The 71,332-nt window shown below is 40.2% G+C and overlaps 3 protein-coding genes across 7 annotated transcripts; 2 read left to right on the top strand and 1 right to left on the bottom strand.

Moving 5' to 3' along the window:
• Positions 1–27,628: 27,628 nt before the first annotated feature.
• On the bottom strand, positions 27,629–34,535 carry PTTG1 (PTTG1 regulator of sister chromatid separation, securin). Of its 3 annotated transcripts, none has more exons than XM_004042935.5 (6): positions 34,427–34,535; positions 33,898–33,999; positions 33,408–33,592; positions 32,046–32,139; positions 28,496–28,654; positions 27,629–27,765 (listed from the first exon to the last, which is right to left on the bottom strand). In XM_004042935.5, the coding sequence occupies exons 2-6, from the start codon at positions 33,986–33,988 to the stop codon at positions 27,686–27,688; spliced, it is 609 nt and encodes a 202-aa protein (XP_004042983.3). In that variant the 5' UTR covers positions 33,989–33,999; positions 34,427–34,535; the 3' UTR covers positions 27,629–27,685. The 3 variants fall into 3 exon arrangements, with proteins under 3 accessions (XP_004042983.3, XP_018884090.3, XP_055243499.1); XM_019028545.4 differs by having other exon boundaries at positions 34,078–34,438; XM_055387524.2 differs by lacking the exon at positions 34,427–34,535 and adding an exon at positions 34,145–34,419.
• A 2,621-nt stretch (positions 34,536–37,156) lies between these two features.
• SLU7 (SLU7 homolog, splicing factor) lies at positions 37,157–54,636 on the top strand. Of its 3 annotated transcripts, XM_063706910.1 has the most exons (17): positions 37,179–37,284; positions 39,067–39,196; positions 40,993–41,178; positions 41,830–41,983; positions 42,326–42,406; positions 42,685–42,849; positions 43,785–43,853; positions 47,570–47,617; positions 47,811–47,942; positions 48,206–48,303; positions 48,461–48,528; positions 48,659–48,798; positions 49,647–49,808; positions 51,143–51,247; positions 51,398–51,469; positions 51,722–51,838; positions 52,812–54,636. In XM_063706910.1, the coding sequence occupies exons 2-17, from the start codon at positions 39,159–39,161 to the stop codon at positions 52,989–52,991; spliced, it is 1,815 nt and encodes a 604-aa protein (XP_063562980.1). In that variant the 5' UTR covers positions 37,179–37,284; positions 39,067–39,158; the 3' UTR covers positions 52,992–54,636. The 3 variants fall into 3 exon arrangements, with proteins under 3 accessions (XP_004042979.1, XP_063562980.1, XP_055243498.1); XM_004042931.5 differs by lacking the exon at positions 39,067–39,196 and having other exon boundaries at positions 37,157–37,284; XM_055387523.2 differs by lacking the exon at positions 39,067–39,196 and having other exon boundaries at positions 37,225–37,715.
• A 1,315-nt stretch (positions 54,637–55,951) lies between these two features.
• On the top strand, positions 55,952–62,518 carry FAM200C (family with sequence similarity 200 member C). The gene is made up of 2 exons (XM_004042932.5): positions 55,952–56,420; positions 60,505–62,518. The coding sequence occupies exon 2, from the start codon at positions 60,554–60,556 to the stop codon at positions 62,336–62,338; it is 1,785 nt and encodes a 594-aa protein (XP_004042980.2). The 5' UTR covers positions 55,952–56,420; positions 60,505–60,553; the 3' UTR covers positions 62,339–62,518.
• The last annotated feature ends 8,814 nt before the right edge of the window (positions 62,519–71,332 follow it).

Below are 71,332 nucleotides of genomic sequence, written 5' to 3'. Positions count from 1 at the left end.
CTACTAGGGAGACTGAGGCGGGGGGATCACCTGAGCCCAGGAGGTCCAGGCTGCAGTGAGCCATGATCGCACCACTGCACTCCAGACTGGGTGATGGAATGAGACTCTGTCTCAGAAAAAAAAAAAAAAGGCTACATGTATTTATGGGTTGTTGCCCAGGTTTGGGAAACGTGTGTTGAGACTGCATTAGTTTCTGACAGTTGCATGACATCTCTGTGGGTCTCAATAGAGTTGGCATTTGGGACAAGGGCTGTGTGAATTCATACTCAGTTCCTTTCCGAGCACTAATCCTGGCTAGTTCTGGAGCCTGGGACCCACTGATCTTTGCACTGCTTCATTTCTCCCTTCCATCCAGTGCAGGAGACAGGGTAAGCCTGTGCTGAGGCTCCCAGAAAAGCAGGGATGCCAAAAAGCAATGTTTCAAAAGCAATAGGACTTCAACAAAAATACCAAGGTGGTTTCCTGTGGGGAAACAACCAATGTTTTAAAATTTCCTTATACTAAATTTATGGGTTTTGCTTATGGGAGAAAGCACCATAATCTTTCCATATTTATAACCTCCCAATCTGACCCTGTTCTGAAAATGTGCAAGATTTTGACATCCTCCCTCCAACACTTTGTTCGAAAAAAATTCTAAAAACCTCCATGAGCAGTTGCCTGGAGCTACCTCACAAGAGTCCACATTTACACGCAAGAGGTACAGATCACTTACCATGAGAGCAAAGAAGTATATGCAAGAGTGCTAATACTCCAGCATTTTCATAAGTTCAAAATAGGAGAAATAATCTAAATGTCCATCAACACAGTTGTCATTAAATCAATCACAGCATATCCATTCTGTACAATACTAAAGTGAATGTGGCAGATCTGTATGCACAAAAATGAAACACTCTCCAGAAATCATTTCTTAATGAAAAAAAGCAAGATTCAGAGCAATGTATAGTAGGCTTTCATTTGGGTTTTTTTCAAAGTAATCTATATTCACGTATGCTGATTTATACATGAAATTTTTCTGGAAGGATAAACAAGAAACTCTTTCCAGCAGTTGCCCCTGGGGCTTAGATTAGGTGGCTTGACTAAAAGGGAATGAAACTTTCTTTTCATTCTATACACTCTTGTACTGTTTAATTTTTCTCATCATTCATGTGTAGAATTTCTATTTAAATAAACAAAAGGGCCACATTTATGTACCATATTGTTATCAATATTAATAATAGAAGATAATGAAAGATGATACTCTGTCAATACCATTTAGAAAGTATGCATTTATTTAAAACACCAATGGAGCATTTATTATGTGCAAAATGACATGCTACATACACTAGCCATGCCAGAGACCTGGCTCCTTCCTTTAGGAGGGCACAGAAGTTACCATCTCCAACTCTGGAGGGAAGCAGAGTAGATTTAAGGTGTACCAAGGATCCACCACTTCCTTACAGGGTGACTGTGGGAAAATCAGATCACCTGTTTTTTTGTTGTTGTTGTTGTTTGTTTTGTTTTTTCCTTATTTTTTTTTTTTTTTTGAGACAGTTTCGCTCTTGTTGCCCAGGCTGAAGTGCAATGGCACGATCTCGGCTCATCCTCTTCCTCCAGGGTTCAAGCAATTCTCCTGCCTCAGCCTCCCGAGTAGCTGGGATTACAGGCGTCTGATACTACGCCCAGCTAATTTGGTATTTTCAGTAGAAACGGGGTCTCTCCATATTGGTCAGGCTGGTCTCGAACTGCTGACTTCAATCCACCTGCCTTGGCCTTCCAAAGTGCTGCTCATGAGCCACCATGCCCAGCACCTCTGTTTCTTTATCCTCAGAATAAGGGTATTCAAAGAGCCTCCTCTTCCCACCCCCATAGAGCTATTATGAAGAATGAAAGAGATAAAGCAGGTGAAATGCTCATCCCTGGTTCTTAGTAAATGGGAACAAGTATGACAAGTGTGAGCCAATGTTATGACAGGTATTGTCCTCTATTTGAACTCTACTTGCTTTCTCAAAATCAGGAACCTCTTCGTTTTTGATAACTCACCATTCCTCCCTATCTAAACATGCTATCTGAACACAGGAACAAATTAGATTCAGAGAATGAAAATGCTTAGAAGAGGAGTCTGAGCTAAGCCTTGAAAGATAAATAGAACTTCAATAGGCAGGGGGAGCAGGAGGGCGGAAAGAAGGGAAAACAGGACTTCCTTGCTAAGGAAGCAACATGAATTAAGAGAATGCAGCAGTAAATATGTCAAAGGAATGGCCAAGAACCCAGAATGGGTACCTCCATGATGGGAGACCAGTGGGGTAATCTTGGTAAAGTTTTAAATCCTGTGATGAGGAGCTTTTAGAACAAAGTAGATGCTGAAGGTTGAGGAACAATGGAATTTCTTGACCCAACAAGGAAGTGAGGAGGGCAACAAAAGTGAGAATGGAAATGAGAAAGAACCTAAGTTACCCTAAGATGTGGACTATCTAGGGTTTGGTGACCAGTTGGATGTTTAGCTAGAGAAGGTAAGGAATAAGTTAAAGACCAACTCCAGACTTCTAGTTAATGCAATAAATCCGAGTTTTCCCTGACAGGTGGAGGTGGAAATGGGGGTACAAGTGGGTTTGTGTCATGTTACCAAACACAGTTTACTCTTTTATTTTTAATTTGCAACCTGTCAGAAGCCCTGAGCCTGCTTCTCTTTCATTCATTCAATAAATATTTATTGAGCACCTATTGTGTATCAACTGCTGTGTTATAAGCCAGAGATACAGCAGTGAAGAAAACACAGTCCTTGATCTCACAGACCATAAAATCGACTTGCGAGTCCAGGCAGGCGAATGGACAATCACAGTCATGCTCAGACAGGAGAATTCATGGGATACTGGGATTTCAAGTAGGAGCACCTACCCCAAGTTTGGGTTTCCTTGGAAACATAGGAAGTTATTTCAAAGCTGAGCACAGAAACGGAAGTAGGATTTAAGAAGGCAAAGACCGGAAAGAACGTTTTTTCAAGCAGAGAAAACAGCAAGTATGATGGCCCTTGAGAGGTGGAGGAGCTACAGAGGTAGAATGTGGCTGAATGGAGGAAGGGAGATGAGAAGTGGGCTGAAGTGGGACCAGATCACCACATAAGGTGTTTGAATTTCATGCCAAGGAGTCACTCTCTGGATATTTCTCAGTGCCAATGTGAGGTAGCAGCCACCCTTGCCCTTACAGCTCCAGTGTGCACACTTAGAAGGATGGCCTCTAGGCACATGTGCCTGGAAGCCTCCCCCAAAAGCCTGTGCAGAAGCACGAGGCAAGCCAATGAAGCAGAGCCAAGTTTTGATTTGAAAACGATGACTTTGCTTTTGTGTCAGATTTCTAAATCGGGGTTTTTTATTTCAGCCCCACCAATGTCATGTGCACTGAGTTCCTTCTTTCACCCCCTCTTAAAAAAAGAAAAAAAAGAAACCCTTGTGCAAATATCCATATGAAAGTAGATATACGTGTATGACAAAGTGGGTCATTCTTAAGTACAGAACCTTATCTGTAGACTTTTCCCATCCTTCCATTTGCCAATCATAATAGCTCCCAAGTTTCAGTTCTTAAAACCATTGTCTCACCCTTAGGACACAGTAAGAGCCAGTTTAACTTTGATGTTGGTTCTGATGCTTGTAAATGTTATGTAACTTGTCCAAGGTCATCTAGCAATTTCTAGGTTTATAAGGGCAAAGTAGCTTGGTTTGCTGTTTCACTACTTATTTATCCCACTCTCTTCCTCTCCATTTATTTTCTCTTTCCTTTCCTACTCTCAGTTGCAAATAATAAAGACTTGTGTGCTTGCCTTAAGCAATGGAGATGGGGGAGAATGTGCTATGGAAGTAATAAGGCAGATATATAGGGGAACCCAAGACCCTCAGTGGGGCATCAGTAGGAACAGAAACATCCCAGAGGTCAGTCTTGGAGATGCTGGCTCTCAATCCAAGGAGGCCCCAGGGATAAGTAGCAGGAGGTCCTTGCCCTTGAGTGTCTGCCTTGAGTCTCTGTGATTCAGCTGTTTTCAGGGAGTTTCAGTCTCCCTCCTCTCTAGATAGGGCCCTGGGCTATCTAAAGGACATTATCAGGGTAACTGGTGATATCAGACTGAAGATTAGACAATAGTATTGTTAAATTTCCTGAATTTCATCACCATATTTTGATTGTGTAAGAGAATAGCCTTAGCCTTATCCTCAGGAAATATATACTAGAGGATTTAGGAATAAAGGGGCTTGATATGTGCAAACTACTTTCAGATAGTTTAGAAAAATGTATATGGGGTGTGTGTGTGTGTGTGTGTGTGTGTGTGTAATGAGACAGAGAGAAGCAAATGTGGCAAAATGTTTACAGTTGGTGAATCTGGTTTAAAAGTATTCAGAAGTTCTTATTCTTGCATCTCTCTCTCTCTCTCTCTCTCTCTCTCCCCCCTGCCCCCACCCACCCCCACATATATATACAAGAGAGTGTCTCACTATGTTGCCCAGGCTTGGGTGCAGTAGCCTGATCCTAGCTCACTGCAGCTTCAAATTCCTGGGCAAGCAATCCTCCCACCTCACCTTCCCAAGTAGCTGGGACTACAGGCATGCAGCACCACGCTAATTTTTTCTATTTTTTTGTAGAGATGGGATCTTGCTATGTTGCCCAGGCTGGTCTTGAACTCCTGGCCTCAAGCGATCCTCCTGCCTCAGACTCCCAAAGTGCTAAGGTTATAGGCATGAGCCAGTGTGCTCAGCCTTGAAAATAAGTTAACAAATGAGATTATAGGAAACAACATTAATTTTTTTTTAAAGGCCAAAAATGTAGTCTTGGACCAGATGCATAAGAATGACTCAGGGACTGGTTGAAAACACTGTACCAGTGCCTGAGCCCCATGCCAGAACAATGGAATCTGCATCTCTGGGGCTGAGTTCTAGGAATTGGCTTGTTAAATAAGCATCTCGAGTGACTTCTATGTGCACTAACAAGCACAACTTTCACCTATTGTGTCAAGACCACTCCAGATTTCTCACAACTTCAGCCCTCTGAGGTATTTCTTAAATAAAAATTATCAGTAAAGAGAGGCTCCAATAGCCCAGCCTATCTTAGATGCCAGGCCCCTTCTCAGGCTGCTACAAATCCATTTGTTGGCTGCCTTGGGGGTCAAGTGGCAGGTCCAACATCATTGGCTCAGAACCAGGGTCCCTTGGTCCTCTTGGATATGCCTCTTCTGGCTGGACTAGATTCACCAAAAGAGTGATAAGAAGAAACACTCTGCCACTGATTCATCTAATTTAATAATTTAATAAAGATTTCCATAGCAAAACCTTTTTCAGCAAACACCAGGTGTTTTCTTCCATAATAAGAATATTGACCTCTGAAAATTGGAGGTAATGGGGAAAGTTTTGCATAATTCAGACACAGTCTTTGAAAAGCAGAAACTTGGAAAGTCTCTAGGCGACTTGAAAGTAAAGGTTTTCCCCAAGGACCAATGGTTTTATTATGTAGTCATACACTGTGTAATGATTTGAGCGCGTGAGGCATAAAGTGGCTGAACTATTTATCAAGGCTTTATGAACATCCAGCTTTCCAATAAGGAGATATTATCTGAATGATGTGATTTAGCTTTAAGAAGCACATTCTTGAAATACCATATTGCTGGGTATTTTTAAGTCAAGACCTAAGAGGTAAACAGGAAGGTGAGGTATGAAAGTGTTGATTTCTCATTTCTCTCAAACCAAGCCTTACTCCCACTCCTGCCCAACTCTTCCAACAGCCAGTCTTATAAATGTATTTCTTTAATAGAATGAATTTTATCCACACCCCCAAAAATTCTAGGTTGAAGCCCTAGCCCCAGTGTGATGGTATTTGGAGGCAGGACCTTTGGGAGATGATTAGGTTTGCATGAGGTCAAGAGTGTAGGGCGGTCATGATGGGATTGGTGCCATTTTAAGAAGAGACATGAGAAAACTCTCTTTTCCATGTGAGGATACAGCAAGAACGCAGTCATCTGCAAACCAGAAACAGGATCCTCACCAGGAACTGAATCATCTGGCACTTTCCTCTTGGACTTCTTAGGTTCCAGAACTGTGAGAAATAAATTTTTGTTATTTAAGCCACCCAGTCTGTGGCATTTTGTTATAGCAGGCCAAGCCAACTGATACAATTTCCAAAATACATCCCCAATGCATCTACTTTTCTCTAACTCCACTGTCACTAGCCAATTCCTAGTGTCCATCCTCTCTCCATGGACCATTGGCCTCCTGTTTCTGTTCTTTCCTTATACACAGCAACCAGAATTAATTTTAAACTTTTTACTTTCAATAATGTCAAGCCTATAGAAGAATATGTACTTCTGGCCAAGATGGAGTAATAGTAGATTTACCCTCTCACCTGAATCAACTGAAAAACCGAACAAAATATATGAAACAAAGGTTTTCATGACACTAAACAGTGATACCTGAGAAATAGAAACAAAGCAGGCAAGCCCTCGATTGCCCCCACTTTATTGCATTATGAGACCTTCCAGGCCTGGGCACAGGGCGGGGCAACCCACGCAGAATCCAGCAAACTCTTTGAGTTGAGAATGCAGAGTGAAGAGTCGTTGAAATCCACAGGGGCTAGAATTCATAAGAGAGACTACCAAAGAGAAGAAGATACAGAAAAAGAACCCCAGAGCCCTGTGAAAGTCTCCCTTGAGTATTCAGGAGAGTAATGAATGCATTCATTGCGTGTATGTAAAAAAAAAAAAAAAAACTACCCAACACTGGTGTTAGTCTGTTTGTATTGCTATAAAGGAATACCTGAAACTGGGTAATTTATAAAGAAAAGAGGGTTATTTTTGCTCATAGTTCTGCATGCTGTACAAGCACGTCACCAACATCTGCTTAGTCTCTGGTTAGGCTTCAGGAAGCTTACAATCATGGTGGATGGTAAAGGGGTACCTGGCATACCACATGGTGAGAAAGATAGCAAGAAAGATGCCAGACTCTTTTAAATGACCAGCTTTCATATGAACTAAGAGCAAGAACTCATTCATCACCAAGGTGATGGCACTAAGCTATTCATGAGGTATCCACCCCCGTGAACCAACAAACCAACACCTTCCACTCAGCCCCACCTCCAGCATTTAGGATCACATTTCAACATGAGATTTGGAGGGGATAAAACATCCAAACCATACCAGCTGGGAAAGAACAACCTGAAAGGATTACAAGGAAAAGTACCTGTCATTCACTCTGGGCCAGAAATAGAGCCTGTTCCCTCCAACCAGACTGGAAAACCTCATCGTCCATGGGGCATTGGCTAAAGTAGTAAGAAGGGTTGTGCCCTGGTAGAGGGAAATAATTAGCCCTAGACTAGGTGCTGCTCTGATCCTGCTAAACAAATCTTAAAAGGATTAAACTAATCTGAAAAGATTAAACTATTTCCAAGTAACTTAACTGCATCCTAGAGAGGGAAGCTCAAGAATATTGAAGTATAACAAATATCAAAAATATTTCAAGAAAACAAAACTACCCAGCACCCAAAAAGCAAAAATTTACAATGTCTGGCATCTACTAAAAAATATACACATGCAAACATAGAAGCAGAAAAACAAGATTCATAATGAGGAAAAAGATTAATTGAAACTGGCCCATAACTAACACAGATGTCAGAATTAGCAGACAAAGACATTAAAACAGGCCAAGCGTGGTGGCTTACACCTGTAATTGCAGCACTTTGGGAGGCTGAGGTGGGCAGATCACAAGGTCAGGAGATTGAGATCATCCTGGCTAACACAGTGAAACCCCGTCTCTACTAAAAATACAAAAAAAAAAAAAAAAAATTAGCCAGGCATGGTGGTGGGCACCCATAGTCCCAGCTACTTGGGAGGCTGAGGCAGGAGAATTGCTTGAACCCGGGAGGCAGAGGTTGTAGTGAGCCGAGATTGTGCCACTCCACTCCAGCATAAGTGACAGAGCAAGACTTTGTCTCCAAAAAAAAAAAAAAAGACATTAAAACAGTCCTTATAATTGTATTCTGTATATTCAAAGAATATACAGACCCAAATCGAAATTCTAGAATTGAAAATTACAATATCTAAAACAAAAAGTACACTGGATGGGATTAAGAGTAGATTATCTGTTCACATGACAAGGTGCTTAAAAAACAAAAAAGAACAATTAGAAACTGTGGAAGAAAACCTTAGTGAAATTGAAGACACAATAGAAACAAAACAAAATGGAAATACTGAAAGTAAAAGGCTGGAAAAAATACACAGAGCATCAGTGAGCTATGGGACAATTTCAAGAGGCCTTTTATACATAAAAACGAAGTCCCCAAAAGAAGAGAGGTAGTCAGAAAAAAACTACTTGAAGAAATATTGAATGAAAACGTTTCAAAATCTGATGAAAACTATAAACCCAGAGATCCAACAAGCTCAGCAAACTCCAAACACAGAAAAAAAAATAAAGAAAACTACACTAAGGCACATCATACTCATTCAAAATCTGTGCTACTGGGTATTTGGGGGAAGGAGAATATCTAGAGGAAAAAAGCAACCAAACATGCCAGGGACAGAGAGGCAAGGATAAGAAATGCAAGTGAAAAGACAATAGAGCAGAATCTTTAAAGTATCTAAAGGGAGGCTGGGCTCGGTGGCTCACACCTGTAAACCCAGCACTTTGGGAGGTTGAGGTGGGTGGATCACTCGAGGTCAGGAGTTCAAGACCAGCCTGACCAACATGGTGAAACCCTGTCTCTACTAAAAATACAAAAATTAGCCAGGCATGGTGGTGTACGCCTGTAATCCCAGCTACTTGGGAGGCTGAGACAGGAGAATTGCTTGAACCCGGGAGGCAGAGTTTGCAGTGAGCCAAGATCATGCCATTGCTTTCCAGGCTGGGTGAAGGAAAGAAAACAAGGGTGGGAAGAAGGGAGGGAGGGAGGGAGGGAGGGAGGAAGAGAAGAAGGGAGGGAGGGAGGGAGGAAGAAAGACAGAGAAGGCAGTAACCTAAAAGGGAAAAACACTCTGAACCTAGAATTCCACATTAAAGACTTTTCCACCATCATTACAATAAATGTTGAGGCCAGGCGTGGTGGCTCACGCCTGTAATCCCAGCACTTTGGGAGGCTGAGGTGGGCGAATCACGAGGTCAGTAGCTCGAGACCAGCCTGACCAACATGGTGAAACCCCATCTCTACTAAAAATACAAAAATTAGCCAGGCTTGGTGGCGGGCGCCTGTAATCCCAGCTACTCAGAAGGCTGAGGCTGGAGAATTGCTTGAGCCTGGGAGGCAGAGGTTGCAGTGAGCCAAGATCACACCACTGCACTCCAGCCTGGGTGACAGAGTGAGACTCTGTCTCAAAAATAAATTTAAAAAAATAAAATAAATGTTGGAGGAAGTTCTTCAGACAGAGGGAGAAAGATACCAAAAAGAAATCTGGACATACGCAAAGGAATAAAGAGTATACCAAAAAATATAGAAGAGGTTGTCTTATTATTCAAATCTCTTTAAAAGATGATTAACCATTGAAACAAAAATAATGACAATATAATATAGGATTTATAACATATTAAAAAGTAAAAATGTATGACAATAATAGCTCAAAGACTAGGAAGGGAGAAATGGAAGCATATTGTTGCAAGATTCCTATACTATAAATAAAGCGACATAATAACACTTAAAAGTATACTATGATAAGTTAAAGATGTATACCATAAACTCAAAAGCAACCACTAAAAAAAGTTCTAACTGATCAGTCAACAAAGAGATCATTTTCAAAATATTTAACCCAAAAGAAGACAGCAAAAGAGGAAAAAGAGAGCAAAGAACAGATGGACAGGCCAGGTGTCATGGCTCATGCCTGTAATCTCAGCACTTTGGGAGGCCACGGCAGGCAGATCACCTGAGGTCAGGGGTTCGAGACCAGCCTGGCCAACATGGTGAAAACCCATCTCTACTAAAAATACAAAATTTAGCCTGGCTTTGTGGTAGATGTCTGTACTCCCAGCTATTCAGGAGGCTGAGGCAGGAGAATCCCTTGAACTCGGGAGGTGGAGGTTGCAGTGAGCCAAGATTGTGCCACTGTACTCCTGCCTGGGTGACAGAGTGAGACTCTGTCTAAAAAAAAAAGGAAAAAAGAACAGATGGGCAAATAGAAAACAAATAGCAAGATTAAATAGACTTAAACCCAGCCACATCAAGAATCAAAGCCAGGGAAAAGTTGCAAGAATAGTACAAAGAACTCAACTATGGTTTTCATGGAGATTCACCAAATTTTACTGTTATTCCACATTTGCTATTGCTTGCCCTATGCATACATTTTTTTCATAATTTGAAAGTATGTTGCAGACATCATGCCCTTTTACCCCTATACATTTTCACATGTATTTCCTAAGAAAAAAGACATTCTCTTGCATAACCTTCAAGTTATCAAATTCAGGAAGTTTAACAATGATACAATCCTCTTTTCAAAAGCCAGTCTATTCTTAATTTTCATCATTTCCCCCAATAATGTTCTTTACCAACGTATTTCTCAGTCCCAGATTCATCCCACAATTGCACACTGCATTTAATTGCCATGTCTCTTTAATGTAGAACTATTCCTCAGCTCTTCCTTGTCTTTCATGGCCTTGACTTCTTTTTCCTTTTACTTTCAGTTGATACATAATAACTATACATATTTATGCGGTAAGAAGTGATATTTTGAAGCATGTATACAAGGTGTAATGATCAAATTAGGGTTATTAACATATCCATCACCTCAAATAGTAATCATTTCTTTATTTTGTGAACACTCAAAACCCCCTTTTCTGGTTTTTTGAAAATATACACTAAATTATTGCTAACCATATTCACCCTACTGTGCTGCAGGACACTAGTATTTATTTCTCTTTTTTAGGTGTAACTTTGTATTCATTAACCAATCTCTCCCTATCCTCCCCTCCCACACCCTTACCAGCTTTTAATAACCACAATTCTACTCTCTGCCTCTATGAGCTCATTTTTTTAGCTCCCACACGAATGAGAATATGTGGTATTTATCTTTCTGTGTCTAACCTAGTTCACTTAAAACAATGTCCTACAGGTTCACCCATGTTGCTGCAAACTACAGGATTTCATTCTTTTTTATGGCTGAATAGTATTCTATTGTGTACATATACCATATTTTCTCTACGCATTCATCTGTTAATGGGCATTCAGGTTGATTCCTTCACTATTATGAATAGACCTGCAATAAACATGGGGATGTAGGTATCTATGTCTTTGATAAATTAATTTCCTTTCCTTTGGATAAATACCTAGTAGTGGGATTGCAGGATCATATGGTACTTCTACTTTTAGTTTTTTGAGAAACCTCCCTACTCTTTCCCATAATGGTTATACTAATTTACATTGACATCAAAAGTTGAGTTCACTTTTCTCTGCATCCTGACCAGTATTTGTTAATTTTTTGTCTTTTTGATAATAGCCATCCTAATAGGTGTGAAGTAATATCTCATTGTGGTTTTGATTTTCATTTTCCAAATGATTAGTAATGTTGAGCATTTTTTCATATGCCTGTTGGCCATTTGAATGTCTTCTTTTGAGATATGTATATTCAAACATAAGGGGATCACTTCAGGACATTGGTCTAGGCAAAGATTTTCCAGGTAAGACTTCAAAAGAACAGACAATAAGAATGAAAGCAAACAAATGGGACTACATCAAACTAAAACTATATCTGCACAGCAAAGGAAACAATCAACAGAGTGAAGAGACAACCTGTTGAATGGGAGAAAATATTTGCAAACTATACATATGACAAGGGACTAATATCCAGAATACACAAAGAACTCAAACAACTCAACAGAAAAAAAAATTCTATTTAAAAATGAGCAAAGGACCTGAATGATCTTGATATTTTTGAAGAGTGCCAGCCAGTTGGGTTATTGTCACTGTTGTTTGGTTTGATTATAGGATGCCTCTCAATTTGGAATTGTCTGATAAAAATCATTTTTTAATGTAAATCTGATCATGACACTTTCCTACTTAAATCACTCTTTTCTCTTTACACTTAATCACACCATTACAAAGCTACTCCTAAGCTGACCTCTGCCTTCCTCTCCCATCACTCTCTGCCCCATCGTGTTCCAGGTTTTCTGTTGCTAATAAGCTCCAGGTGTTCTCACTTCAAGGCTGTTGCATTTGCTGTTCCCTCTTTCCTCAGCTCTCATCTTTCAGATTTCAGTTCCCAATCGCCTACTCAGAGGCATCTTCCCTGAACCCGCTGTCAAAAGTAGCCCACCCTCAGAGCCAAACCTTTTCACTTCTCTTCTTATTTCCTTCAGAGCACTATAACCATCAGAAATAATCTTGTTTGTGTATTTTATTTCCATTGAAATAAAAGCCCTAGGAGGGCAGGAATCTTGTCTGTCTGTTCACAGATGAGTCTCCAGCATCGACAATATTACCAGGCACACAGAAGGCCTTCAGTATATATTTTTGGAAAGGACAAATAAATAGTGGAGAAAGAGAGCCAAGAGAACAAAAGAGAAAAAAGGAAAGGAATGTGCTTTGAATTAAAAGAAATCTGAATGACATAACTAAAGTCTACTGAGAGCTTTCTACATGCTAAGCACCATGTTCCAACCCATTCATGGGACAGTCAGAATCTCGAGTAAGTCACTTAATTTCTTAGGCCTCAGACTGTGCATCTGTAAAACGAAGGCCTAACATTCTAGGAATATATGAGCCTCTACCTGCAGCCTCAGAGAGATACGAAGAGGGATATTCAGGCTATGTAAAGGGACCTCAGCAGAGAGTGGAGTATCAAACAGCAGACACCCAAGCTGAGTGACCAGAATGAAGGTGTGAAGGGGGCTGGAAGCCACCCCGTAGTGAATGCCTGCCTCGCTTTTCTAGGAGGTGTCCTTTGAGCCATGGGAGGAAGCCTTTCCAAAGACCACCTGATCCCATCTCCTGGACCGAGGGAATGAAGTGTCATAATGCAGAGAGAAAGAAGTGAAGAAGGAGCACAGAGAAGCAGAGGTGAGAGTTGGGAAAAGAGTTCTTTGACTTTCAAGTACTTGGCTCCAGGCCCTCCCAAAGACCTGGCTTCCCTCCTATTCGTTGTTTCATGAAACACCCAATAGCCTGAAAGAGTCTTTTATACTAAAGCTAGCTCAAGCTGGTTTCTGTTCCTGCTGCCTATTAGTTGACTTTGGAGGGCTGCCTTCAGTTGTTGGAGGAATTCCCCCACTTAAGAGTCTTGGTGGGAAGCAGGGAGCACCTCCCACCATAGAAGTTGAAAGTGTCAGGGATGGTTGAGGACATGACCCAGGTTCAACCAATTAGATATGCATATGCCATGAACCCATCGTAATAGTGGCGGCAATAGCAGCAGCATCCTGTGTCACCTGTGCTGGCTGTGTAAGCTAGGGTTTTCAGTGTCAGTGGCATCCATGCCAGGTTGGCGCTGTGTCATCACCCAGACTGCTACCCTGGCCGATGCCTGACCTTCCTTGTTACCTCCCTTTATCTGGTGCCTCTTCTATCATTTTCCTGGCATTTCTCTGAACCACTTGACATGCTCTCAATTGATTCCTTTTCTGCTTAAATCAGCCAGGACTGGTTTCTGCTGTCTGCAACTAAGAACTCCAGTGGCAATTAAGAAACTCCAGTTTCTTTCCATAAAAAAGTCCCAACTAGTTCAAGGAGCTCAGCCTTGCCTGAGCCTTCTTTGAGTGTGTTTTCTAGCCTATCGACCCCTCTTCCTAACCACTGCTTCACAGAGAGAACCAGATGCAGGTCAAGTCTTTAGATGGAGAATCTCCCGCTGGACCTTATATTTGGTGCCCACGTATATGTTGCAAAAGCTGCTGGTGGCCCAGGCCCACCTATGTGTTAATTAGGAAAAGGCCTGATTAAGCAGCGGAGGGTGCCCTGTGCAGGGAATACCTGCACTTTCATACACAATGGCCTTGGTAGCACATTTTTTCCAAGGCCCTGTTGGGCTGAGTTGGTATTTTAGGGAGAATATACTAAACACAAGTTTACAAATAAATAGAATCTACATTTGGTTTGGGTTGAGCAGGAAAGCCAAATTGGAAGCCATGCGCTTCACAGAGGCTTATAAGCTGAATGAGGCATAGAACCACTGTTTGTATTCTGGAATCTATGGATGGGTTTGGGGGATGGGAAGTCTTTTAAAACCCTGGAATTACATATAAAATGTAATGGGGACCTATGCTTTTCTGGAGACAGGGTCTATAACTCTCATTAGCTCTTCAAAAGGCTTTGTGATCTATCAACCACACACACACACATACACACACACACACACACACACATGCTCACTCACAACCACTGGTATGGTACTCTTTCATTTTACAGATAAGGAAAGAAAGAACCGGGGTGTTCAGTATCTTTCCCAAGGTCACAGAGCTGATGAGTGGTCATGTCAGGATGAAAATCTAGGTCCACAGCTCAAATACCAAAACTCTCCATGCTTTAGGTAGCATTCATATTATCATCCCAATGAAATATCTCCATCAGGAGAATTCTATCCGGTCAGGAATGTCCCAGAACTGGCAGCAAAGACCTCACAGGAAGGAGTTTCCCAGCATGAGCAATGCAGCTTTTCTAAACATCAGGATTCCACTGCCCCAGCCACCTCACCCAGCCCTGGCCAGGTTAGAACAGGCCTGCAGTGGTGATGGAGCCAATCAAGGGCCACCAGGGGTAAACCCTACCCCTCTACTTTTCCCCCACACTTCCCTGTCCCCACAACTTGTAAGCACCTGCACATAGGGACCAAGCAGAGACTCAGGAAGCCTGTGGGCTGGAAAGCCACAAGTTGCTCAACTAGTACTTTAAAATAAAAAAAAAGTTTAATAGTTTGTAAAGTCCCACATAAATAACACTGGTGTCTCACACCACACCCAAGGCCACATGGGAGTAGGCAGCCTTGTACATTCACACTCACCTTTCTCAAACAAGGCTTCCCTTTCTTGGGTGCTTATGATATTCATTTCATCTCATGGGTTTAAAATATTGGGGGCAGGGCCACCAAATAACTTCCCCAGTGGCTTACTTCCAGGAAATTTGTTTCATTTTTGAAGAACCTTAGGAATTACCATAATTAACAGCTAAGTTATGGTCCAGACACTATGGTAAGCAATTACCATGCATATAATAATTTGATCTTCAAAATAAGGATAAATAGCATTATTGTTCCTAATTTATAGACAAGGGAGCTGAAGCCAAAGAGGTTCAGTGATCTGCTGAAAGTTACAAAACTAGTAGAAGGCAGAGCAACGATTTAAATCCAGGTCTCTTGGACTCCAGGGTCTAAGCTGCTAGCTCTTCCTGGAGGTTGAATTGCCTCTCAAGAGACGGGGGTGTCAGCTGGGATTTTGGAGAATCTGCAGCTTTCCCTGCCCCTTCAAAGGCTGTAGGCACACAAAAAAGAGGATGTCCTGCTAAGTACTGTATCTCCTTCCAATAAGAATCAGTACTTCAGAGAGTCTTAGACCATTAGATCCCAAAGAATTACAGCGATTATCTCCTCCAACCTCTTCATTTTATAGATGAGGACAGCAAGGCTCAGGGAGGGCAAGCAACCAGTGCAGAACACACAGCTAGCAAGCAGTCCCTCGACTCCAGCCCAGGAAGCCATCCACTGTCTCCACAGGGGGAGACACTGTGTCCACTGGTATATAGGAGATGATTTTACTAGTACACAGATAAAACTTTAAATAGTGTTGATCTTAAAAGTGGATCTGCTATTCGATCCAGCAATCCCACTACTGGGTATCCACCCAAAGGAACAGAAGTCATTACATGAAAATGACACACGCACAATCATGTTTATAGCATCACAATTCACAATTACAAAAATATGGAACCAACCTAAATGCCCACCAACCAACGAGTGGATAAAGAAAACGTAGTATATATACCCCATGGAATACTACTCAGCCACAAAAAGGAATGAAATCATGGCATTCGCGGCAAACCGGATGGAGTTGGAAACTATTATTCTAAGTGAAGTAACTCAGGAATGGAAAACCAAATATCGTATGTTCTCACTTTTAAGTGGGAGCTAAGCTGTGAGGATGCAAAGGCATAAGAATGCTATAATGGACTTTAGGGACTCCGGGGGAAAGGGTGAGAGAGGTGAGGGACAAAAGACGGGACATTGGGTACAGTGTACACTGCTCCGGTGATGGGCGCACCGAAATCTCAGAAATCACCACTAAAGAGCTTATCCATGTAACCAAATACCACCTGTTCCCCAAAAACTATTGAAATTAAAAAATAAAAATAAAATAATGTTGGTCGACATCATGAGAAAACTATTCCCTTTTTACTTCTCTTTTAGTCTCTCTGATTAAGGATAATCTCAATTCAGTGCTAATATATCTTTAACAGCTTTCCTTAAATATTTCTTTAAGAAACTCTTTTAAGAGAGAAAATGGATCCTTGGTGGGAAACCGCATCAGTATCAGCAAGAACTTAGTACCATTGCTTTTTTTCTTTTCGTCTTGTTTGCCCTCCGATTATGTCAAATGATGCAAGTTTTCCATTGACACATATTAAAGTTTCCGTTTAAATATATGTATTCATGTTAAAGAAGAATTGATTTAAAGAAAAATATTAAACGAATACTGCTCACTGACTATAATATAAAAAATTTTTAAAGCAGTATCAATGAAAATAAACATATTACTTCCTAATCACTTTGTAAGCAAATCACTCAGTAAGGAAACTAAAATTTTAAAGCATCTGACCGTACTCATGGTGGGTACACGTGACTAGAAATCTATCACACTAACATGAGGGTCAGCTCCACGCTCTGTGACTTCTTCGCCTCACTCTCCACCACAACCCCCTGTACCACTCCGGGGACCTCAGGAAGAGTCTAACGGGGCAATTCCAGTTGAAGGGGAAACAGCCAAAGCCACCACGGAGGGGGACTGTCTGTGCGAGCAGATCGCGTCAGGGAAAGTGGTATGCCGCCCCCTGGTGGGCAGTTTGGAAATTAGCCCGGCACCTTTGTCCTCTGGTGTAGATAGACAAGCCTAATACTTGTAAGACATACTTTCCTAAAAGGAGAAGGTTTCCTTTGCATTGTTATGTAAGCGAACATGTAAGCATAGGCACACACTGCCTGTGGATATCACTTCAGGATAGTACAGGAGGTGTTACGAAATGTTTCATACAGAAAGGGGCTTTTATGTCTGATAAGGCTGAGAACTACTGTCCTGGAGTAGCAAGACCCGCCGCTCCCTGCTTGACTTAACAGCCAGGTGAGGCCAGCTTCTATGGAGACCGCTTCGTGGTACCAAGTGTGCCTTCTAGCTGGATGTTGCAGAAGTTACTTAACCAATCAGAGCCCAAGTTTCCAACCGTCAATAATGAATGCTCACGCATACCCACACCCCATGGCGTTTCTCTGAGAGTCCAAAGGACGATGCGTGTGAGGCACTTAGCACTGATCTGGCAGCAAGTAAGTACTTATCAATGTCAGGTGGCGGTGGTAACAGCGCTCTCCCTTCCACCAACCTCTCCACCCCAGTTTTATTAAAAGAGGTCTGATGTAAAAGAAAAAAACAAGAAAAAAGGAAAAAGCAAAAAACAATCAGGATTTTCGGACAAAACTTACCACATCCATCAAGCTGAGGAAATCCTAAAGACACCGAATCTCAACGTACCACCCATCTCAGCTGAAAGATCATTTCCAAATTAGAGGAAGCTGCGACTGACTGACTGAGAAGGCAGGAGGTGCCCTCTAGTGGCATGGTTACATTAGCTTGGGAGGAAAGGTAGTGCAGTTCATTTTCAAAGGGAAGGACAAAACCAATTGTTAAACTGAGGCAGGAGGCAGTGATGCTTCAAAGATGCAAGTGGGAATTTACTGTCTACTCTGTGGACCATCGAAGATGCCTTCAGGATCTGGCCTTAGCCAACGGCAAGTGGCATGCTGAAAGTCAGATCAGCTGGTCAAGGGTGGAACTGGGAATTGAACCCAAAGGTGCTAAATACAAATCCAGAAATCTCGCCCTTGACAGCAAACCTCTTGCTAGTGGGAGCTGTGGCTTGTGTCATTTTACATCCTTCAAAGCAGCAACCACAGGGTTTTGTATACATAGATACAGTATTCAATAAATTACTTGATGAAATATTTATGAAATGATCGTTTATGAAATAATGAATAATGCATTATTTCATTTGTTGCTCACAATAACTGTGAGATAGCCTAGTTTACTGATAAGGAAATTAAGTCTCTGGTCAAGTAACTTGCCTAAGATCACAAAGCCAGGATTCAAACCAAGCATACTAACTCCAGAGCCTGGGTGCTTATCCACTAGACATGCAGTTCTCAAACTGTTTGGTCTCAGGATTCCTTTACAGTCTGGGTTTTGTTGTTGTTGTTTGTGGAGATGGTGTTTTACTATGCTCAAGCAATCCTCCCACTTCAGCCTCCCAAAGCACTGGGATTATAGATGCAAGCCACCTTGCCTGGCTTCCTTTATACTCTTAAAGAAATTATTAAGGATGAAAAAGAGTTTTTGTTTATAAGTATTATACCTATCAATATTTACAGTTTTAGAAATTAAAGCTGAGGAATTTAAAATATATTTATTTAAACATTATCACAATAAAGCAATTGATTATAACATAATTAACATATTTTTATAAAAAGTAACTATTTTCCTAAACCAAAAAACACCCACATTTAGAAAATTAACATGACATTGTTTTACATTTCTGAAAATCTCTACTATCTGGCTTAAGACAGCTGATTTCTCACATCTACTTCTTCATTTGCTCTGCTATGATACCATACTTGGAGTAGCTTCTGGAAAACTCCACTGTACACTTGTGAAAGAATGGAAATTTAAAAGGCAAATAACATCTTGGCACTATTATTAAAATATATTTGATGTCATGTACCCCTAAAAGGTCTTGGGGACCCCTGGTATGTCTAGGCACCCTTTTAGAAGCGCTGATGTACAATATGCTGTCCATAGGGCAAGTGAACAAAGGGCTCTGCCCTCCTGAGAATCACATCTCCAGGGAGTTCATTCCACCTGTAATGTTCTTAGTGACTTCATAAACTCATTTCAACCTCTTTATTTTTTACATTCTTGCTCTTTTCCTGGAAATTGCATGTCCTTGAAGGCAACTCTTTCTTCCTCTGTGTTCCGGATGCAGCCAGCCATCAGGGCAATGATGAGTCCCAAAACAGAATCCTTCAAGCAATAAAGAGGGTCTCTGCTTTAATCCTAGATGCCTCTATATAAAGACCAAGGAGCATAAACTATTTGTATTAGTCTGTTCTCACACCGCTATGAAGAAATACCCAAGACTGGTTAATGTATAAAGGAAAGAGGTTTAATTGACTCACAGTTCTGCAGGGCTGGGGAGACCTCAGGAAATTTACAATCATGAAGGAAGGGGAAGCAAACACATCCTTCTTCACGTGGTGGCAGCAAGGAGAAGTGCAGAGCGAAGGTGGGGAAAAGCCCCTTATAAAACCATCAGATCTTGTGAGAACTCACTATCATGACAACAGCATGGAGGTAACCACCCCCAAGATTCAATTACCTCCCACCGGGCCCCTCCTACCATACGTGGGGATTATGGGAACTACAATTCAAGATGAGATTCTGGTAGGGACACAGCCAAACCATATCACTATTCATTCCTATTATTCCATTTCTAGGGAAAAGAACTTTTTAAAAATTCTCACTCAATTTCACCTAGACTAAGAAGCCCAGTGTCAAGAAGTGATACTCCCAATTGTGTTTTATTAAAATATGTAAATGAGTCATGAATAGTAGTATCCTAAAAGACATCATATTTCACATCTAGAGGGGGGCTCCCCTGGCTGCCATCCCTCCCTGGTCACCAACCCTCATGTGGCCTTCCCATCAGCATCAGTGAAGAGGAGACCCCTGTTCCACCCCATTCCCCAGTACGACAGTAGGGGGATGGGATAGTGTCCTCTTGGATCCTCACTGTTGCCTCCAGACCACTCTTTCCCTCTACCCTCAAACTGCAGCTTGGAATCTTATATCATCAAATACGCCCATCCGTTGCTTATCTCATTGCAAACACCTGTGTCATTCCCTTCTCCCCACCCCCCCTTAAAGATTTTGTCCGTAGCTCACTGCCATTCTTTTTACTACTGCTCCTTTGTTCTGTCTATGCCTTCCAAGATGCTGTCCTCTGAATTCCTTGGCAATTCTCCAATGAGCTTGTCTTCCGTCTACCTCAACCACCCAGTCCCATGGTCATCTCCTAGACATTGTCACTAAGAAAAACTTCAAACACTCCATAACTGATTATCTGATCTTCAAGCACCCCACTCTCCATCTTCCCAGCTCAACATTACTCTGCCTCCTTCTTTTGGTCTTTCAGGGACATACACTTAAAATCCAAACTCATTTTCACAGCCCCTAAGATCCCCCATGATACAACCTCTGCCTACTTCTCTGGCCCTGTCTCCTAACCCTCTCCCTATCACTCACTACCCTCCAGCCCTGCTGACCTTTTTGCAATTCCTCAAACATACTAAATCCATTCCTACATCAGTGCCTTTGCAAATGTTCTCTGGCTTCCTTGATAGATACAGCCCTGGATGTCCTCTGGGTATCTCTCTCACTTCCTTCAAATCTCTGTTCAAAAGTACCTTCTCAATGAGGCCCTCCAAAACTTCTCTATTTAACATTGCAATTCCTCCACCTACCCATTCACCCACAGGACATACCCCCTTCCCACTTTATTTTTTTCCACTACACCTATCACTTTCTAGCATACCATGTAATTGACTATTTTGTAGATAGTCTGTTTCTTCTGGCTACAATGTAAGTTTCATAAGGAGGGCAGAGATTTTTGTCTGTTTTGTTCAGTGCAGTATCCTCAGTACCTAGAAGAGTGCCTGGCTCATAGTGGCCATTCAATTGATTTTTTTTTCTTTTTGCATGAGGAAAATTGGATTATGCAGATCTGAACAATAAAAAGGATCACTAAATCTCACTTCCACATAAAATTTTAAATCTATCATTTTAGAATTTATCAAGAATCATCTAATTTCACTTTTATTGGGTTTTAAATTAATGTTTATACTTTTGCCATATAACTTTGCTTCTGTAACAGAAACACTTGATACCTGTTATAAACTGTGTCCCTCCCCACCACCTCAAAATTCATATGCCGAAGTCCTCACCCCCAGCACCTCAGAATATGACTGTATTTGGAGATGGGGCCAGTAAAGAGTTAATCAAGTTAAAACAGGGTCATTTGGGTGGGCCCTAATCCAATCTAACTGACGCCCTTAGGAGAACGGGAGATTAGGACACAGGCAACAGAGAGGAAAGACCGTGAGAGGACACAGTGAGAAGCCAGGGACATGACTACAATAGAAAAAGAAAGCCCTCAGAAGGAACCAACCCTGCCACACCTCGGTCATGGACTTCCAGCTTCCAGAATTGTAAGAAAATAAATGTCCATTGTTTCAGCTCCCTCAGTCTATGGTATTCTGTTATGGCAGCCCTAGCACACAAATATAACATCCATGTCAGGATTAGTCTTAAATTACATTAATTTATGGTAATTATACAAGGTCTTCAGGAACACAACACAACCCTCGCATAAAACTCAACAGCCCTGTGTCTGAGTACCCGGTAGGCACCAAGCACCGTGTAGTTTTGTGTCTGCTGCTTTCTTAGTTCCCCCTTCATTCTCTGTCTCTTTTTCAAGGTATGAATCCATGCCTGCCTTTCCCTCTCTCCCCTGTGGCATCTCACATACCACCCTCTGCCTCCAACTACAAGACTGAAATACGATGTGTTGTACGGCTCTAGTCACATGCCCAATTTTCAAACTGGTAATACAGAACATCATACTCAACTAACTTTTCATCTTTCCAGTAAGATGAAGATGCTTCTTAGTCATGTGACCTGCCCCTGACTTATACCTCTGGGCTAGCGTCCCTACAGTGCTGTCGTTTCTGGTGTCCCTTCCTGCAAGACTTCAGGAAGCCAGGAGCCAGCCTGGCTTGGGCTCTGAGCAGCATACCAAAGGCAGGCAGCTCTCACCTCTGCAGCAGGGCTGCAAAGCGGAGGTGAGCGCTGGTGCGTGCCATTGCCATGGAAACCCACTCCCACTGCTCGGGCAGCAGAGGAAGGTGGGGCCTGCGGTCTGTTCCACTATGTGATCTGAAAAGAGAAATGGCTCATCAGTCCCAGCCTCCTCTTGTAGGAAAAAGAGGCCTCTTCAGAAGGGAGTGTAGGCACAAATCCTCCCAGGAGCCTGTGCACACAGAGCCAAAGGGAGCCTCTTTGCACTCATTCTTCCTGCCGTGATTCAGTTCCACAAACTGATCATTCGTCTACTCCAGGCAAGACACTGGACTTGGAGACTGCAAGGATAAACAAGACCCATGTCCAAGTTCACTCTGGCTGGAAAGGAGAGACAGATCTGCTGTTTGATTGTTCCTATTGCTTGAAAACATGCAGCTAAGGTCCCCAAAAGCCGCTGAGTGTAGCATATTCTGAAGTTAGCTCTGGGCTTGCCAAGAGATGCCAGTCCTAGGAGCATCAACCATCAGGAGCAGAAAGAGGCCTGATAGATGAGGTGGCCCGCTTTGGGGATGTCTGCAGAGAAAAGCTGTGTCCATGGTGGGAGAGGTGTTCCTCTCCTACCTGCAGTCATGAAAAGCTTTAAATGAACACATAAAGATAGGAATCTTCAGGAAGGGGAGAATGGCCTCTCACCCCCAGACACACACCTGCTGAGTTGCAGGAGAAATAGGTAAGCCTATGCTGGTGCTACCAACAGAACCAAGACTGGTGTGAGAGAGGGCTCTTGAGAGAGCATTCTGGGAGTATTTATTGTCCTTTTCAGCCTTCTCACTGCACTGCGGGGAGAAGGAGAGGATCATCGGCATGTAGAGACTCACTGCAACTTAAAGATTGGCACCTGCTCCTGGTCCAGAGATTTCTCACGATGGGAGACCTGCTGGAGTACCCAGGCCTGCAGGGAAACCTTCACCCCATCCTGGTTCTGCAGCCCTCAAAGGGGATGGAAAAGACCCCAGTGGTTAATAATGGAAGGGCAGAGGCCTTGGACAGCCCCTGGACCAAGGAGTAGAAGGGCCCACCTCAGAAAGGCGTGGGAAGAGAGGCAGGCTGCCATTCTCAGGAGGGACAGGGTTTTCAGCCGTGGAGGAGAGGGTGATTCTCTACACAAGGACCTCCCCATGAGCAGAGGCCACCAGCATCGTGCAGAGCACAACAGCCAGAACGAAGCCAGCACACTCCCCATAACCAACAAGTGGCCTGTCACACGAGCAGACTCTTTTCTCCCTCCAGCTGTCCTCCCAGGCTTGGGGCTGGACTAAGCCCCTACGAGGGTCATAACACCAGAAGGGGAGAAGGGACATGTGTGGCGAGCAGAGCATACACATGGGCTTTTGCCAAGCCCTTGCCTGTACTAAGGGAGAGGGAGAAGAGCCTGAAATAGGTATGAACCTCAAGTTTTAAAATAAGCAAAGTTTAATTTTAACCAAAAGTAACTGGAAAGCTATGAAATCTGTCTGAATGCTGCTCAGCATCACCCACCACCCAGAAAGGTGAATAGATCAACAAAACATGGTTGGTGGCAATTAAAAAAGAAAGAAACTCAGTTTATGTTTCCCCCGCAGAGCTGGAGCTTCTCAGTAAACAGGTTATACCTGGGCTTGGTGGGGCACAGACAAACAGGTGACCAGGAACTGTCTAGGGTAGGAGAAGCTGACCTCCTAGACTTGTGCCTGCCCCCACCACTCTCTCCCTGGAAACCCTGAAGTCAGGCTCCCTGGCCCTGATACTGTGTGATGCTAACAGTGGGTACAGTGCAGTCACTGGGTCTCTAGAAACCTGGATCCCCAGAGACTGATGACATCTTTACTCATTTCAGCAAGTCCCTGAGCACCTGCCACATGCCAGGCAGAGAATACACCAGTGCACAGGACACACCTCATCCAGCTCCCAGTAGAGCGGAGGAGAAGACCAGACACAGCTGAGCATGGTAAGTGCAAGGAAAAAGCCAAGGTCAGGGACTAATTGAGCAAATTGGGGGACACATAGTCTGATCTTGGGGAATCAGAAAAGGCTTCTGGTAAGAAAAGCATCTCATTGGAGTACTAGAGATGGACAGGTTTGGCCAGGTGAATCAGGACAGGAAATTACACCCCCAAGGAGCCACCACAAGGCCGTGTGAGCCACACTGAGCAACTCAGACTTCATCCTGGTGGCAGAGGGACATCATTCCAAAGTAAATGAAGTGGGGAATGAGTGCTTGATGAGCATGGGTTTATTTCTGGGGGTGATGAAAGTGTTCTGAAATTAGACAGTGGTGATAGTTGCATATACTCTGAACTAAAAGCCACTGAATTGTATTTTTAAATGAATTTTCTTATGTGAATGTTACCTCAAAAAAAAAAAAAAAAAAAGGCCGGGCATGGTGGCTCATGCCTGTAATCCAAGCACTTTGGGAGGCCAAGGCCGGCGGATCATGAGGTCAGGAGATCGAGACCATCCTGGCGAACACAGTGAAACCCTGTCTCTACTAAAAATACAAAAAAAAAAAAAAAAAAAAATTAGCTGGGCATGGTCGTGGGCGCCTGTAGTCCCAGCTACTCGAGAGGCTGAGGCAGGAGAACGGCGTGAACCCGGGAGGTGGAGTTTGCAGTGAGCCAAGATTGCGCCACTGCACTCCAGCCTGGGCGACAGAGCGAGACTCCGTCTCAAAAAAGAAAAAAAATGAAAGGAATACCTAGAAGGAACTTTCAATTCCAATCAAGATGGAGTAACAGGGACCAGATTTACTCTCCTGCCTGAAACTAAAAAACAAGACAAAATATATGAAATGAGGGCTGCCCAAAGAGTGAACATCAGGCGACAGAGAACAGCGATGCCTGAGGAATGTGAAATAAGTGAGGTGAGGCCGATGACTGTCCTTACTGGCTACTTTTGAGTTTCCAGGCCTCAGAGTAGGGAAGAAAGGGAGGCAGGCAGAGCCCAGTGAATTTCCTGAGTTGAAGAGACAGAGCAGAGTCAGGCCAAGGCAGGCCAAGTTTGCAGAGCAGAGCACTGGAGAGGAGAGAGCTGCACAGAGAGAACCCTGGAAATTTGCAGAGGGTCTCCCTGTAATATTCAGAAGAGCACTGATTCATACATGCGTATGAGAAAACTAGCTGAAAAGATCAGAGGGAAGAATTCCTGAAGCCCACACAGGGCTGGGAATAGTGTCTGCTCCCACCAGCTAGACAAGAAAACCTCATAATTCAGGGGGCAGCAGAGTCCTAAGCGTCTCACACTTCAGTAGTAGGGGGAAATTAGCCCTGGGCTAAATGCTGCTCTGGTGATGCCTAACATTAAAGGCAAGTCTCAAATGAATCAAATTGCTTCTAGGTACCTTACCCATACTCCAGAACAAAGGTTAAGAATATTAATAGAAATGTAAAAACACCCAGCATGAAAAAAGGTAAAATCCATGGCTGGCATGCAAAGTAGAAAAATACAACTTGTAATAAGAAAGAAGAAATGGTAACAAGATAATGGCATTCCTGACTGTTAGCTCCTACTCTAAGAAGGTACAGTATCCTGAGAGGCAGGCTCAGAGGTGGTGTAGAGAAATGCAGAAGGTTTACAGAGTTGTAAAGGTATGAATAAAGTCTGTCTTATTTCAAAAAGTGTCGGAACAAAATAGCAACAACCCCCACAAGATGCAAATTATCTGTATTAATGGAGGAGCATCTGCTTAAAGTTCTCAGTCTCAGCACACATTATGCACATTGCAATCTGATTAACAGCAGATGAAAAGATCAGATCCCTCTATACTCAGTTCTGACCCAGAGGACAGCAATTAATTCGTAAGGGACTGACTAGTCCCCTTGCTCCCAGCCCTTGGTTCCCTCTACCACAAAAGACAGTTTTCCAAAGCTTCAGTTTGTGTTGCAGAGTATGAAAGCCATTCAGAACTACACTTTGCTTTTTTTGTTGTTTTTGTTTTTGAGACAGCGTCTCACTCTACCACCCAGGCTACTCTACCACCCACTTTACCACCCAGTGGCATGATTATAGCCACTCAAGTTGTAAGCTTGAACTCCTGGGCTCAAGCAATCCTCCTGCCTCAACCTCCTGAAACTAGGACTACAGGCATGCGCCACCACACCCGGCTAATTATTTTTAATTTTTTAGAGACAAGGGTCTCACTACATGGCCCAGGTTGAACCCGAGCTCCTGGGATCAAGCAGTCCTCCCGCCTCAAACTCTCAAGTGCTGGGATTACTGGTGTGAGCCACTGTGTCCAACCTATACTTTGGTTTTCTTAGCAGCCCTATTTTACCTGAGGATGCTAAACCTAATACTCTCCCCTAAAGCCAAGTGCCCTAGTAGTCTTATGGTATTATCTTCTCCTAGAAGTCTGCCTTTCCACTAATTCCAGAAAGTCACACTGATTCAGTTGTATTTAGAAGGTAAAAAGTTTTAAAGTCAGGATAAGCGGTTGTAGGTGTTCTTAGTATTTCATGCCTAATATCCTTCAGCTTCTTCCAATAACAATGGCAAAGTGTTCACATTCTAACTTGACCATAGAAGCTACTGATATATCAAGGGAAAGACTTCTTATATAACTTAGCATCAAGCAAGGGTCAAATTCAGGTTACTACATGGCCCAAGCGAGTAAAGTGAGTTAAGTAGGCTAGGTCTCAGAAGAGACACGAAAGGTAAAAGGATCACTTCAGTTCTCACTGAGGCCATTTAAGGCAGGGTTTGTGGGATAGAAAGCCTACACTCCACCTAAAAGGCAGCAGCCAGCAATCCACCTCCAGCCCCAGCAAGTGTTGGAAACAGGGTCTACTATGGACACATCTCTTTTCAAGAGAATCTCCAAAGCCAGATTGGTGAAACACTGGAATTTTAAATAGTGGAAATGATTAAGATTTTTAAAATATCCAGCCCCTCCCTCAAAAAGAAAACCTATGAGCAACCATTTGCCATCTCTATTTTGACTCCAACCTCAGAACTGAGATCAAAATACCAGCTCTAATAATTTTCTAGCTCTTCACATCTTTGACAAATCAATGAACTTCTGCGCTTCATTGTCTTACCCGGAAAAGTGTCAAACATTAAACATAATAATGCTTCTCAAATACTCATGTCCAACACAAGGTAAACAACTAAATACAGTTTCCTATAGGTGGAGTGTAGACCTTACTATCAGTAAATTATCTCCAGTGATCTTTAAGGAACCTAATTGAAGATCCCAAGGAGGCTGAATTCTCAGATTTAGAGCCTTTCAATACTGAGTATTAAAGTCATTAGAAACTAAGTAGAACCAGCAATAAAGAATGCCCAGCAATAGACACTTAATGAGTTGGAAGTAGCTCTTCTAATTAAGAGATCTAATAACTGTCACTAGTTACTGGCCACAAAAAGTCAATAAAGTACACATTGAGGGGTATACTTTTCAGGAAAAACAGTGGCAGCTTCTAAAATAAGCTGTTAAACCAAAAAGATTTAAGTTTTTAGAAATCAGACAAATCTCTATTGTCACATTATAGACTCTTTGTTAAACACCTCAGCTAGCTTTCATGTTGTTTTAAGTAACCTCCATGGAAAAGCAACCACAATACTAGGAAGAATCTGTTAAAGAATCTTTATTAATACAAATACACACAAACTCTGAAGCACTAAGAAATTTAAATATCTATGTCACAGCAAACAGGTGGCAATTCAACATCCAGGGTCGACAGAATGCTTGAAGGAGACTGCAACAGATCTAGAAAACAGGAATCTCTTATTAAAATTTCTGCAAATCCTTGAGTCATTGTCCATATCAACAAAGACATTAGCTGTCAATCAAAAATTCATGTTTTTCCTTTTGTCAAATCAATCACCTCCATCCCCTCCTGACACATTTTTTGGAATGTGTCTGTGGCCCCAGAATTGACTTTCATTAGGAAGTAAGTCTTAGAAGTATCTGAATCTCTATTGTTCCTAGAGACCAAAGTAAGAGTTAACAGTCTCACTAATGTAACTTATTAGGACAAATTATCCCACATCAGAACAAACAGAAAACATAATGTTGGCTTTGACTATCAGTTCAAACGAAGACCTCAAACCTTCTGCAGTAAGAAGTTATTGTCAGTCTATGCTACAGCACAGGTGTTTTGATCTTATATTAGCTTTGGATATAACATGGAATCATCATTCCAAGCAAGTTTATTATATATTCTTCAACTTATAGCCTAAGAAGATGTAAGTGAGAATTAATCTTTTGGCTGTAGTAAGACTATCCAGTTTCCAGAATAACAATTTTACTGGGGCATTTGGGACTGAAAAGCAGTATTAATCGAGAATAGTTTATTTTTCTGAAAACTAATCCTTGTCATTTGAAGGATAGAAATTACTCACAGGCTCACCTCCCGCACAACTCTGTTCCCATGGTAATGGAAGTGTTATGAAACAAATTGTTTGCAGCCCTTCTAGAAGAGCACTTGCTCACTTACTGGATTCCCATGGTGGAGAGGGCATCCTCACAGGTGAAGGGGGGCCCAGCTGAAACAGCTTTTCAAGCTCTCTCTCCTCGTCAAGGATCATGAGAGGCACTCCACTCAAGGGGAGGTGCGCAATCTGGTGCTCTTCAGGCAGGTCAAAACTCTCAAAGTCTGTTACAGAGAGAAAGCGTTTTTTTCAGGGCAGCAGTTCTTAGTGTGGGCTGTAGACCCCTTGTGGTCTGAGACCCTTTCAGGGGGTCCATGAGGTCAAAACTATTTTCATGACAATATTCACACCTTTTTCCACTGGGTTGACATTTGTAATGATGGTACCAAGGCAGTGGTGGAGAAAGCTGCTGGTGCCTCAACACAAATCAAGGCAGTGACAGTAAACCATATTAGCAGTCTCTCTGTTCTGCATCCTTCTTCACCTGTAGTTTAAAAATGCCAGTTTCACTTACTGTCACTTCACCATATGCAGTAGAAAGTATTAATTTTATTAGCTCTCCATCCTTGAGATGTCTTTTTAATGTTCTGTGTGATAAAATGAGAAGTATGCCATAAAGCACTTCCACTGTACACCAAAATATGATTAAAAGGATTTGTGCAACTATCTGAGTTGCAAGCTAAAACTAGAGAACATTTTCCCGGAATACTGTTTTTACTTGAATTAACAACTGCAAGAAATCCCACAGTCACTCAGACCTGGGTGCTTGTCACACTTTTTCTTAAAGGAATGAAAGAAGTCTATCACCTCAAGGAAAACTGACAGCCTTTGTTGCCAATGGCAGAATATAAAACGTTAAAATTTTGTCAAAAATTAAAAAATGAATTTTTTTTTTTTTTGAGACAGAGTCTCACTCTTTCACCTAGGCTGCAGTGCAGTGGCACGATCTCCGTTCACTGCAACCTCTGCCTCCTGGGTTCAAGCGATTCTCCTGCCTCAGTCTCCCAAGTAGCTGGGATTACAGGTGTGCCCACCACACCCGGATAATTTTTGTATTTTTAGTACAGACGGGGTTTCACCATGTTGGCCAGGCTGGTCTTGAACTCATGACCTCAGGTGATCCGCCCGCCTTGCCTCCCAAAGTGCTGGGATTACAGGCGTGAGCCACTGCATCTGGCCAAAAAAAGGAATTTTGGAAAACTTATCTGCAGTCATTAGCTTGACAGGTGCCTTAAACTTTTCTGATGAGATCAGTTGTGGTATTAATGTGCTTTTGATATTGTATAATAAAGCATCTCAACATGTGGGTATCTACATATCTCAGTGAACCAGTATTTCTGAATGATCAATGCAAGATAGATGCAAGAATATAAGATACATTCCAAGAGCAAAATAGACCAATGGATTTTACTGTCAAGATACAAAATGCTCATTGATACGGTTTCAGATTCCACATTGCAATTTTATATTCAGAAACAGCCACTTGTGGGTTTTAGTGTAGTGGCAAAAAAACCTATCCACACTTATCTGAAAAGACTATTAAAAACGTATCTGTGTGAGGCCAGGTTTTCTTCGTATATTTTAACAGATGTAAGAGTGAATATAGAATTTGATAAGAATCCAGTTGTCTTGTATTAAGCCAAATAAAGCAAATTTTCAAAAATATAAACCATGCCATTCTTCTCCAAACTTTTCCAGAACAAAAAATATTTTATGTTTAAAAAAATTTACATTAATGTAATGTGATTACTTAGTGAATAAATATCTTAAGTTTCTCAGTTTTAATTTCTAATACAGAAAAGAGCAGATCACACAAGCAAAAGTGGTCTTCAATAATTTCTAAGAGTGTAAAAGGGTCTTTAAAACAAAACAAAAAAAAAATGGAGAACCACTGTGTTAGGTAACATTCATTCTTAAAATCCAAGTACCTTACTTCTTAGCAATTATTTTTAAAAAGTGATTTTTCTGTACAGTAACAAAAGTAGGATTTAATACTGAATTTTCTTCAAGGAGCTGTTTTCTCAAAAGATTAGAAAATCATGGTTTTCCTTATCTTTGTCCGTAGGTGTGAAAGTTCTCTAAAGCCTATGTACTCAAGAATTAGTCTGCTCTTTTACAAGCCTGGTAAAACCCAGAAGTCAAAAAGGAATTGAATGATATGTGACTATTTAACTTAAAACCACTGAATTGTAAAGGAAACCATAAACAGACAGAAGACTCCAGAGGAAAGAAGTTTGCAATATAAGGGGAGCTAATTTTATCTACAAAGAGCTCTTTAATCAAAGAAAAACACAAACCGGAAGTTAATAAAAAAAGAAAAACTGTAAGTGGCCAATAATCAAATATGTTCACCATACACACAACAAATTTAAAACAATGAAATATTTCTTTTCTGATAAAGATTAGAGTTTTAAAACATTGATAGTGAACATGGAGGAAGCAGACATCTTCATCCACTGTAGATGGATTTAACAATTTACACTATTTTGAAGGGCCACTTAGCAATATCTCTTTCCTGTAACACAGGATATTGTGGTCTTCATTCTTCATCAATATGCATAAATCTACCTTATTTTCCTCAATGGCTGAACGGTAATTATTAGCACGGATGCACCACATTTTATAATTTTAAAACTTAATCACACAAGCCCTTGAACTCAGCAATCCTTCTCAAAGTTTCCCTCCAGATGTACTCACAAACTTACAACAAGATCATTTCAAGAATACTAATCGTAGAAATGTTTGTAGTTTCTAAAAGCCAGAACAATCTGAATGCAAATTAGTAAAATAACTACATGACCTCTTTGGCTAAATAAAAGGGTAAAAGATCCAGCTCAGAAATCTGTAAGGCCCTCCCTGATCTGATCCCACACCTCACCTGTATCCTCCTTTACTCTGTCTGTATTTTTCCTAGAACCACTTTAGTCTCTTTTCCTACCTCACGATCTTTGCACCACTTTGACCTACAATGCTGTTTTTTCTGGCTCACTCACAGTGAGATGACTTGTCCAGCATCTGACTTTCCCTTCAAATTATGGGCTCCCATAGGCAGGGCCCATCTTGTTAAACAGTGTGTCCAGGACCTAATGATGCCTGACACACAGTAGCTTCTCCTCAAATGGTTGAGTAAATTAAAGCTTGAAAAGCTGTTTCCAAAACAGAAAATACTTCAGATACATGTAGCAGGTTGAAGAAATTTGAAAAACACGTCTTCACTGTCTTATGTAGATTTTTCAAACCAAAGAAATAATCCTACCAAATTACTCTCAGGCATTGCTCAACTTGACATAAAGCTCACTTCTAAAAGCCTTGTGAGAAAGACTGTCCACAATGGGACTTATTCAACGTTCATGAATACATCTTACCTCCTCTAGGTGATAAGCTTTTACAGACAGGAACAATGTCTTCTACATCTTTGTTCCTATTCCCCTCCTGACCTAAGATGATACCTTGCAAATAATTCCATCAACAAGTACACTTGTCCAAAGCAACCCAGATTCAGACAGTCTCATCATAGTTTTTGGTCATATATTATATTCATAACAAGTTACAGCTGAGCTGAATACTAAGAAACTAAAGGCCAAAAGCACTTTTCGCAATTGCAAAAGATACTACCTAGAGGATTGAAGGGAAAGAATTTTTCTATTTCTGGATAGGCATCATCTGAGGCAGGAACAGAGCTTTTTGCTTTAACAGTCTTCTCAGTCATCTAGAACAGCCAAAGAAAATATGGGTTAGTGAGAGTGGAAGTCTTATTAGCTGATTAGTTTTTAAATTTGTCAATTTCATGCTGCCTTCTAAGAAGCCATAATCCTTAGTTTTCATAATTGCACCTAAATATACTTCAAATAATATGATTCAAATGTAATTCGAGTAGCATGACTCAAAAGTTAAAATCTGAAATTTAAGTACCAGCACCTGTCAGCATAAGTGATCAAGAATGCAGTTAATTCAGAGCTAATCAATGCAATTATTCAACCTAACAGAGGAGAAAATGGGCATGAATCACCCAGGATAGTAGCTAATCATCAAAGCCATTTTTGGCTTATAGGAGTGCGATTTTTTCCACAAGTGTTACCTTAAATTATTTGCTTGGCTAATATTAAAAACAAGTTTGTGTTCCTCAAATACACACACTGAGTAAGAGGCAGCAAGACACCGTCAAGGACTTTAGAATAAACACCATGGGCAATCTTCTAGTCTGGAGTTGACAAGTCTACTACAGTCTACTACAGAAGGGTGCTACAATGGAAGCCGGCATGTTCCTGCTTTATCTCACCTCACATATGCATGCCTAGAATTCCCTATGGGGTTCTCACACTTCGGTTCTGTGTCTCATTGTTTTTGCCATGTCTTTGCAATTCCTGTATTTAATATTTTTCTTTAAGTTAATTCACTTTTTAAAGAAGACATCCTTGTCCTAAGTTGCACTATATGTAACTCACTAGTTGTTTCCTAATGCAAATTAAACAAAACAGTTATTCAAATAAAGTGTTAATCCACATGCTAATGTCATCTTTCACAGCAAAGTCCTCTCATCTGGGATACACAGACCTGTAACTTGTGACTCACACTCACACAAAGATCAACATGCTAGCAAATTGTCACCTAACAAGCTGCTGCTTGCCCTGGAAGGCTAGGAGAATGGCAGCACCTGTGCTATTAAAGCAGCAACAGAACCTCTTAAGGCACCCTCTCTCTCAGTATGTATCTGTAAGTAGACACCACCAACCAGTTTCAAGACACTAGTTAAGGACAGGTGAGGCAAAAATATGCATTAGCTGCATCTGAGATTTCCAATCTCAAGGTACCAAGAAGTCCACAAGGACAATCTGAGTCTCCTCCACTACTCTGCTTGCTAACCTCTATTTCCCTCCTACTCAGAGGGAAGAAAGCGAGGTAGGATGATGCCAATAGTCATTTTAAGAGTCAAAAGTGCTTAAGTGTTTAAACAGTGTCTTTATAGCCAACACTTACCTTTTTGGCAGAAAAGCTTGGCTGTTTTTGTTTGAGGGGTCCCTTGGTCTTTACAGACTTTTCTGTAGCTCTGTTGACGGTTCCCAAAGCCTTTCTGGTAGCTTTAGGTAAGGCTGGTGGGGCATCGAACGTTTTGCCAAAACGTGGTGTTGAAACTTGAGATCTCCCATCTAAGGCTTTGATTGCTGAAGAAAAAGTCTTACCATAAGAATATTCCAGCAGCAAAATACCTGTACAACTTAAATACTGTGTATATAAACTTGACCTCTCACCCCCAAACCCACCCCCCGCTTTTGGTAGTGGCATGGCTATGATAGGCCTAATAGCAGAGATTCAGTAACTTCCTTAAATCATCTCATTAAGATATTAAAAATGAAAAAGGACCAATAACAAACGACTCCAATTGCCCAAAAAGTACACTAAATGTCTCGTCCAGCTCCAGGCCACGTCCACAATACCAGTGTATCCGACTGCAGCCTTGTATACTTACAAGGTGCAGACCCCAGCTTCAGCCCATCCTTAGCAGCCACACGGGTGCCTGGTTCTCCATTTTCCTTATCAACATAGATCAGAGTAGCCATTCTGGATTATTCTAAGAATGATAAATACATATTAGATATTGGGGAAGGTAGGAGAAGCAAAGGTATAGCAACATACCAAACTTTCTAACCCAGGAGTGTCCACACAAAAACAACAGCTAAACAGCGGAACAGTCACGGGCGTGAGCCAACAAGTACTTAATCCAGCTCTCAAATCTTCCAGCCTGAGTCAGAGGCTCTAAGGTCCCGAGCAGCGCGCGGTTTGGGGCTGGCACTCATCAGACAGTTGCCGTTGGTCCAGTTAGCAGTCCGAGACCACGCTCAAACGGGCTCGGAGCCATCTAAGCCCCGGGCAGTCCCCCAACCCCAGCCCCAGCTTCAACCCCAGCTTCAGCCCCAGCTTCAGCCGCAGCCGCAGCCCGCCTCCTTCCCCGCCGGAGCCGGCTCAACTAACCACCCGCGACCCTTCCATTCACTCACGCAGGTCTTAACAGCCGCATTCATCTGAGGCCGCGGTGAACGGACGCGGCGCACTCCCGGTTTAAACCACAACTCGCGGCCCAATTGGCTCTTCCGCCCAGGAGGCGGGGCCGTGGGCGTGGTCACCAAGTAGAACCAATGGAAAGGACCTAAGCAGCCAGGGCTCCGCCCCAAAAGCTCTTTCTTGCAAACTTTGTGGCACGTTTTCTGGGAAGAAAAAACTAGGATCGTGCAATATTAAAAAATAAATCGAGAGGCTTTTTTTTTGCTCTCCATATTATTAAGCTGCATGGACTGAGGTACTGACTCAATAACAATGTTTTATTGCTTTAAGATATTTTTATTTAGATGACCCTGTAAAAAGGATGGAAAATAAATAGAAATATTGTAGAAATGGGGGAAACAACCAATGTTGGATCTAAAGAATACTAGCAGAGAAGAATTTAAAATTAAGAAGAAATGTAAGTACAGGTAGATCAAACAGCAGCGTTTGAGTCATTCTCTTATGCTTATGATTAAGAACGAACTGATCATTCCCTAATCTTAGGACTATCCTCAATACTTCAGGCTAAGACGCTGTTTCTATTATACCATCACGAATCTGTCTTAGGAACAAAATTATGATTCTAATGAATACATAATTTAGTCTTCCCTTAAAATTCTATCCTTTGATAGTGATTTATTTAAACCTCTAACATCTCAATAATATATTAACCAAAGTTGCCTGGAAGGGCTTGGCCAGGGAGCAAGAGAATATCAGAGAGATAATAAAGATATAAAAAAGGAATTCCAATTTCCCAGATATGAAAAGAAATTTTGTTTGAAAAAGTTGACGACCTTTTCCTGTTTCTATAGTAAAATGGAATACATTGAACAACTACAAGATGAAGATATAAATTCAAAAGATAAGGCTGACCTGTGTCATTCAAACTCCGCTTCCCACAGGTCACCATATATGCATTTTAACCTGCAGATCAGCTGAGAGAGAGGAGTTGATTCCATGTTACTCTTTCACAAAAGGCTTAACACTATACCTGACATAGACATGGTTCTCAATATATGCCAGTTCATGCATCTCTTTTTCCCTGGCATTTCAGGACCAATATTGATTGAATGATTCATTCATTCACAAATACTTATTGAATACCTATTAAATGCTGGACATTATACTAGGTTATAAGAAAAGAGCCTAAATTAAGGTGAAGAAAAGAGGAAAGACAGAAAAATATGCATACCTTTATTGTCCCTTCACTGTTCTTTTTCCTTTATCCCCATCCCTTATTTCCTCCTGTATCTCCTAAATTTTACATCATCATATTATATTATCAGCACTCAAAGTGTTAATTTTTAAGACTAAATCTGCACAACACCTATAGCTTCCAAGTGGGGATTCTCTATCTACAGAGGTTTTCAGGTGCAAGGTTTATCTTAGGATGTCTTCTTTTTTTCACCAACAGAAAGCATTGTTTCTCCTAAGGTCATGCAGCAGCTGTAAACCATAACCACCCTCTCTGAATAACCACTGTTTTCTTACTAATGATGCCCTCAGACCAGCTTTGCTATTCCTATTACTGGAAATACTCAATTGCTAAACCACCCTCACTCATAACAGCACTTAGTCCCTAATCAGTTTCTCCCAATCCTTCTTTACAAACAGCAACCCATCCAGAACCAATCCCGGCTTTCCTAGACCTTCCTCAGAATCCTCCAGAGGGACCTCAAGTCTTAGAAAAGATTCAACTGTCTTGTCCTGCGCTTTGATTCCCTTCGAGATGCGCTCTCCTGGTGGTTTTGGCTAATTAGGCCTTAACACTCCTAAGCAAATTTCAGGAATATTTTTAAGTGGAAAAAAACAAAGCCTGAGTGATTCATAGACTCTATTCACTTTCACGCTAGTCTCTGACACTGTTTCTTCATCTACTGCCCTGTAAAAGCAAAATTAATATTTATGTTCCTCAACTCCAGTTATTGCAAATTCTTAATACGAAAAAAATAGATTATATTATGTTGGGCTATTTTATTGAGGCAGGAATGGTAGCTACTTTTACTTTTAGATTCAAAAAGGATACACATTATGGGGGGGAGGGGGAGAACAACCAGAATAGAAAGCACAAAGAAAAAAAAAATCACAAGAAATTCTACCACGAAAATTAGTTTATTTTCCAGTGTTTTATTTCACATGTATACTTTTAAAGAAGGGATGGGATAGCATAGATACTGTTTCTCCAAAATGGAAATTGTCGTATTTTTTTCTAATGATAACGTGCCTTATGTTCTCACAGCACCTGGTATTCTTTTCATAGCAACTTTTTACAGCTGCTAAATCTGAATAGTTGTTTCGGTGTCTTTCGCACTCTGATGTAAATCTGAGGGAAGACACTGTTCACCAAATCCCCAACATGTTACACAGCCTGGCTACTAATTAGTGCCAAGTTTAACTGCTTTTTTTTTTTTTAAGCTGATACGTCACCAACTTCCCCATTCATTTCATAGTCCCCTGGTGAGGCTTAAGCTCTTGTCTGTTCTGGTCTTTTTTTTTTTTTAACTTCCTAAAATTCTCCGATTCTAAAACAAAGCTCCTAAATAGAAGCCAAAAAGAAGCTGCCCAACTTGAAACTCCCCACAAGCCGGGTAAACAGCGCGATACGCACAGCTAGAGTGCTCGCGTTTCCCACAGCGCAGGAGCACTGGAGGGCCCCCCTCCGCCCCCGGCCCCGCCAGGAAATTAGTGCGCATGTGCCGGTCATCCGGAAGTTACCGCAGTGGCCGCCGGAATTAGGCGAAAAGCCGGAAGTAAACATTACGAGATTGGCTTGGATTCTGTCGGATGGACTTGGGGCTAGCTGCGGCGGGGCTGGGTAAGAAAATATTGTTAGAACTTGCGGGCGACGGGGAGTTGGGGAACCTGAGAAAATGAGTCGAAGGCTCCTAATTATTGGATATATCTTCACGGGGGTGATGAGCCCTCAGGTATTGAGGGAGCGAGGACGGGGGACCGAAAAGGAAGCCACTGTCCTGAGGCCCATTCCTGGCACTCGTGCCCTGCCAGGCCAGGCCTGCGTCTTCAGGGAAACAGTCGGGATAACTATGAGAGTGTCGCCTTTGTGGCGGTGCCTCGAAGACCTTAAGCAATCCCCGGACTGCGAGCAGGGAAAGCTGCTTCCAGTACCCAAATTGACAGACTGTATTTCCTCGCCAGAAAAATTTACTTGAGCTTCAGTTTTTCCTGTTAAGTCGAGATGATCCGACTTCAGTGGGGTATCATGCGGGTATAAATGAAAACATCTATGTAAGTAAAGCGCTAAACAGTGTCTTACGTAAGCCCTCAGTAAGTGGGAGCTATTACTGTTTTTAGTTGGAGAAAATAGGTCCCTCCACAGCGACGGAAACTAGTGCGTACAACTTGGTGACTATAATACTTTATTCAGTTTTAGTTTTTAATATTTCAGGCCCAGAAGCCAATGTTCTGTGGACAAGTATAACATACTGGTTTAGAGAACTGACTTTGGAGTCAGAGTTGTGTTTGAAGTCCTTATTTCTTACTACAGTGTGTTCTTGGCTGAGGATCTTACCTCTCAGAACCTGTTTCTTCACTGTAAAATGGTGTTCATCAGACCTATCTACTGGGCTTATTGTGAAGATTAGATGAGGTGATACACGGTAGGCTCGAGAAATGGTAGCTGTTTTAATAAAGATTAAATTTACCGTTGTTGTGCTTCTCTTCGCAGTATATTTAGGCCATCAGTTTATATGTTACACAAATATATGTGGAGGTTTTCTATAGGTCAGACATAGAAGAGAACACCTTTGAGAAGCATCGTGGACCCCCAGGCATTGAGCACTTTCCACTGGGAAAGAGCTTGTGTAAAGGCCCAGTGTCTACAGGGAGCACGGCGTGTTAGAGGAACTAGAGGAACTACAAGAAGGTCTATGTAGTTAGTAGAGAAGGAAGCGGGGATAGTTGTAATGGTGAGGCTGGAAGGTAGGCAGGTGCCAGACCATGGTGGACCATGTAGGTGTGTTAAAAAGATGTCAGTTTTTAGAGTACAAATGATAAAATCCTTTGGAGCGTCATTTTTTTTTTTTTTTTTTTGAGACTTAGTCTAGCTCTGTCGCCCAGGCTGGAGTGCAGTGACGCAATATCAGCTCACTGCAATATCGGCCTCCTGGGTTCAGGTGATTCTCCTGTCTCAGCCTCCCGAGTAGCTAGGATTACAGGTGCACGCCACCACGCCCGGCTGATTTTTTTGTATGTTTAGTAGCGACGGGGTTTCGCCAGGTTGGCCAGGCTGGTCTCAAACTCCTTACCTCAGGTGATCCGCCCGCCTCGGCCTCCCAAAGTCCTGAGATTACAGGTGTGAGCCATCGCACCCAGCTGTCACTATTCGTTATGATAGTTATTAGCCACTTGTGGTTATTGAGACTGGAAATGTGATTAGTTTAAATAAGTGTAAAACCCATATCAACTTTTAAAGACAGAGTTGTTTTTTTCTAATTCAAATTTGCAATTATAATATGTTGGATATATTACATTAAATAAAATCTTGTAAAAGTAATTTTACCTGTTTATTTTTACTTTTTTAATGTGACTACTGGAAAACATAAAATTACATATGGGACTAGCATTGTATTTCTCTTAGATGGTGCTGTATTGAATTTTTGGACGGTACTGCATTGGAGGATTTTAAGCTTGGGCAGTAGGACATTGTATTAGTCTGTTTTCACATTGCCAATGAAGACATACCCCAGACCGGGCAATTTACAAAAGAAGTAAGTTTGTTGGACTTAACAGTTCCACGTGGCTGGGGAGGCCTCACAAACATGCTGAAAGGTACCTCTCACATGGCGGCAACAATAGAGAATGAGAGCCAAGCAAAACGGGTTTCCCTTTATCAAACCATGAGATCTCGTGAAACTTGTTCATTACCAGGAGAACAGTATGGGAGAAGCTGCCGCCATGATTCAGTGATCTCTCACCCGGTCTCTCCCACAACACTTGGGAATTACAGGAGTACAATTCAAGATGAGATTTGGCTGGGGACACAGAGCCAAACCATGTCAGACATGATATGATCAGATTTGTGTTTTGAAAAATTAACACTGCAATGTGGAGAATTGATTGGAGGGAATCAGAAGAGTCCAGTAAGTAGGAAAAAGTAATAACTTACACTAGGGTGGTAGCAGTAAGAATGGAAAGAAGTAGATGCATTTGAATGATACTCAAAAGGTGAAAATAACGGTTCTTAGTGACGAGATAGATGTAGGGATAAGCTGAAGCACTTAATGTAAAGGGACGGATGGTGTTGTCTTTCATTAAGATAGGGAACAGTAGGAGATTAGATTTCAGAGGGAAGATCATGAGATTGAATTAAGACGTATTGAGTTTAAATGCCTCTGGCCTCTAAGTGGAGATGTCAAGTAAGCAATTGGATATATGTATCTGAAGCTCAGATAAAAAGTCTTGAATAGAAAAATACATTGTTCCTTTATTATTTTTTGTTTTATAGAAAAATAAGTTGGAGAGCCAGCAGTGTTGTATTGTGACCATTGAAGCCTTGGAAGTAAATGAGCTTATCCATTAGTGGGAGTTTAGAGTGGCTTAAAAGGTGCTGACTGAGCCTTGAGGAATCCAACATTAAATAACTGGGCAAAATTTGATGACAAGAGAGGTACAAGAAAAACCAAGAGGGCCAGGCACAGTGGCTCACGCCTGTAATCCCAGCACTTTGGGAGGCCAAGGTGGGCAGATGGCCTGAGGTCAGGAGTTTGAGAGCAGCCTGGCCAGTGTGGTGAAATCCTGTCACTACAAAAAATACGAAAAAATTAGCTGGGCATGGTGGCAGGCACCAGTAATCGAGCTACTCAGGAGACTGAGGCAGGAGAATCGCTTGAACCTGGGAGGTGGAGGTTGCAGTGAGCTGAGATCGTGCCACTGCACTCCAGCCTGGGCAACAGAGCGAGACTCTGTCTCTAAAAAAGAAAAAGAAAAACCAAGAGAATGTAGTGTCAGGGAAGTCAAGACATAGTATATAAAAAGGGAAGGAACCGAGCTGGAAAAATGTCCATTGGATTTAGCACAATGGTCCTTGATGACTTAATGATGTAACTCTTTTCTTTAGAATGGTAGGGAATGGAGGGCTAAGTTTGAGTGAGGATGAAAATAGAAGGTGAGGAAATGGAGGCAGTGAATATAGATAACTCTTGAGATGTTCATTCTTGAAGGGGTACAGAGATAGGACCCTCTTTTCTCTCATTAAGAGTTACTGTGTTAGAAAAGTTTGAGACACATACACAGAAAGAGGGATTAAGGATGTATATGAGAAAAGAGTCCTGTGAAGTTTTAAATACACGTGTGTGTCTCTCTCCATTTGTAAATTGGAGTTGAGAGAGAAACAGTGCTAACAGTATATGGAGACATTGAGGAGGGGGAAGAGACCCTTCCTTACACATACTATAGGAGAAAAAAAAACATATGAAACAGTTTATATTATTAGGATGTATTTTTGGTAGTTTGAGTGAATTCATGAAGGCCTACTTTTTACTGTAAATTTAACTTCTTTTCCTAGAGGAGACCAGATAACCATGTCAGCCACAGTTGTAGATGCAGTTAATGCTGCACCCCTATCGGGGTCCAAAGAAATGAGTTTGGAAGAACCAAAGAAGATGACCAGAGAGGACTGGAGAAAGAAGAAGGAGCTAGAAGAACAGCGAAAATTGGGCAATGCTCCTGCAGAAGTTGATGAAGAAGGAAAGTAAGTACTTAATTTTTTGTATGATCCATTCATTCAGAATTCAAATTCATGTCTACTTAGTTTATTAATTTTTCATCCTTTGAGAGGAACCTCTCTTCATTTATGTCATTTTTGTTTTTTATTTTATCAAACTCATATGCATATGGTTTAGTAATGAAATTATGTTGAAGGGCTTATAATGAATAGCAACAGTCCTTTTTTACCCTTCCCACCCCTGGCCTGCTCTACAGAAGTGACTGCTGTTAAATCTTTCTATTTTGAGTTTTTCTGGTTGTTACCGTCACATCTCTAGATAATAATACCTACACAATTATTTTAATTAATTGACTATAGACATTATTTGAACCAAAACTTCTTGTGATAGAAGATTTAGATTACTAACACACATCTCTATTTTCCTTCCTCTCTTGTCCCCCTTCAGTTATATCACTATTCTTAGTTTCTTAGTTGGAAATATTTTCACTCTAAAATAAATTACTTCTTTATTTTTAATTATTCTTTATTATAGTATAGAGATAGCAACCTTGTTCTCTTCCCCCTACCACTGCAATATTTCTGTTCTTAGATTTTGTATAAGCTACCTTTGTAACTGTAATACTGATTATTTTCCAATTTTATCCTTAAATTTTTTTTTTTTTACTTTAATTACAGAGACATCAACCCCCATATTCCTCAGTATATTTCTTCAGTGCCATGGTATATTGATCCTTCAAAAAGACCTACTTTAAAACACCAGAGACCACAACCAGAAAAACAAAAGCAGTTCAGCTCATCTGGAGAATGGTACAAGAGGGGTGTAAAAGAGGTATGTAGGCAACCTGTATACATCTTCATGGATATGGAGAGTTTAAGAACTTAATGTAAGAATTTTTAATGCAATACTATTTAAAGTAGAAACAGATAATAAAACCCTTTATCTGGTATTGAAATTCACAGTGCATTACTATTTTATCTTTGTGTTTCTTATATAAATTTTACACTCCTGAACTCTTTAAAGTTTCACATTTATGAATGTGTGGAGACTCTAACTCATTTTCCTTTTAACAAAGAAATCATTTCACTAGACAAAATAGTAATGAGAGTCAAAGTTATTTCTAACTTACGTGGTTAAGACATTTTCTTTGTTTTTCTTTATATATATTTATAGAATTCCATAATTACTAAGTACCGCAAAGGAGCATGTGAAAATTGTGGGGCCATGACACACAAAAAGAAAGACTGCTTTGAGGTAAGTTCACCTTTGAAAATTTTGAAAACCGTTGTCAGAGTCTTTCTTTTTTCTTTGTCAGAGAGCTAACTTCTCTTTTTCTGAAATCACCTATATTTAGGTACAAGTTAAATAAAAATTAGTTTCAGTGGAATTGGTTCAACACCAACAAAATTTTCTACTGTAAGACTAACTGAAAATTGAATAGATCGTAAAGTGCCCACTCTGTAAAAGTTGTATGAAGTTTTCCTTTGGGCCATAAGCACTTAGGAAAAGATTAAATCTTACTCTGTTTTTAGAGACCTAGGCGAGTTGGAGCCAAATTTACAGGTACTAATATAGCTCCAGATGAACATGTCCAGCCTCAACTGATGTTTGACTATGATGGGAAGAGGGATCGGTGGAATGGCTACAATCCAGAAGAACACATGAAAATTGTTGAAGAGTATGCCAAAGTTGATTTGGTGAGCAAAATTCCCTGCTTTCCTGGGGTTTTTAAAGAATCGTCCTTTTGCTGTATCTCTAGCAGCTCTACTTTTCAAATCTTGAAGCACTTTAAAAATGATAGCATTTTTATAATAGTAGTAGTACTACTGTATAGGCTACCTTTATAATTGTAATATTGAGTAAAGGAAATAGTGTGCTAGCCATACTTGCCAGCAGTTTCTTCTTATTTGATTCTTATATTGTCCTTTACTCCCTGACTTAGGTAGCAAAAGATATTGGAAGCATGAAGACAGATTAGTGTCCAAAGCTTTCGGTTTTGTGAGGTTAGAAATGTATGGCCCCAAGCTATAGCTTGCCCATGAACCTATTTTATAGTTGCCTCCCATAGCATTTGGGAGTAGTAGAAAGGGAATGGATAATTTGTTTCAGAAAATTTTATTTTATTTTAACCCAACTTCAGTTTTTACTGTTATGATTTGACCTATTCACCCTTATTCCTTTGAAGTCATAGTCACACTGCCTTTTTTTTTTAATTAGAGGTATCATTTTAAAATTATAAGATTTCATATAAAAATCTGGATTTCATCTTTTCTTGAATATTGTAATATATGGTAACCCCACGCCTGCCTGGTAAGAGTCAGTCATCTAGAGTTCTGTGGCAACTGCTTGTTTTTGTCAGGGCTTGCTGCCTGCAATTTACTACTGACGCCATTTGGCTCAGTTTACATTAACGCCTGGTTCAAACACTGTGTAACTCCTGCTCTTTATAGAGTAATAGGTCTAGGGCTACAAGGAATCCCAAAGAAATAGGTTTGTTCAGTGACCTTTTCTGAAATAAATTAATTTAAAGTTATTCATTTTAAATATATAAAAATTTAGGTGGTGACTTGAATGTTGTAAGTAAAATTTAAATGTTTACTTTTTCTTTCTTTCTTTTTTTTTTTTTTTAAAGGCAAAACGAACATTGAAAGCCCAGAAACTCCAAGAGGAATTAGCCTCAGGAAAATTAGTGGAACAGGCTGTAAGTAATGAAAATGATCAATAAAAAGGTTTTGTTTCTTTTAAACAAAGAAATGAAAATTGAAACAAGAATTCATTTTATAGCTCTTCAGTTAGGAAGAGAGAAATGCTATTGGGGGAAAAATAAAACTGATACTTTGTATACAGTTCATAGTAATATAAATTGATGCAGTCAGTTTGGGAACAATATTGCCACTATTTATATTTAGACATACACAAACATTTATTTTTTCAAGTTAAATTATTAGAGCTGTCCATCCTAAAGAATTTTCTAGAGTTCAGAAAAATCATGATGCGTAAAGATAGTACAGCATTTTTCACAATAGTAAAGAAATTGAAATAGCTTAAATGTCCAGGAACAGGGAATTGCTTAAGTGCATCTGCATGGTGTAATGCTGCGTAGTTCTTAAAATGGCATTTCTCAAGACTTCATTAACAACACTGGTTAACACTTGTATTTGAATAATACATGAAAAGATAGTATAATATTATCACACAGAAAAAAAGACCAGAACACTAGTTTTTATTTAATGTAGAATTTATGAATTTTTCTTTCTATCCTCTTTCTTCAGTATTTTCTGCATTTTCCACAATGAATATGTATTAGTTATATAACTGGGCAAAATATTTTTTATATGAATGAAAGGTCTATTGCAGCCAGTTTTTTTTTCTTTTTTTAAAATCCTTGTCAGTAGAGTAAATATATTATGCATATTAGAGTTGTCAAGTTTCTTTTTAACAAATCTAGGCACAAATAAATAGTAAACATTTATAGTTTTTTAGTTTAAATTTCTAAAAGGGACTCTAAACCATGTATAAGTAACAAAGCAAACAGAACTTGAAATAATTACCAAGTAAGCAGTTACCGAGTTACTAAGGTAACCTATCAGGCAAGTTAACATCGTAAGTTACCAGATAGGTGTTTAAAATCCATCTCTGGCCGAGCGCGATGGCTCACACCTGTAATCCCAGCACTTTGGGAGGCCGAGGCGGGTGGATCATCTGAGGTCAGGAGTTCGAGACTAGCCTGGCTAACATGGTGAAACCTCATCTTTACTAAAAATACAAAAATTAGCTGGGTGTGGTGGTTAGCACCTGTAGTCCCAGCTACTCGGGAGAATCGCTTGAACCCAGGAGGCAGAGGTTGCAGTGAGCTGAGATCACGTCACTGTACTCTAGCTTGGATGACAGAGCGAGACTCTATCTCAATCAATCAGTCAATCAGTCAATCAATAACAAAATCCGTCTCTGCTCCATGAGACATACATGCTCTTAGAAAAGTGAATTTGCCGGCCGGGCGCTGTGGCTCACGCCTATAATCCGAGCACTTTGGGAGGCCAAGGCGGGTGGATCCCAAGGTCAGGAGATCGAGACCATCCTGGCTAACACGGTGAAACCCCATCTCTACTAAAAAATACAAAAAATTAGCCAGTCGCGGTGGCGGGCGCCTGTAGTCCCAGCTACTCGGGAGGCTGAGGCAGGAGAATGGGTGAACCCAGGAGGCAGAGCTTGCGGTGAGCCGAGATCATGCCGCTGCACTCCAGCCTGGGCGACAGAGTGAGACTCCGTCTCAAAAAAAAAAAGTGAATTTGCCTCTCTGAGCTGCAGTTTAGTATGTCTGAAATAGAAATGATAATACCTACCCCCAGGAAGCTTATATACATATCACATAGTAAACACTGGGTAATTAGTAGCTATTATTGTTGTGATTATTTTTATTTATTACTAACTTTGGGAAAAGAAAAAGGGCCTGTTTCTTTTGTTCTAATGTATTCTCTGTTGTTTGTTGTAAACGTAGTGTAATTTATTTCCCCAGTAAGGATACTTAATGTATGTAAGGGGCTAATGATTTTTGCCCACTTGGATGCTCGGATTATTTTTTTTTTCATACTTTAAGTTTTAGGGTACATGTGCACAACATGCAGGTTTGTTACGTATGTATACATGTGCCATGTTGGTGTGCTGCACCCATGAACTCGTCATTTAGCATTAGGTATATCTCCTAATGCTATCCCTCCCCGCTCCCAGGATGCTTGGATATTAAGATGAACCACATACAGTAGATTTAGAGACTTAGCTGTCACTATAGAAATGTATGTAAATGTCTTTGGTGAACTAGCAAATGGTGGGAACTCAAAAAAATTATTTTTTACAAAATATTTATATTTCTGATTTTGAAAGTAACACATATTAAGTGGAAAAAAATTAGAACATAATATAAAAAAGAAAATATCCCTGTGTTAATTGTGAACATTTTGAAGTAGGCCTTTCCAGGTCTCTCTTGTCCACATATACCTGTTCATGTGTGCTAGAATACAAAATGTTTCTTAGATGAATCCATCTTTATATATTAATTTATTACCTTCTTTTTTAATTTAACAACATAGAGTACAGTGGGAACATGTTTTCTGTCTATATTTATAGACCTATAGCATCATTTATTTTTGTATGAATTCACATGGCTCAAAAATTAAAACAATTTAAGAAGATGCACAGCGAAGTCTCTCCACCCCTGTTTCTATCCACCCTAACACTAAACTTCCCCTCGCCCCAGCTCTTTTGTGTATGTGTGTGGCTCCTTTCAGACTGTCTTGAATAAATACAAATACAAATATATACCCTTATCCTACCTGTCTCTCCCCTCCCTTTTTTTTAATCCAAAAAGTTAGGAAACGATACATACTTTTCTGCCCCTTGGATAGAATCACTTTTAATGGCCGTTCAGTGTTCCATGGAGTGCAATACATTATATAACCAGTGATCTATTAATTTGATTTTTTCCCAATGTTTTGAAAAAACATTGCACGTATACAACACTGCACATCACATTCTTATACATCTTTATATAATTGACATGATACTAGGATAACCTTCTAGAAGTGTATTTCAGTGAGTTTTTATTTCTAAAATTTTTATGACATATCACTTAGCCATCATTCAGAAAAGCTATGCAGATTTATGCTTCCATCTATATAGTATATATACATACACGTGTTTCTGCATCTCCTCACTAATGCTATAATGTATTCTTTTTTTTTTAAGTATTTTTAATCTTTGAAGCCTTTATGAAGGGACATGATGAAATACTGACCACGTTAGTGTAGGCATTCTGTGGAGTTAGAAAGTATTCTGACCAATTGCTAGCGAAGAAAAGTGTATCCTTGTGACAAGGAGTTTGGCCTCTCCTTAAATTACAATACTGTGTCACTTGTAGATTTTTTTCATTGCCCAAACTTCACTTTGGCTGTGAAGACATGAACCTAGTAATATTTTGTTTTTTGGACTTACTAGGAAACTAGTAACGTTTAATGAATACAGTATGTCTGAAGACTAACACATTTAGAAATTAATATTTATTGGGTACTTTGGTCATCTTAATCTTTCTGTTACCATTTTGTGGTTATAATCTTAATTAAAATTCTCTTGAAATTTGCTGGCTTTATAGACAGTGTAATAAAATTATTTACAATGGCACTCTTGTATTCAGAATTTTTGCGCTCATTACAACTGAGAAGTGTGAGAGTTTGTTCAGTTAGAATTAAGTTTTATTATCTTAATACTTATTATTTATAATAAGTTACATATATATTTTATTATATAATAAATATTTATTATATAATAAAATATAAGATAATAATACTTTATTATCTTAATAATAAAGTTAATTGGATTAAGTGGAATGAAATTATGAATGATTTTTCTTCTTTCATGATGCAGAATTCTCCAAAACACCAGTGGGGAGAAGAGGAACCAAATTCTCAGACGGTAATACATATTTGCTGTCTCTGAGTATATGTTAAATTTTTAAATTTCTGATGGCTAATAATAAATAACACTAATAATAGCTTTTAAAGAACACAAGTAAATAAGGGTTTGGTTAAAGGGAAAGGGAAAAAAAAAGAACTGCATGCTGCTTTCTTTTCTTCTTACTTTTTTTTCCTTCCTCTCCCTCTTTTAGGAAAAAGATCATAATAGTGAAGATGAGGATGAAGATAAATATGCAGATGATATTGACATGCCTGGACAGAATTTTGACTCCAAGAGACGAATTACTGTCCGGAATCTCAGGATTCGAGAAGATATTGCAAAAGTAAGTCTTGTCAGCTTAACATACATATTTGAAAAATACTTGTCTTCCCAGCATAAATTTTATCGACTCTGGGTAGCATATGGTTAATATAGTCAGAGTCATTCTAAGATAAGGTTTCATTCTGTTTTTTCTCTTCACCTGTACCCCAGAAATGTATACACACATTTATTTAATTGATCATGTTTAACTCCTCCAACTAGTCTGCTGAAATCTTTTTGCTGTGAGTAAACATTAATTTATTTTTTAAATTTTTTTTCTTCTAGTATTTGAGGAATTTAGATCCAAATTCTGCCTACTATGATCCAAAAACTAGAGCAATGAGAGAGAATCCTTATGCCAATGCAGGAAAGAATCCAGATGAGTAAGTATCAAGTTAAATGTACAGATTTCAAGATGAGGGAAAGTTAATTGTTTTCTGACCTGACCATAGATGGTGTTCATTTTAATTCAGATTCAGTTTTACGAATTAATTTTCCTTAAATCAATCTCTGAAACATTTTCTTTATTTGTATTTACAGAGTGAGTTATGCTGGAGATAACTTTGTTAGGTACACAGGAGATACCATTTCAATGGCTCAGACACAGTGTAAGTGTTTCCTCTATGTCAAGGCATTTTATATCAGCTCATAAGACGTTTGGGATTGTTTAAAGCTTGTTTTCAAGAAGCATACAGTAATGCAGCTGCCAACTCACTAAGATGTTTTGAATTACTCTAGTGTTTGCATGGGAAGCCTATGACAAGGGATCTGAAGTGCATCTACAGGCAGATCCTACAAAGCTAGAGCTGTTGTATAAGTCCTTCAAAGTCAAAAAAGAAGATTTCAAAGAACAGCAGAAAGAAAGCATCCTGGAAAAGGTAATTTTGACCAAAATGCTAAAGAAGAACTTCTGTTAAAGAGAAGTTACTAGTTAATAAGCATTAGTTTTACATTTGGAAAATAATGCAAAGAGAGCCCTCTTAATCCATGAAGAATAGTCCTTTTCTTCCTTTCTCTTAGTCAGATGGTATACAATTTTGTATGAGCTTTTGCAGCAAAACAAGCTACCTCAAATCTTAATCGCTTAAAATAAACATTTATTGTTTCTCACAGTTGGCCAAGTCTCCTGGTCTGGGCTTGCTCAGCTGAGGTTAGATGATGAACTAAGATGGCCTCACTCTTGTGTTTAGCAGTTAACAGGCTAATTGTCCTAAGGGGACCTCTTCTGGGACAGCTCATCTCCATCCCATGTGATCTTTCATCCTCTAGTAGGGTAGCGCAGCTTTTTAAAATGGCATTCTCAGAGTTCTAGAGAGTGGCAGCAAAAAGTGTGCTGTGGTACATAAGTGCCTTTGCTTGCATCACATTTGCCAACTTCCATTGGTCAAAGCAAATAACATGGCCAGGCCCAGATTCAAGGGATAGAGAAAGACTTCGTCTCTTGATGGGAAGAAAAGCAAAGCCCTGTGGCAAAAGGGCATGTATACAAGGTAAGAGGAATTTATGGCCATCTTGTAACTTACTGTATTCAACAGATGAATAGCAACTGAGACATCTTCTGTTTGCCTCAGAAAAAATTTGTGGCTTTTTTTTTCCTACTGTGCTTTCTATAACAAAACTCAGTAAAGAATGTTCCCTTTCTTTCTGATTAGAAATAAATGTTTTCTGGAAATTTAAATGCAAATCAGGTGTAAAATGTATTGAATAATGTCCAATGTCGTTTTAGTATGGTGGCCAAGAACATTTGGATGCCCCTCCAGCTGAATTGCTTTTAGCCCAGACTGAAGACTATGTGGAGTACTCAAGACATGGGACAGTCATCAAAGGACAGGAGCGGGCCGTTGCCTGCTCTAAGTATGAGGAGGATGTGAAGATCCACAATCACACAGTATGTGCTAAACTGGAACAATTTTGTGTCCTTGTTGGTTTTGCTCTGTATTGCATTTTTCCACTACGACTTTATTAGCTAACCATTTGTATGCTCTATGCTTTAAAAAAAAATTTTTTTTTTAACTGTTTCATGGAATTTTTTCAAAAATAGAAAAATTTTGAAGGAATACTATGTTCATCTATATACCCATCATCTAAATTCTGAAATTTTTAACATATTGCCTTATATGCTTTGTCTAGTTGTATGTGTGCATATGCACAGTTTTACATATATATGTAAAATACACATATATACACACATATAGTTTATGTATACATTTATTTGAAACATTTGGAAATTATGTATATCATGACATTTTATCCATAAACGCTGTATCACATATCTCCTTAAAATGAGGATTTTCTTCTATATAACCACATCGACATTATTGCACTTTAGAAAATTAATATTAATTCTATATCACCTAATATCTAGTCATTAATCACATTTTCCAAAATATACAGAAAAATGCCTTTAACACCTATTTTTTGTTTTAGTCAAAATTCGTTTCAAATTTCTTTTGATCATTATGCGGTTATTATGCCTCTTTTCTAGAGTGTATCTCTTCATTTTCATGACGGTGACCATTTAACAGATTAGGCCAATTAGTTTGTAAATTGTCTCATATTCTGTATTGACTGGTTCCTAGTAGTGTTATATAACTTATTTCTCTATCCCTGTATGTTTTATAAATAGGAATTCAGGTCTAACGGCTTGATTGGATATAAGTTAAATATTTTGACAAGAATATTTAATAAGTAATGTAGTATATTCATATTGCATTGTAAACATCATAAAGCATATATTGTCCTTTGCTGTTCTCTTGAAGTAACCAAACTACAATTGTCTCTCTTAGTTGAGGGTCAAAAACCTAACTCCCTATAGAAGCCAGACCAGTGATCATACATGAGTGAAGTGAGCCAGGCAAATTGTACAAACTGGAGAACACAAGCCCTATCTAATGGGGCATCCACTGTTCAGCAACAGCTGATTATTGCCAAGTGGTTATATAGGCCCAGAATTTCCCACTCCTACGTTTTTCAAGAGAAGTCAGATATCCTAAATTTTTTAATAGGCTTTTGGGAATAGAATGTAAGAGTTTTGTAACTACAGGTCCTGCTTCTCACACTTCAGGTCAGACTACCTTCTCCCTGTTAGCCAACCTTGAATCCCCATAATTTTTCTCCCAAATTACCTTTAATGGGCTGTATTATTTTATACTCCTATCAACAGTATACAGAAGTTTCTAATTTCAGCTTCCTTTTTAAGCTTTTTAATTTCTCTCTCTGCAGCATATCTGGGGATCGTACTGGAAAGAAGGCCGATGGGGATACAAATGCTGTCACTCTTTTTTCAAGTATTCCTATTGTACTGGAGAAGCTGGGAAGGAGATTGTTGTAAGTAATTGTCTTTGGTTCTTAAAGGTATAAAAGAACCAAAGCTCCTAAGTCAAACTAAAACATGCTGTCTCATGTTTCAAATTTTAACTTGTTCTTAGATGATTAGTAACTATGACACTCAACTCAGATTACATGTATTTCCCACAGAACTCTGAGGAATGTATTATAAATGAGATAACTGGGGAAGAATCTGTGAAGAAACCTCAAACCCTCATGGAGGTAAGTTGATAATCATTTGTCCTGAATTTTTAAGTCCTGGAGGGAGGGCTTTAAAACCTGGACCTGAGTGTTTTTTTTTCTTTTGAAACAGAATCTCATTCTGTTGCCCAGGCTCGAGTGCAGTGCACGGTCTGGGCCCACTGCAACTTCCGCCTCCTGGGTTCAAGTGATTCTTGTGCCTCAGCCGCCCAAGTAGTGCACCTGAGCTTTGTTTTCACATTAATAACACTGCATTTCAATCCTCCCTTTCAGCTGCATCAAGAAAAACTGAAAGAGGAAAAGAAGAAGAAGAAAAAGAAGAAGAAGAAGCATCGAAAGAGCAGTTCAGATAGTGATGATGAAGAAAAGAAGCATGAAAAATTGAAAAAGGTAATTTGTGAAGTCTAAATAGTAAAAGTGACAAGTAACAGTATTCTTTGTTTTTTGGGTTGTTTTTATTTTTTTGAGACAGGGTCTTGCTCTGTTGCCTAGGCTGGAGTGCAGTGGCGTGACCTCAGCTCACTGCAACCTCCACCTCATAGGCTCAAGCAGTTCTTCTGCCTCAGTATCCCAAGTAGCCGGTATTACAGGCACATGCCCCCATGTGCAGCTAATTTCTGTATTTTTTTATAGAGCCAGGATTTCACCATGTTGCCCAGTCTGGTCTCAAACTTCTGAGCTCAGGTGAACTGCCCACCTCATCCTCCCAAAGTGCTGGGATTGCAGGCATGAGCCACCGTTCTTGGCCAGTATTATTTGTAAAGGCCTTTATTTGTAATGGCCTGTGATCTAGTCCTGTCTCCAAATGCATTTTTACAATGATGAAACAAGCCTAGAGTCTGAGTGATTTGCTCAAGTTATATTAATGGAGATATTGTGAGGTGTAGGTATTGCCTTCTTGGAGTATTTAGTAATTATGACTAATGGACAGAAGAAATGTGCATTATAAAGCATTTTGGAGTTATTGGCATGTTGACCAGAAAGAATTGCCTTCTAGCTCCATAATTTGTAAGTTTTGGCAAGTCCTTGAGAAAAGTCAGAATTGTAGTCTCTACCAGAAGCATCATTTGTGAGCTTGTATAAGTAAAGTGAACCTCATTTAATTTTTGTTATTAAATAAAATTTCTTCAACATTGATTTAAAATGTTATAGAATGTTTTGTGCTCTATAAAAATATCATATAAGCCAAATAGTGATTAGTTGTAGCTTGACAGTAGAAGGGCTGACTCCAAAGCTCTTTCAGGCAATCTGCGTTTTTGATAGAGCAGTTCATATTCAGTGGGGTCTGTTGGTACTCTGCCACTTTTGAAGAAAAGACATCTGATGTAGAGCTGTGATACACATTTTATTCCTCTCACTATAGGCACTGAACGCAGAGGAGGCCCGCCTTCTTCATGTCAAGGAGACCATGCAGATTGATGAGAGGAAGCGGCCTTACAATAGCATGTATGAAACTCGAGAACCTACTGAAGAGGAAATGGAGGCATATAGAATGAAACGTCAGAGGCCAGATGACCCCATGGCCTCTTTCCTTGGACAGTAGTAACTAGTCAGAAGACCATCCAAGATAGATGCAGCTGATACATTCTTTTCGGCTTCTTATTGATGATCGTAGATAGAAAAATCCTTGTTTATTCTTCTTGCTGCCTGGCTTTAATAAATATTTCAGATCCCTCACAGTAAGATCACTCCTTTCCATACTGAGGAAACAAGAAAAGAAGAAGAGGCACATGAAGTGTGCTTTTGGGAATAGAATTTAAAATTAGATTAAGATTTTATTTCCAATTTTTTTTATTTATTTATTTTTTTTTTTGAGACGCAGTCTTGCTCTGTTGCCCAGGCTGGAGTGCGGTGGCGCGATCTCGGCTCACTGCAAGCTCCACCTCCCAGGTTCACGCCATTCTCCTGCCTCAGCCTCCCTAGTAGTTGGGACTACAGGCGCCCGCCACCATGCCCAGCTAATTTTTTGTATTTTTAGTAGAAACGGGGTTTCATCGTGTTAGCCAGGATGGTCTCGATCTCCTGACCTCGTGATCCACCCGCCTCAGCCTCCCAAAGTGCTGAGATTACAGGTGTGAGCCACTGCGCCTGGCCTATTTCCAGTTTTATGTGAGTCATGTAAAAAAGCCTTGGCTCTCTACCTATTAAGAATGTCTCTTTCTCTACATTTATTAAGCTTCAAACTTTATTGCTTCGATTTTTGTGGCCCTATATTTAGTATTAGCACACCTTGGTTTTGAGAAAAAAACAGGGCTTTGTTTTTTTAAATAATTACTAGCAACTCTGTGACTACATTTATTTTTATTTTTTTATTTTTTTTTAGAGACAGGATCTTGCTATGTTGCCCAGGCTAGAGAGCAGTGGCTTTTCACAGACACAGTCATAATGCCCTGCAGTCTTGGGCACAAGTGATTCTCTCTCCTTGGCCTCTGGAGTAGACTAAATGTGTTAGTCTTTGAATGGAAAACAACTATTTTCTCATCATTGGGTCAATATTGACTGATCAGTAGTAGGTCTTTTACCATTCTGGACATAAGTCTCGGTGTAGAAATCCTTTCCTTTATCATAGAGGATATGGTTTACGTTACCATTTGTTTTCATTGTGATTGCCCCTATGTAACAATCATGAATATTAGATTTTTTAAATTGTAGAATATCCTAATATTTATAGCCAGCAGCTGTTACTTTGTTTGTAAAATTTGCAAAAAAACAAAACCTGAAGTTGGTTTATTGAAAGAATTATAAGGATAGCTTGTAGGGATATTAGTAATAGATTGCCATGATCCTGAAGCCTCTTCTCAGAACACTGTGAAGATAATACTGACAGAGTGGAATCAGTGAAAACAGCCTAACAAAACCTCTGACATCAGTATATCAACTTTTAACAGCCCACTGGCTTTTCTAAACTACCAAAAACCACCTGTAGGGTACTGCATTAAGTCAGCATCTCAGAAACAGTGGTGTGAGTAACTGAGTCAAATTGTCAAGTACTTTGGATATACAGTGTCTAGCTTTAGATTGGTATGAAATTAAACAGCAATGCAAATAGATTTAATTCCTATTTAAGAATGAAAAACAATGTTCATTTTCCTACCCAAACAGGGTGGTTCAACATAAAGGCTGATGTTGTGTCTGTTTTGTATTTTATCTTTTGTTAAAGATACATAAATGACAATACTTAACTGTGAGTGGTTTGTAGCATTATTTCTAATATTTGGCAGAAAAGTTGTTTATGGGACAGGGAGGGGAACCTGGATTAGCTTCTGTGAGTTTAAGAAAATTTCAGCATCTTGTCACCTAACCTTTCTGGACCTCTTTCCCTCCCGGGAGGTAGAGGTTACAGTGAGCCGAGATTGCGCCACTGCACTCCAGCCTGGGCAACAGAATGAGACCCTGTCTCAAAAAAAAAGAAAAAAAAAACATAATGCCAGGACATTACTCAGATTGAGCTTTGATTTTATTATCTCAATAATAGCTGCCTTTTCAATGCGAGAATTATGTACTGTAATTGTCATAATGTTATCTCCTTCCTCAAAAGAACTTCATGGGGTAATGGATGATATATAAATTTTACAAAAAGCACATGGAATTAACTCCAAGTAATCTGCACAAATCCTAACAGTTGGAGTCAGGACATGAAGCTAGCTGTGGGATTCTGAAGCCTACCCCTTTCTCTAGTATTGAAGGCCCTAGTTTCTTGACCAACAAGGCTGGTCTTTAGCAGTTTCTTCCATCCACAAAAAACTTCAGCAGCCCGTCAATATTTACCAGGCTCACCCTTAACACCTGAAAATGATGTATCTGGCCCACATTCGTTGACGCCCCACCACTCCTCACACACACTAGTCTTATGGAATGCTTCTAACAAGATTGTACAAAAATGAGTAAACTCATTAAGTTTATAAGAATTCTGGAAAGACCCCCAAACAGGAAAGGGCTATATTCCGGTTTCTTTCAACAACGTTTCCTAGTTTCTACTTGGGATTTTTCTCTAAAACCTCTCTAATATGGGTTTATTTATTTGAAATCATGTTGTTGAAAGAATTTTAAATAAAAATCTTTCAGATAGATGATGATGACATGGAAATTCATCCCTATGCTCCCACTTACGGAAAGTGGGGGGATCACCTTGCATGGGCAACAGTACACAAGCTATGGAAGCTCATCCTCCACTGCTGAAATGTCTAATCTGAAATTACAATGAGCCTCCTTCTCTTTTTCTCTCATTTATTCCACATGGAACATGGCAATTATCAAGCGTTTTATCTCCAAGCTCAAACCCCGACACAATATAAAAGTTTCAGTGCTCTGCATGTTAAAAAGAACTATGTGGAGTTTACAGCCCCTTCCATTCCTGAAATTGTACAGTTCATCCTCTCTGGCAGACACAATAAACAAACAATTTCTTGTTCCACGTACACAATCTAAAAAAAAAAAAAAAATTGGGGAGGGCTAGCGCGCATGCTCAATACTCAAGCCAGCCAACCCATCCCACAGCCCTTTGCTACTGCGCCTGCGTGTGGGAGACGCCTCTCCCAGTTTGCGGGCGGGAAACACCCTGGAGAACCCGGATGGAACCCGGGCCTGGCTGAGGCGGAGGTTGTTGCGGATGCTTCTCTCTCCAGGCGCACCGCAGATTCCTGCTCAGGGGTCGGACCCGAGGAACCGCCGTCTCTACTGGTTCCGACGGCCAGAGGCTGGGCCCTAGGCTGAGCGGAGAGTGGGACTGGAGCCTGAAACGGGCGCCTAAAAGAAGCCCGAGCATCCCATAGGCCTGCGCCTCAGGCTTGGAGACGGGCGGGCGGAGACCGCGCAGAGTCTTTTTTTTTTCCTAGCAGCTGGCGTTCTTATCTCACCCGGGAGGCTGTAAAAATCTCCGTCCTTAACAGTAACACCATCAGGTCCTATCAGTTAAGAGCTGCTTGTTATTTGCATGCATTCTTATAATTAAATCTCCTAACAACCCTGTAAGGTAGGTACTGTTATCCCCTCTGGAGGAACTGAGGCTTGGAAAGGTCCCATCCTGTAAGTGACAAAGCCACGATCGCAGGCGTTTGCCCCTGGAGCGTCTGCCCAGCCACCAAGTTCCTGCCCCCATTCTCCTGGCTATTGATTTTAACTGTAAAATGTAATGGTTAAATGCTCTGCCTCCCCAGACACCTGCGCCTATCATGATCTTGCATACGCAGTGGCTAGAAAGAAGTTGAATTGTATTTGGTTTGGAGTTTTAGGTTTACAGCTGCACTTTGGTGTTTTCACTGCTGGAATATATATATATTAGCATTCCCTAAATATTTGTTTTGTGAGTGTTCACTTTTAACTGATTTTTCTCATTTGTAATACTTTTTCATATCTACCCTTCATAAACTTGCAAAAACATTTTACTTTGTTAGATCTTTCATTAAGCATCTGAAGATAATGTCTCAAAAGAATCATTCTTAAAATGAGTGATATCTATCTTAAGATAATGCTTTTTATCTTTTTATTATGGAAAGTTTCCAAAATACATTAAAATAGAACGGTGTAATGATGTGTACCCATCATCCAGCTTCAAGAGTTACCAACTTAAGGCCAGTCATTTCTTTTATCTCCACCCCGCTTTGTGCATGTTTGTGAGTGTGCTGAAGTACAGTATTTCAAAGGAATCCCAGACATCTTATTTCACTTGTAAATAATCGTCTGTATCTAACAAATGAGGACTTTTTAAAAACACAACCACAATACCATTATCATGCCTGTTTAACAGTATCTCCTTATCATGATGCTTTTTAATGTTTACGTTTTTTAGGATATTGTAATTCCTGAATACCACAAAAGCGCAAGTGCAAATTGTGAGGTTCTAAAACACAAGCCTCTTGGGCAGTAAGTTCATCTTTGAGGCCCTTGAAAATTCTTGCCACCTGTTCTCCCTTTTTGAGGGGGATGGAGAAGAATACTTTAAATTGATTTTCCTAAAACTGTTCAAAACAGATACATTTTAAATTAAAATATACTTGAGAGACATAGTCAAGGTGGATAGGAATGGACTCTTAACAGATCTTGTAATGATTTCCAGTTTGTTTTGTTTTTGAGACAGAGTCTCACTCTGTCACCCAGTCTGGAGAGTGCAGTGGCATCATCTCGGCTCACTGCAACCTCTGCCTCCCAGATCAAGCGATTCTCCTGCATCAACCTCTCCAGTAGCTGGGATCACCATGCACAGCTAATTTTTGTATTTTTAGTAGAGACGAGGTTTCGCCTCGTTTGAGTTGGCGGGGCCAGTCTCAAACTCCTGACCTCAGGTGATCCGCCTTCCTCGGCCTCCCAAAGTGCTGGGATTATGGACATGAGCCACCGTGCCCGGCCTTTTTTTGAGACAGAGTCTGGCTCTCTCACCCAGGCTGGAGTGCAGTGGCGTGATCTCAGCTCACTGCAACCTCTGCCCCCTGGGTTCAAGCGATTCTCCTGCCTCAGCCTCCCGAGTAGATGGGACTACAGGCATGCGCCACCACACCCAGCTAATTTTTGTATTTTTAGTAGAGACAGAGTTTCACTATGTTGGCCAGGCTGGTCTGGAACTCCTGGCTTCAAGTGATCTGCCTGCCTTGGCTTCCCAAAGTGCTGGGGTAACAGGCGTGAGCCACCGTTCAGGGCCCGTCTTGTAATGATTTCTAATGTGACTAAAAACATTTTCCTTTATTCCCTCTTCCTCCCCAAATGTTACATGATAAATATACATTAATAGAATACAGAAAAATAAGCATTTATGTAATGTCATAATTTTATCGTCATTAATTAGAAGTGGTTCTAAGCAAAAGTGGTCATGTAGTCTCATTACTTGACAAAAGAAGTCTTAAGATCAGCCCTTTACACTTCAGGTTGTCTTTTTTGATTGGCAGACATCCTCCAATTTAACAGGCTCATAACAACCTTGTAACAGCTCAGCTTATTTTATTGGAGTACACTTTACAACTAGTTCATCTTGGTAGATCCACTTGAAAGCTAATGCTTTAAGTGGATATTCTTGGCTTGTGATTTTTCTTTTAATGGCCAAAGTGGGCATTCAGATTTAAATGTGTACCTGTTACTTTATTTCAGCCACATTCTCTGGCACAGAACTTTGGAAACTTTGGGGATCACTTACTTATCTTGGAGATAGAATGTTTTCTAAGGTATATTTGAGCCTACCTGTGGATTATGCCTTTACTCGTTGCTAAAGGGAGAGAAAGAGAAAAGACATGGCTTTCATTTTAGGTTTCAACTTTCATAGGAGGCTGTCATCAACTCAGAAAACGTAGAAAATTTAAATATCTATTAAAGCATTGGGACCATTCACTTAGAAACCTAGAATATTTGTTAGCTAAGGATTGGTTTGAAGGATATGTTTTCATTCCCCTAAGTCTGACTACTTAACCAGGTTGTGTTTCAGGACTGCCTGAACAACATTATTTCATATTCTTTTGTTCTGCTTCTGGAGAAGATATATATTAGTTCTAAGGTAGTGCAGGGACGTGTATATTTTGAAAGGGTTTCCCAGTGATTGTGATGATATGGTATCTCTTGTCACAGATCACTGTTCTAGTTACTATTTATAAGAATTATCTAAAATACTTATTTACAATACAGATTCTAGGCCCCCACTCCATAGCTGGAGAATCAGAATCTCTATGGGTGGGGCCTTCTACATCCTGTCTTTGGGTTAAACCAAACCTTAGGAATGCTGCTTATTTTGTGTATGTGCGTGTGTGTCTTCTTGACTGCTTTCCCTTAGAGGTATGTAGGTGGAAAAGCATCATGAAATTCGTTATTTTACTTAAGAGTGTTCTCCTATGAGAGGGATTTTTCTGAAGTCTCGGTAACAAGAACAGTTGTGTTTCCCCTGAGCAAGTTGTTTTGCTTTTTTTTTTTTTTTTTTTTTTCACAGAGACTTGCTCTGTCGTCCAGGCTGGAGTGTAGTGGCATGATCTTGGCTTAGTAGCTGGGACTACAGGCGTATGCCACCATGCCCAGCTAATTTTTTGTATTTTTAGTAGAGATGGGGTTTCACCATATTGCCCAGGCTGGTCTCGAACTCCTGAGCTCAGGCAGTCCACCCACCTCAGCCTCCTAAAGTGCTGGGATTACAGGCATGAGCTACCACGCCCGGCCATTTTGCTTTTTTATATGGACACTATGAATCATGGACTGATAGTGTGTTACACTTAGCAGCAAGGAAGCTCTGAGCCAATTTGTAGCCTACCTTTGCATCAGGGGTGGCTTAATCAGACTTAAAGACCTATTTGAAATTCTCTGCCTAAGTTGGAGTCAAAACTGCTCAAGGTTCAAATAGTATTACAGACCTGTTTAGTCTTTAACTATTAAAAAGAACTACCATGTTCTCACTCATAAATGGTAGCTAAATAATGTGTACACATGGACGTGGATAATGGAGTGATGGGTAAAGGAGACTTGGAAGGGTGGGGTGGAAGAGTGGGGTGGGAGGGAGTAGATGAGAAATAATGAGTACAATGTATGTTATTTGGGTGACGGATACCCTAAAAACCCTCACTTTGCCACTATGTGGTCTATGCATATAACAAAATTGTGCTTGTACCCCATAAATGTATACAATTATTTTAACCTCCATGTCAGAATCCACCCTTCCTTATTTAGTGAATTGCTCCTTTATTCAGTGATTCTTAACTGAGGGTATGCATACATCTTTGGGTCTGAATGGAAGAAGGTGGTGGTAGTGAGATGCCCTTTCTAGGGATACAAAATGTGCTAGATTTGTTTGTAACATACATTATTGAAAACAAGTTAAGCCATAACTGTAATTCACCAATAAAGGACTTACAGGTGTTCATAACTTGTCTAAGCTCAAATCTCCCATATATAACTTGCTGGCAAATCATTCATTCCAGGGCATTAGCTATGAGTTGCTAGCTTTAAGTTGAACTATATCCTGTCATGGCTTACTTCGAATTGACATGCTGCAGGCTGTATCTTGACATATACAAGATAGCATGTGATGTGGCTTTGTTTTAATTCAGTTAGCCACTGGTTTTTAATGTGTGGGTTATATTTTACTCCCAAAGCAAAATTCTGTGGCATCTCTGGAATACTACCTGAGAATTTTTGTGTGCCATGTCGAAGAAACGCAAATGGGATGATGACTATGTTCGCTACTGGTTCACCTGTACAACGGAAGTAGATGGAACTCAGCGCCCACAGTGTGTGTTGTGTAACTCAGTATTTTCAAATGCTGACCTCAGACCATCAAAACTGTCAGACCATTTTAACAGACAGCATGGTGGTGTGGCTGGGCATGATCTCAATAGCCTGAAGCATATGCCAACACCATCTGATCAGAGTGAAACCTTGAAAGCATTTGGAGTTGCATCTCATGAGGATACTTTATTACAAGCATCGTATCAATTTGCGTATTTATGTGCCAAGGAGAAGAATCCTCATACAGTAGCTGAAAAGTTAGTGAAACCCTGTGCACTGGAAATAGCACAAATAGTTTTGGGACCAGATGCACAAAAGAAGCTTCAGCAGGTACCCTTATCAGATGACGTGATCCATTCTAGAATTGATGAAATGAGCCAGGATATCTTACAGCAAGTTCTAGAAGATATCAAAGCCAGTCCTCTTAAAGTGGGTATTCAGCTTGCTGAGACAACTGACATGGATGACTGCAGTCAGCTAATGGCATTTGTGCGCTATATAAAAGAAAGAGAGATCGTAGAAGAATTTCTCTTCTGTGAACCATTGCAGCTATCCATGAAAGGAATAGATGTGTTCAATCTCTTCAGAGACTTCTTTCTGAAGCATAAGATAGCACTTGATGTATGTGGCTCTGTTTGTACTGATGGTGCCTCCTCTATGCTAGGAGAAAATTCCGAGTTTGTTGCCTACGTGAAAAAAGAGATACCTCATATCGTAGTCACACATTGTTTATTGAATCCTCATGCACTTGTCATAAAGACATTGCCTACAAAACTGAGGGATGCTCTGTTTACTGTGGTGAGGGTAATAAATTTCATCAAAGGGAGAGCTCCAAATCATCGCCTATTTCAGGCTTTCTTTGAAGAAATTGGCATAGAATATAGTGTCCTCCTTTTCCATACTGAAATGAGGTGGCTTTCCCGAGGCCAAATACTTACTCACATTTTTGAAATGTATGAAGAAATAAATCAGTTTCTTCACCACAAAAGCAGTAATTTAGTTGATGGCTTTGAAAATAAAGAGTTTAAAATTCACCTAGCATACCTTGCAGATTTATTCAAACACTTAAATGAACTCAGTGCATCTATGCAGAGGACTGGGATGAACACAGTATCAGCTAGAGAGAAGTTATCTGCTTTTGTTAGGAAGTTTCCATTTTGGCAAAAACGAATTGAGAAAAGAAATTTTACCAATTTTCCTTTTCTTGAAGAAATAATTGTTTCAGATAATGAAGGCATATTCATTGCAGCTGAAATAACACTGCATCTGCAACAATTGAGCAACTTCTTCCATGGATATTTTTCCATTGGAGATCTTAATGAGGCAAGTAAATGGATATTGGATCCATTTCTTTTTAATATCGATTTTGTTGATGATAGTTATTTAATGAAAAATGATCTTGCTGAATTACGAGCTAGTGGCCAAATCCTAATGGAATTTGAGACAATGAAGCTTGAGGATTTCTGGTGTGCCCAATTCACAGCGTTTCCAACCCTGGCAAAGACAGCTCTAGAAATCCTTATGCCATTTGCAACTACATACCTTTGTGAGTTGGGATTTTCATCACTTTTACATTTCAAAACAAAGTCCAGAAGCTGCTTTAATCTGAGTGATGATATCCGTGTGGCTATTTCAAAAAAAGTTCCTCGTTTCTCAGACATCATTGAACAAAAGCTACAGCTACAGCAGAAGTCACTGTAAGCTGATATACTTTTTTAATGAATAATTTCAATCTTAATATCATTGTAAAATTAAGCTGTAATTCTGTCTCTTTCATATTTATGATATACTGAATTCTGTGTCTAAAAAACTTAAGAACTTTAATTTTGAATGAGGCATGTGAAAATATGTTTTGAGAATAAAAACACAAACAGCAGAAAAGATTAAGTACTACTGCCTAGTTACTATCATGAGATTTTCCTAATTCTAAGTATCTGTTTAACCTGTTCGTGTGGTATATGAAAAAGATACCTAAGCACTAGAATATCCAGCTAAATGGTGCAATAGGCTAGGAATTGAGCCAGGAGAAAAGAGAAGATATCCCAGAAGTCAAAAAGGCAAAATGAAAGCTTGAGTTCGCCCATCTTTGTTATGGAGAGGTTAATGAAATCAGAGGAGGATTATGAAATATAATGGGAAAAGGAATGATCTGGCTTATATAAGACTTATTTTTAAATATACTCTTTGGAGTTAGTCTCACAATGTCCATTCCCCTAGCTCCTGTGCTATGAATATCATATTAATAAATAGCCTAATATATTAATCACTGTTTGTCATCTTTAAATTACTTCAGAACTCCAAGTTATCAAGGCTGCTGAAAAGGAGATTCCTGAGCCTTACCCTAGAGATTGTGGTTAGTAGGCCTGTGATGAGGTCAAGGATCCTCATTTGTAACCAGCTTTCCAGACTGTTCTGATGGATTCTTGGATTCTTGGGTCCTCTGGGTTCAATTTTTCCTATACTTATTTTTCCTTTACTCTAATTTTGTCACTTATATTACATCTTATATGTATTTTTCTAAGTTCAAAATGTCAGAGTATAAATCATAAATAAATTGACATGAAATCAATGGAGTAATTCAAGACCATCAAAAAATTCCCCATGGGAATCTAACTTAGCACACTTTTTCTGGATGATAATTTGGCAAAATATTTTTTAATTTAAATAAATTTTCATTTATATTTTTAAACATTAATATTTTATCAAAGTACTACATGCTCAAGGCTGGGAAAAAATGATATAGCGAGTCCTATAAGGAAAAGCCACAATCCCCTTCCTGCCCAATTACCCATTTCTTCTGTAATTTCTTGTGGTTCCACCCACATCTCTTAAGTAGTATGTTCATACCATGACATATAGCAGTTGAATCAGCTTTAAAAGTTATATATTGACTCCCCTAGATAATATGTAAGGATTCAATTTATAAAATATCCATCTCTTCTACTCCTCTCAATTTTTTATTATTATTACACTAATGTTAGTCTCTTTGTTGGTTATTTATAGCCCTTTGATTAAGATTTTTTCCTCTATAAATTTATCATGTGGAAAGAATCAGGAATGTCCAAAAGTTTTACTTATAAGGTGGCTAATCAGAACATTTTTATAATACTGAAAAATAAAAAACCTGAAGGGAAATGGAACCTGGCTACCAAATTTAGATGCCACATTAGTACGCAAATCAAAGTTTATATTTTATCAGTAAGTATAAATACACACCTTTTTTCACTTAAAAATGTAACACAATATAGGTCCTAATTTTCCTATTACAGTCTAACATCAAAGACAGAAAAATTTCCAAAGCTAATATGGAAATCTAGATGTGTAGGCCAGGCGCGGTGGCTCATGCCTGTAATCCCAGCACTTTGGGAGGCCAAGGCGGGCGGATCACTAGGTCAGGAGTTCGAAACCAGCCTGGCTAAAATGGTGAAACCCCACCTCTACTAAAAATACAAAAATTAGCCAGGCATGGTGGCATGCGCCTGTAATCCCAGCTACTCAGGAGGCTGAGACGGAAGAATTGCTTGAACCCAGGAGACACAGGTTGCAGTGAGCTGAGATTGTGCCACTGCACCCCAGCCTAGGTGACAGAGTGAGACTCCATCTCAAAAAAAAAAAAATCTAGATGTGTATATATAAAGTTTAATCTGTATGCAATTCTAAAGTTAGGAAGGAGGTAGGAATAGGGACATGGGCATGTATGAAACCTAGGATTTAATAGTATGATAGAAGGACCAGGATGAAATGACCTTTGATAGCCAGTCTTTCATTAGGTCTTAGACTAAATTAGTTATTGCTGCTCTGAAACAAAAACTCAAGGGACGTTTTTAAGGAAATGGCTAACTAGGATTTTTATTCATTTTCAAATTCTACAACAATTTATTTTCTCCTGATCAAATGAAAGAGCTGCAGTGTTTGCTAAAATGAAGGAATTTCAATTTTTTTTAGTTTAAAAATGTCCCACAATGGTACATATGTTGGAATTTTTAGTCATGTGTTGGTTTCTTTTTTCCCAAAGAAGAGATAATTACTTTTCTTATGTTTTATTTTAGAGTCATTGATACATTTTGAAAAGGAGTAGAAATAGAATAAAAACATAATCTTCATGACCAGCAGATGTCACTCTCTGTATAGGTTTGAATGAGAAAGCAACTTTACTCACATTACAGATTTTGCCAAATAGCTGATTTTAAACATCTCTAGAAAAGGTACTAGTGGCTCAAATTTAAAATTCTTTACCTGAGCCTCTGTGGACTGAAAACTGGCAGGCAGAACTCTGTTGGAGCCAGTAACCACGAGACTGCAAGAAATCACGTGGAAACCCAGGTGGGAAAGAGAAAATATCAATGACTTTTTCTGTAATACAAGCATGTGCATTTTTGACATCCTCACTGTTTTGTCTAAGCCACCAGAAACTGCTGAAAGTTAGTAAATAATAGGTCAGCATTTTCAGTCATGAGCCAATGGGAAGCAAAACCAAATAGACTTACACTTTTTTTTTTTTTTTTTTTTTTTGAAGCAGAGTCTTGCTCTGTCGCCCAGGCTGGAGTTCAGTGGCGCCGTCTCGGCTCGCTGCAAGCTCCGCCTCCTGGGTTCACGCCATTCTCCTGCCTCAGCCTCCTGAGTAGCTGGGACTACAGGCACCCGCCACCACGCCCAGCTAATTTTTTTGTATTTTTAGTAGAGACGGGGTTTCACTATGTTAGCCAGGATGGTCTCGATCTGACCTCGTGATCCACCCGCCTCGACCTCCCAAAGTGCTGGGGTTAGAGGCGTGTGCCCCCGCACCCGGCTAACTTATACTTTTAAAGAGTGAACTTGATGATACTTGAATTATATCTCAATTTTTTTTTTTTTTTTTTTTGAGACGGAGTTTCATTCTGTCACCCAGGCTGGAGTGCAGTGGTGTGATCGTGATCTCGGCTCACTGCAACCTCCACTCCTGGGTTCAAGAGATTCTCCTGTCTCAGCCTCCCAAGTAGCTGGGATTACAGATGCCCACCACTGCGTCCAGCTAATTTTTGTATTTTTAGTAGAGATAGGGTTTCACCATATTGGCCAGGCTGGTCTCGAACTCCTGACCTCAAGTGATCCACCTGCCTTGGCCTCCCAAAGTGCTGGGATTACAAGCATGAGCCACTGCGCCCAGCCTCAATTTTTAAAAATAGGCTCTGCGGCCGGGTGCAGTCGCTCACACCTGTAATCCCAGCACTTTGGGAAGCTGAGGCAGGAGGGCTGTTGAGGCCAGGAGTTCAAGACTAGCGTGAGCAACATATCAAGGTCCCGTCTCTACAAAAAATAAAATTAGCTGGGCATGGTAGCACATGCCTGTAGTCCCAGCTACTCAAGAGACTGAGACAGGAGGTTTCCTTGAGCCCAAAAGGTTGAGGCTGAAGTAGGCCGTGATGGTGCCACTGCACTCCAGCCTGGGTGACAGAGTGAGACCTTGTCTGAAAAAAAAAAAAGGCTGGGCACAGTGGCTCACAGCTGTAATCCTGGCACTTTGGGAGGCCATGAGGGCAGGAGGATCACTTGAGCCCAGGAGCTCAAGACCAGCCTGGCCAACAAAGTGACACACTTTCTCTACAAAAATTAGCCCAGTGTGGTGGCATGCCTTCATAGTCCTAGCTACTTGGGAGGTTGAATTGGGAGGATCGCTTGAGCCCAGGAGGTGGAGGCTGCAGTGAGCTGTGATTATGCCACTGCACTTCAGCCTGGGCAATAGAGAGAGACCCATATAAAAAAAAAAAAAGCTCTGGATAGTATACAGGTTTCTTTTTTTAGCACTAAATTATATCAAATACTATGAGCATGGCTTTAATATCTACCAGGCATTTAGAAACATCGAATTTGAAGCTTTCAAAGTCTACGTTAATTTGAAGGGCAGTATAAGGTTATTGTGTGTTGCGATTTGTGCTTCTATGAATAAAGAGAGACCTTAGATTATTTTACTTTTGTTTTACAAATTTGCTGTAAATCTTATCATACTTCAGCAATGGATTGAGTCCTGTCTCAGCTACTGATTAGTTGTATAAACTTTGTAGTTCTTGGCATATAGGAATCAAGAGATCTGACAGTCTGATCATCTTGTTTTGACCTGCTTAGCATTCATTCATTCACTTGCTTCTTTTAATAATAACACCCTGATTTTTCTTGAGGAACTATTTTCCCCCCACTATCAGTCCATATTACCCCCTACTGGCTAATTAGTTAGCTGTAGTACTTTTGCTGGAATTAATGGGAAAGATGCTATACATTCTAAACTAATAGGATGTGTCTGGACTTCCAGTGGTCGGTTTTGCTACCTGTATTAGGGTTCTCCAGAGGGACAGAATGAATAGGATGTATGTATATGTGAAAGGGATTTTATTAGAAAGAATTGGCTCACATGATGCACAAGGCAAAGTCCCACGATAGGCCATCTGCAAGGTGTGGATGAGAGAAACCAGTAGGGATTCAGTCTGAAAGCCTCAAAACTAGGGAAGCCAACAATACAGCCTTCAGTCTGTGGCTGAAGGCCCTTGAGTCCCTGGCAATCCACTGGTGTAAATCCAAGAGTCCAAAGGCTGAAGAACCTGGAGTCTGATGTCCAAGGGCGGCAGGAGCAGGAAGAAGCATCCAGCATGGGAAAAAGAAGGAAGCCAGGAGACCCAGCAGGCAAAAGCTATTCCACCTTCTGCCACCTTTGTTCTAGCGGAGAACAAATGTAAGCTGTAAATGCTTACATTAAAAAGAAAAGTCAGCCGGGCATGGTGGCTCACGCCTGTAATCCCAACACTTTGGGAGGCTGAGACAGGCGGATTACGAGGTCAGGAGTTTGAGACCGGCCTGGCCAACATGGTGAAAACCCGTCTCTACTAAAAATAAAAAAATTAGCTGGGTGTGGTGGCAGGCACCTGTAATCCAAGCTACTTGGGAGACTGAGGCAGGAGAATCATTTGACCCCAGGAGGCAGAGGTTGCAGTGAGCATAGATCACACCATTGCACTCCAGCCTAGGTGACAGGGCAAGACTCTGTCTAAAAAAAAAAAAGAAAAGAAAAGAAAAGTCAATAACCTAAACTTCCACCTAAAGAAACTAGAGAAATAAGAGCAAACTAAACCCAAAGCAAGCAGAAGGAAGGAAATAATAAAGATTAAAGTGGAAATAAATGAAACTCACCAACAATAGAGAAAATCATAGAAATCAACAGTTAGTCCTTTGAAAATATTAAAAAAATTGACAAACCTTAAGTTAGACCTAGAAAAAACAGGAATGAAAGGGGACATTACTACCAACCTTACAGAATCAAAGAAGGAAATATTATGAACAATTGCATACCAACAAATTAGATAACCTAGATGAAATGGAAAAATTAATAGAAAGGCACAAACTCCCAAAACTGACTCAAGAAAAAATAGGAAACCTGAATAGACCCATAACAAGTAAAAAGATTGAGTCAGTAATCCAAAAAAAATCCAAGGAATCAGAGAAAGGCTCAGGGCCAGATGGATTCACTGTCATCTGATGAATTCTAACAAATATTAAAAGAACACCAATCCTTCACAAATTCTTCCAAAAAAATGAAAAGGGAGGAACACTTACCTCATTCCATGGTATCAAACCAAACAAATAACATCACAAGAAAACTGCAGACCAGTATTCCTTATGAATATGCTTATAAAAATCCTCCATAAAATACTGGCAAACTCAATCCAGCAACGTATGACAAAAATTATACATTGTGACCAAGTGAGATTTATTCCAAGAATGCAAGGTTGGTTCAATGTGAAAGTCAACCAGTAGGATACATCAAACTAACAGAATAAAAGAAACCACATGATCATTTCAACAGACGGGAAAAAAAACACTTGACAAATCCAATATCCTTTAATTAAAAAAAAAAACTAGAAATAGAAGGAAATGTCCTCAACTTGATGAGCATTTATGAAAATATGAAAAACCCATGGCTAACATACTTAGTGGTTAAAAAAAAAAGCCTTCCCTATAAGATCAGGAAAAGTCAAGACTGTCTACTCTCACCACTTGTTTGTTTGGTTTTTTTGAGACAAGGCCTATCTCTGTTGCTCAGGCTAGAGTGCAGTGGCACAGTCATGGCTCACTACAGCCTCCACCTCCCAGGCTCAAACGATCCTCCTGCCTCAGCCTCCTGAGTAGCTGTAACCACAAGCACACACCACCATGGCAGGCTAATTGTTTATATTGTTTGTAGAGATGGGATTTTGCCATGTTGCCCAGGCTGGTCTCAAACTCCTGAGCTTGAGCCTTCTGCCTGCCTTGGCCTCCCAGAGTGCTAGTATTACAGATGTGAGCCACTGCTCCCAGCCACCACTTTTATTTAACATTGTACTTGGAGATTCTAACCAGGGCAATTAGGCAATAAAAAGAAATAAAAAGAATTACTTTTTATTAACATTTGTTATTGGACATGGAAGCTTTAAGAGGTGTATTCAGAGCATCCCCTGGTGTCCCAGACATAGTCTTTTCTTGCTGCCATTGTGTAGCAGCAACCCAATTTCTCCTTAGTAATCATTATTGATTGCCCTAGCCAGTAAAATATTCCCCCTCTTTGCGTATTGGTTCAGTGACATGAGCCCAGTACTAATGGTGATGGACAGAATTCATTTGCCAGATAATAGGACCCAAAATGACAAATCTATAATTTATTACAGGAAAAGAACATAGTATAGTATCAGCATTAAAGTACAGATACGCATCATACCCAAAGGCTGCCTCATAAGAAGAGGTCTGGAGAGGACAATTTTGAGCACTAAGTGTCAGGGCTTGTGGTAGGCAGAAAAATGGTCCTTCAAAGGTGTCTGCATATTTATCCCTGAAACCTGTGCATATGTTACTTTACATGGCAAAAAAAGACTTCGAAAATGTGATTAAGTGAAATATCTTGAGATAGGAAGATTATCCTGGATTATCCAATGGGCCCATTGTGGTCACAAGGGTCCCTCTCATAAGGAGACAGGAGAGTCAAAGAAGATGTGAGGATAAAAGCAAAGGTCAGGGAGTCAGAGCTTTGAAGATGCTACTCTGCCAGCTTTGAAGATGAAAGAAGAGGCCACCAGCCTAGGAATACAGGCAGCCTCTAGAATTTGGAAAAGGTAAGAACAGATTCTCCACTTGAATTTCCAGAAGGAATCAGCCTGTTGACTGACAACTTTACCTTAGTTCATAAGACTGATTTTGGACTTCTGACCTACGGAATGTAAGATAATAAATTTATGTCATTTTAAGCTACTGATTTTGTGGTAAAGTGTTAGAGTGGCAATAGGAAACTAATACAGGGCAGTAGGGACACACTCTCTTGGATCAGGGACCAACAGTATGAGCATGGAACACCTCAGAACCAGAGGGCTCAAAATGGAGCCTCAGCTGGGGTTTCTTACACCCTGCTGTTCACACAGGCGTATTTTTGGCACATAACCAGCCCCAGCAACCAAGTTTTTGTGTCCCTGGAGGAAGGAGAACAGCGGGAGGGGCAGAGGTCTCTAGGTATAAATCATTCATCTGACTATTACAATAAACAGTGTTGACAAACTGGTACAAACTACCCTGAAACTCCTCATACATAAGGTTACAAAACAATATTATTAATCAGGATATATTATGCCTTGACCAGGATTTGGTGTTATGCAAACAGCTGAGGCCAATTTCAGGCCCACTGGAATTCATCCTCATAGCACAACCCCAAAATGATCAGTGACAGTCTCAACTTACAATTCACTAGAACCACTGTTATATCCCCTGGTGGAAGCATTCCTCTCTTGGGAAACAAGACTGCCAAAATAACAGTTCACAGATGCAGCAAAGGGAAGCACAAATTCTGTGAGTGGATTATTAGGTGCAATAGTAAAATGAGCCACTCCCACTTTCACTCCTTGATTTCTGGGCTCATATTTTGACCTTGGAAGTTAGGGTTACATATCTTTGGTTATCAATTCAAAGCACATACTGCATCCTGTGAAATAGAACCTAATCCTTTTAGGTTATTTTCTCTCAGTTGCAAGTAACTGAGTCTTAAGTAAATCATTCTATCATTCTAACAAAGCAGATGCTTCTGGGTGATGAAGTACATGACAAAACCAATAAATTCCATGGGCATCAGTCTATTGCCACAGTCTGTTATGGACTGAATGCTTCCCCCCCAAATTCGTATGTTGAAGGCCTAACCCCCCATCAATATGACAGTACTTGGAGATGGGGCCTTTGGGAGGTCGTTAGGGTTAGGTGAGGTCATGAGGGCAGGACCCTGGTCCCGTGAGATTAGTGCCCTTATAAGAAGAAGAGATACCAAGAGATTTGTGCAAGATGGCAGCTGCCTACAAGGCCAAGAGAAGAGGCCTTAGAATGAAACCTACCTTGCCAGTACCTTGATCTTGGACTTCACACCCTCCACTGTAAGGAATAAATTTCTGTTGTTTAATTCACCTAGTCTGTGGCATTTTACTGTGGCAGCCCAAGCAGACTAATACATACCCCTTTGCTAATCTTTGATAAGAAGCAATGTGATGCATGATACCATGACAGTTAATAAGGCTGGCAGAGATAATAAAGGCAAAGTCATATCCAGAATATGTATCTTTTCTAGTGACAGTAAATAGAAAGTGCCCACTGTAATCAACCTGCCACCAAGTACCTATGTTAGGCGCTCAGTATTGGTCCCTGCTGTTGGCAGGTCAGGCACTC

This window comes from Gorilla gorilla, chromosome 4 (assembly GCF_029281585.2).
Source record: "Gorilla gorilla gorilla isolate KB3781 chromosome 4, NHGRI_mGorGor1-v2.1_pri, whole genome shotgun sequence".
Lineage (NCBI taxonomy): Eukaryota > Metazoa > Chordata > Mammalia > Primates > Hominidae > Gorilla > Gorilla gorilla.
Note: the sequence above shows the minus strand (reverse complement) of the source record. Positions and strands in the feature narration are given on the sequence as shown.

Bases quoted from the DNA above. Each gene is read 5' to 3' on its own strand.
- PTTG1 (XM_004042935.5), bottom strand. From the start codon at position 33,988: ATGGCTACTCTGATCTATGTTGATAAGGAAAATGGAGAACCAGGCACC. The intron at 32,140-33,407 runs GTAAGTGTTGGC...TGGCTGTTCTAG, and splicing joins CAAGCTTTTCTGCCAAAAAG to ATGACTGAGAAGACTGTTAA. The intron at 28,655-32,045 runs GTAGTATCTTTT...TCTCTGTAACAG, and splicing joins CTTTCCCTTCAATCCTCTAG to ACTTTGAGAGTTTTGACCTG.
- SLU7 (XM_063706910.1), top strand. From the start codon at position 39,159: ATGAAGACATACCCCAGACCGGGCAATTTACAAAAGAA. The intron at 42,850-43,784 runs GTGAGCAAAATT...TTTTTTTTAAAG, and splicing joins AGTATGCCAAAGTTGATTTG to GCAAAACGAACATTGAAAGC. The intron at 51,248-51,397 runs GTAAGTAATTGT...TATTTCCCACAG, and splicing joins AAGCTGGGAAGGAGATTGTT to AACTCTGAGGAATGTATTAT.
- FAM200C (XM_004042932.5), top strand. From the start codon at position 60,554: ATGTCGAAGAAACGCAAATGGGATGATGACTATGTTCGCTACTGGTTC.